Here is a 52,261-nt window from a genome sequence, read left to right as displayed (position 1 = left end):
CTTTTTTTTTTTTTTTTTTTGGATTCTTTCCTCTGCGTCTCTCTTTGCATCAGTGTCTCTTTTAATTTAGTTTTTTTCTATTTCTGTCTCTTTACCTCTCAGCTTATCTCTTCTCTTTCTCTAGTATAACTTTCTTTGTCCCTGTCTTTACCCCCTCTTTTTTTTTTTAAGATTATTTGGGCATTTTTAGGCCTTTATTTGGATAGGACAGCTTAGACTTAGACTAGCGAGAGAAGGGGAATGACACGCAGCAATGGGCCGCAGGTCTGAGTCGAACCTGCGGCCGCTGCGTCGAGGAGTAAACCTCTATATATGGACGCCTGCTCTACCAGGTGAGCTAACCAGGCGCCCCTTCCCCCCCCGTCTCTTTCTCAATTCATTCATTTAAACTCAATTACCAAAAACCTTTTTATTGTCTTGCAAGCCTGAAAATCAATCTTGCTGACAAATCAGAAACACTCCTGTTATCTGTATCATTATTCTTCTCATATTTCCCCGTCAACACACACGCACACACGCACACAGGCTCAGGTTCCCTTTAGATGTCGGGTTTTCAGATTCATTCTAGACGTCTGATAAAGAAGAAGTATGTCTGGGTCATTTCCACGCGGATGTTGGTTTTGCCCGCAGAGTGTCGCTTTTAACGTCGATATCTGATATTCATATTCTGTCATCCCTGATGTTTTTCTAAGCCCCCTTCTACCTGTCCTCATAAATAAGGATAAACTGTGGATTTAACGGGGCAGCAGCAGACATTGATGACCGAATCCACATTTATCTCACATAGCTTTAGTTCTGTGACTTACTTTTATGGTGAGGGAACTACCTGTTTCCCCTGGATGCATAAGTCAGCTTTTTTAACCAGAGAAAGCTATGGTTGAACTAAAGCGTGACATTTTTAAGAGCCTCACTATAGCCTAACTAAGGCTATATATGATTTAGGCACCACCCCCCTTTCTGTGTGGAAATAAGACACACCTATCAAGCAAACTCACCCCTAGATTCGACCTGGCGCGTCTGCACTACATAAGATAATGCTTGTGATTCCACCAGCCGCGACGCAGCGCCACACAGAAGTGTTCCACAAGCTGCTCTCAGCTCTGCTACGCTAAACATTTGCGGCATTTCTATTTCTGTCGGAACCGCGGGACGTTCAACGGGCCGGGCAGGGAGTGGAAGGGCTAGACCATCCCGTCAATATTCAAAATAAACACACTGTGAAGACTCCCGATCGTATATCACTCCACTATTTTAACAGTGTCATCCGTGTCGTTCATAACTGGACTAAGTGGAAAAAAACATTTAACTATGTAGACTACTCACTTTTATGGTAAATATCCAGGAAAAATGACTAATACAACGAAATCTGTGAGTCAGGCAGGAGGACTATGGGGGAAGGTCTGGCAGAGCGTAGTGTCGCTTTGCCAGACCCTCCTCCAAAGCGCGCTGATGGAGGGTCTGGCTACTCCACACAACATTTGGGGATGGGAGGAAAACTGTTTAATGGCATTTCTTTAAACCAATCAGAATCGTCATGGGCGGCGCTAAGCACAGGACAGAGCTGCTGCAAAATAGTCATGCGAGAGAAAACTCAGATTGGACAGATAGTCTAGCTAGCTGTCTGGATTTACCCTGCAGAGATCTGAGGAGCAGTCAACAATAGTCCTCATACATCCACCCAATTTAAAGTCCCAACACAAAGAAAGCAGAAGGAAACAGAAAATACATGCATCCGTCGGAATTTCCTGCGGCACCGGAGCAATCCCGGAAGTGGAGCGTTAAGAATCAACCCAGTGTCACGGCAGTTTGTGAAATGGTCACGCTATGGATTTGTGTACAAGTACACGTTTTTCTCATTTTTTTCGTGTTGGTGAAGACATATTTTAAAGTAATGTATTTAAATGGGAAGCATGTTTCGTGATCACAGCACGACTACGTTAGCGAGTAGTAGTGTCAAACAACACAGGACTTTCACCCCGGAGACCGGGGATCGTGTCCGGACTTGTGGCGTGTCCTTTCCCCGTTCTTCTTTTCCGAAACCCCGAAACCCAACCTATTTATACATGCTTCCCATTACGTGCTGACCAGCACGAATACATTACGTTCTCAGCGACACAAAATAAACGAGACAATCGTGTCCGTGTACACAAATCAATAGATTAAAAATAACGTGACCATTTCACGACCCGCCGCGACTGTCGACTGTCCCTGAACGAAATCTTCTAGCTGCACTCGTAAGTGTTGATTTTGATATCAACAATTGATTAAATGGCCGCATGTATGTGACAGGTGTCAACTGAAGTGACAAACCATATAATATATATATCGATAATTATCACTCAACTCTGCTCTACTGAGCTATTTAGCATCTTTCAGCTTTGTTTTGGTTTAGAAACCTGCAAGTTTACTGCTTAGGTACAATTAGTTTCTAGCTGGTGAACATATTGAAGCACTTATAGCAGCTAAGGAGCCAGATATTTTTTTTGTCAGGTTAAATGAGTTACATGAAAAGATTTGATTTGATATTTTGAGAGAGAAGTTGTGGCTTTTCCCATTCACTTCAACACAGTCAGGGGTTTCATTAAGCAAGCATCTAACGGCCCCTTGAATGTTTGGCATCTGGTGGCTGCATTTTAACTCAACCAAACACCACACGACCCATAAAAATAAAAAAATACAAATATTTGGTCAGCGGTAAGTGGTTCTCATTGACTACATTGTCATGTTTTGGAACAGTTGACAGGGTAGATCTGTTGAGAATAGGCTCTCTGGTGTCTTTCTGATATATTTTTTTGAATGGCACATGGGAAAATGTGTCGTATGTGTCACTTTTGATAGTTGTATTTATCGTCATATTTTACCTATACACAAAACTGCTCTAGTCATACATTTCAGTCTTTATAATATCTTTGGCACAGCTTTCTTTCCTCTGGGAATGGAGTATATGACGGGGCAGACATTAAGGTTAATCATGAAATGACACGTGAAGTCCCATTCCCACAGAACTATGAAGTAGCGGTATCAAATATCTTACTGAGAGGTGTTTGGCAGAAAGCAGCAGCCTGACTTCACTTCTAAACACACGCCTGACGCACACACAAAAAAACAGACAGACTGACTGACAGACAGGAAGCATGAAAGAAAAGAAAAGTGGGCTGTGAGCTGGGAAATTTCCTCTGTATTATTTGATAAGGGAGAGAAACAGAAAGGGAACAGACAGAGGGAGAGCTCACTGTGGTTTTGATAAACGCAGCAGTCAAACTTTTACAATCGCATCACACTACATGTGGAGTCTTTGATGTCAAAGGTTCAGGACCGGGTCACACGATCATTAACGGCTACCCCGAGAGAGCCTGTAGCGGCGCCGTGTGCGGTGGAAGAGTGCGATTACAGAAACAATTCAGTCGGAACCGGAAATTGGGGCTCAATTCCAGTCCGAGTTGGCTTACTGACAAGATTAGAAGAGTGTGTGCAGTGACTGTGCACACCATTTAGTCTGTTACACTAGAGGTAAGGTTAATTAGTGTCAGTGAAAGTGGAGACTACACAATTATAATTTTGCAATCACAAGACACTGCAGAGGCCGACATAACAGTACGACAGCAATAATACCTCGGAGGCTGAAAGTGTCTGGGCTTTGTCAGACATGATTGTGGTATTGTAGATACAAGGCTCAGCTGCACACCAGTACCACACAAGAATCACCAAGGGTATTTCATGAATAAAAGTGTTTATTGAAGCATGTGTACTGCTAAAGAGTTACTTTCAAACCCAAATACTGAATCTAGAGCTTGCCTGTTGCGGATGGAGACAAGGCTAACTCGATAGCAGGCACCTAGAAAACGCAGACCCCCGCCAAGGCATGCCCTATCTCACAATGTTAATGCAGTGTGAATTTTCCCAAGCGGGGAACACATTTTTGTGCCATTATTCCGACGACACATGAATGCAGGACAAGCGCCTTATCTCGCAATGTTAACGAAAGTGAAAAATAATTTGTTTATCCGCCCAGTGATTTGGTTCCGCTCCAAAATGTAATGGGTTCTTCCTTGGCCCATGCTACACCCTTCCACCAAATATCATGAAAATCGGGCCTTTCGTTTTTTTCTGTAACCCTGCTGACAGACGGACAAATAAACATAACCTCCTTGGCGAAGGTAATAATGGCGAACTGATAATAGTGAACTAAAGCATTAAAGTTGCGGGATGGACAACCAAAACAGTGAGCTTAAAGACGCCAAAAGGCTCAGTAGAGCTGAGGGGAACTGCAGAGTGGGGTGATAATTATCTGCGGCTTCATCACTACAAGCGACCAGTATATTAACAATGTATATTACATTGTTAATATACATATATGGATTAGTGGAGCTTTGAAGTTTCATGTAATCAGTTTGACCAATTGTCAGCGTAAATGAAAAGCTCAAGAAAGCACAAAGTGCCATTACTATGGTTAACAAAGCATTGATTAAAAACCGTTTAAACGCCTGTGGGTCAAGGTGAAGACAGAAAGGCTGGGTAACATGATATCACTTCAGACTTTTGGCTCTTGGAAAGCAAGAAACCCCCAAAACCTAAAAAAAAAAAACACCCACACTCAAAAGGCTAGTCAACTTGTCATTAAACAACCTTAATATAGTATATTTGTATTGAGATCTTAGGTTCCAGGAGAACAGACATTTCCAGTTGGAGCGCTCCCAGCAGGATCAGACTATTTGAAGCATTAAGTTAGTTTTTCACAGGAGAGAGGCCGCAGCCAACAGTGCTGGACAGGACTGAACAGGACTGAGCTGGGACTCAGTGGAACAAAGGTTAAACTAATGTGCACCTGTTTTGACATTTGCGATATTCAGGCTTTCACTAGAGAGAACGGTGTCGGTGTCCCCAGTGAAACCAAAAGTTGACATTATATTAAGTGATGTTCATAATTGTTAGTTAACTTCCGTATGTTTTTCGTACGTCACGTTCAATGTCACACGTGAAGTTACGTCAGAAGTACTTATTTAAAGGTCCCATGGCATGGATTATGCACAACAAAACATGCAAGAATTAAATCCCCCTATCAATACCATGGATATAGTGCCACTCGGTCAGCCATGCCAAAACACTTATTTATGCACTTCAATATCTAATGGAAATTAATCACAAAATAGAAATAGCACAACATGGCGTCAACATAAAACACAGCGCTTTCAAGCCAGAGAGTGGAGTTCACTTTGTGGCGAAAACAAAATACCTTCACCCAGGAAACGCTCGTTTGTTCCTCGGGAGTGTTTTGTCCACAATCTTTTTCCTAAACTTAACGAGTCGTTTTGGAGCCTAAATTTAACTGTCATCGCCGCATAACGCTCACTTTTTCTGGCTAAACTCCACTAACACGGCCCTTGAAAGGACCATCATCTGGCGATGCCTGTAGCGGCTAAATACATCCAGCAACTGCCGCTCGTATTTTATAATTCTATCACACTAGTCTGTTCACGTTACAGCGCTTTAGTTTAAAATCTTTTTATTTTAGGTAAATAATATATTGTATATTGGTGAAGTAGCGTTGATCACTGCTCGATGGTGTTTTAAGACCCCAACGTCGACAGCGCCCATCGACTTCAAGGCACCTAACCCTAACCTTAACCCTAACCCTAACCATTGCCTAATCCTAGTACCTTCCAGGCAGCACTGCCTGGAAGACGACGTTGGGGGCTTAAAACACCAAACACCGTACCGTTGATCACTTTAAAAATAATTCAGCAGAGGCAGGGATATATAGACCAGAAAGATGGAAATCCCACAAATCCAAACCCGAAAAATCGCACTCTGATTAGAACGGTCATATTTCGTAAGGTATCATACGAACCGTTGTATGAGAATACGTTGCAATATTACACATTATCAGAAGTCATTGCATGTTTAACTTTAAATCAAATTTTGGGAAATGCTTACTCACTTTCTTTTGCCAAGAGTTAGATAAGAAAATCAATATCACACACACACAGTAAAGCTGAAGCTATCACCAACAGCCGCTTAGCTTAGCACAAAGGCTGGAAATGGCTCTGTCAAAAGCAAAGTTACACTGGAAGCTGGCTGTAGCAACATATCGTCGCTTTCGGATGAAAACCTGATATGTCCCAAACTGTCTGTCACGTTCCTGCTCCGCTCTTATTTTGTGTTTTTTGGACTTCCCGTTTTATTTTGAAATGCATTGTTTTGTTGTCATTACAGGTCACTTCTTCCCCTCTTTGTTCTGTGTTCCCGCCTGTGTGATTACCTTCCCATCCCTAATGTGTATCACCTGTTAGTTATCATCATCCCCAGTTCCCACTGCATATATTCACCCAGTATCCACTCAACCTCTGCTAGATTGTAGTTGTACTTCGTGTGACTCACTCCAGCGGTTTTTCCTTGTTAGTTCTCTAGTGTTATTTGACTTTTGCCTTACTCCTGACTACGATATTTGCCTACTACTTTCTGTACCTTCGCCTGTTTTTGTTCTGAGAAACAATAAATCTACGTACCTGTGATTCCCTCTCCGAGTCGTGCATTTGGGTCTGCCATTGTACCTTAACACTGTCGTTTTTCCAGGAAATGGAAAAAAGGCTCATTTGAAAACATTTATTGAGCTATTTACCTCAGACGAAATCGCTTCGTCACTATTTAAATATCTGTAAAAAAAATAAATAAATAAATAAAACATAAAACAGACAGTCGTAAAGGGTGATAGCCTTGATTTATGTAACAAAATTAAAATGACAAGATATGGAGATAGAATGTTTCTGCCTGACAGCGACATACAAAATAATTGGTTTTCCCAACATGACATACTATTCCTTTCAGGCATGAACATCTTGCGTTGTGTATTGTTTGCTGCAAATGTATTCAAGGACACGCTGGGCAGTGACTGTTAACACTGATTCTGACTTGTTTTTGGCATTTATTGCATCTGCAGATGCCATTTCAAGATATTAAACTGCGGAACAATACATTTTCGCTGTAAAACACACAGCTTTCCTTTCGTTTGCCTGCTATCTGCCGCCTCCTTCTCTCTCTCACTCATCGGCTCTCAGAGACAGGAAGCAATTCACTAGCCCCTTCTCATCACCACTCCAGTTGTTCCTGTCTCCAGCATTTTGGCAAACCATTTTAATAAATACCATGACAATTCATAAACAGGGAGCCCAGCCATACCATATTAGCCTCAATATGATGGAGTGTGTGAATATGGAACACAAATCTAGGGCCCCCTGACTGAGTATAGTGCAGTATCCTCCTAAATCGCTTCAAAAAGCAAGCGTTCCCTCATGGATTCATGAAAAGAGCCCATTTATAGACATGAAGAAAAAAAAAGGCCCGTTTCAACAGACTTTAAGTGTGGCGGCCAAAGAAAACAATGTGCCTGGCCAGAAAAACTGAAGTCTGTAATGCACCGACTTAATTCCATTCTCTCGCATGAAAAGAGAATAAAAAGTTCAGGGCTGGCTGGAAAACTCGCTGTGTTTGAATTGTGTGCGACTGACAGAGGCACTGACATACAAAGTATCACTCTGCACGAAAATCAACTTGAGGCTAAATCACACCACAGGCTGCCTCAGCGGGGCCGGAGTACGTCACAGTGATATGACAAGTGATTTATGGACAGCAGCAGGATTGAGAGAAAACGTGAGAGGGAAGTGAAGTAAGAGAGAGAGAGAGAGAGAGAGAGAGAGAGAGAGAGAGAGAGAAAGAGAGAGAGAGGGGGGGAGAGAGAGAGAGAGAGAGGGAGAGAGAGACATAGGCAGACTGGGAAAGGAAGAGAAAGTATACAAAGACAGTAATAAAGTGAGGGGGAGATGGAGAGCGCTTGGTGCCAGTCGTCGGCCCATTTGGTCCATTAATGTGGAGAGTAACGGCCTCGCTGACTGAGGGATGATGGGAAAATGGCCTTTTCCTGTAGGGTAGCTCTTGAAGTGATGTATAGTTGCGAGGACAGAGCGCAGCGATAGATGGCCGATTCCTCCTGCCTCAGCTCATCACAGGCATAAACAACAGGGGGCCTTCCTGCAAAGAGAGAGCACTTTCACAATACAGAGCCAAACCAAACTGCGGCGTGTCAACTGTATTGTTTTGGTCTGATAACATTACATCTGTTTAGTTTCAACTTTAACTGTTGCTGCTGCTGCAACTTAAGAAGAAAATGATACCACACTAATACACAGAAGTCAAAACTGTACACTGCAACAACAACAAAAATTGAATACATTGCAAATCTCAAAAATGTAGTTTAATAAATGCTCTAAATGTGAGATGTTTGTGTGTCACGCACATCTCGTCTTCATGCCAGCAACAAGGAAATTAATTTGGCGACGTACATGTGTTGACGTTGGCACGGGGGGGGGGCTGCTGTGATTTGTGGAAGTGATTTTGCGGGGAAGTTGTTGGATAAAGTTGCGAGGTCACACTGAATTCACAGAGATTGGTTGAATTTGCATGAATTCTTGCCAATTCCCGGAGGGATTGTCTAATAACCACAGCAATGGCACTTCTGCCCTTCTTTTGAGCTTTTGAGAAGCTAACTGAAAATTGGTTAAAGTGATTACACGAAACTTAAAGCTTAAAGCTGCCCTCATCAACATTTTTATTCTAACCTCGGATCAAATGACACTGTGTGACATGTGAAATGGGACAAACCCACAGACATTTGTCACCTGACTCAGCAGTTTTCCGTCGCTACACTGAGCACTTGTCAGTCCGTCAATAGTCGCGTTTTCATCAACGTATTTTTATGCGCATATTGACGTATCGCATTAGAAAATGTTGATGGAAACGGAAAAATTCAAAAATCGCAAGAACATTTTTCACGCTCACTTGAGGTGTTGTTTGCCTTTTTCAAAAAGAGTTAATGGACAAAATGGGAGATGGAAACAGCTTTGCCGAATAAGTTGTGACGTAGCGAACATGTAACTCACATGACTATAATCCCGGTATCTATCAGATGGGGCAAGGATCGGGATATGGGTCCCATCCAGTGGTCCGTACACTTGTGGAGTTGCGATGCGCTATAGCCTGTGCCTCAGCCACGTCGGGTAAATTTGGCCCTGCACACCGCGTATACACAGCGGTGAACGGTTGTCTCGCTGACACCAAATGTCTCTGCCACAACCCTGTATTCTGCACAGGTGGCCAACTTGTACAATGCTACCTCTCTCCATTTAGCCAAGCTTCTAAACTCTTTGATTTAACAAGCCGGTTTGCAATCTACAACCATGCGTAACGTCAACTCGTGATGAGACTACGCTTTGCGCAGTCTAGTTTATTCGCTCTAAACCAGTTGATGGAAACGCTTCTAATTCGCATTTTAAAAGTTCGCTTAAAATTCGTTTGACAATTAGATGGAAACATGGCTACTGTCAATGTCTTTCAGCTCGTTGTTTTGTGTTGACAGCCTGAAACGTCACTGTTTTGGTACGCTCTTAGCACTCTCGTTAACCTCCTTTCCAACTGCAGCAAGCGAATAAGCTTTGAAACACCCACTGTACACTTCTAGATTAGATTAGATTCAACTTTATTGTCATTGTGCAGTGTACAAGTACAAAAACAGCGAAATGCAGTTTGCGTCCAACCAGAAGTGCAAAAAAAAAGCAGAAAAGTGCAATGCGAAGTATGGACAGGTGGTGCATAGGCAGGACAAGAAATATATTGCAGTGTTATAGGAGCAGAATAAATATGGCTATGTAATATGAACAATGTATGAACAACATGTACAGATATGTGCAATGTAGTAGCAGTGACATTATACTAGTAGTAAGAATAATATAGATAGCAACTAGCTAGTGAACACAGCGGAGGATTTAGCTGCTAAAGTGTGTCAGGAGTTGGTGCAGAGCTAGTCTGGCTCAAGGAATGTACATTGCCTTCACCTCTCGCAATCTCCTCTATCGGGGCTTAGCGCCGCCCAGGACTGTCAGAGAAATACAAACAAGCCAGAGCATTTTTCACCTATCCCAAAATAGATAAGTGATATTGCCAGAGCATACTTACATTCTGGAGATAGGTCTGGCAATGTGAGACTAGTGGAGACCAAACCATACCTGGAAAGGAAAGTGAATACTGGAGTTGCATTTGGCCAGAAACATGTGTTACTCCATATGTGCTGGATGTGTGAATAGGCAGCTGTTTTCTATGCACATTTCTATACATCGTCAGTATCAGGTGGTAATATGTCAACGTTGTTGCAGTTTTTTGTGCTGCCCTTAAAAAAAATCAATCAATGCTGGTTTAAAAGACTGATAATTATGTATAAGCAGCGTCCTTTTATTCCGTCTGTTAAGTGACTAGATATATGTTATCATATATATGTATATGTTATGAATGGTGTTAAGGAGAGGGGAGCAGCCGAAAAAAATGTATTGTCGGAAGAAGGTTCTGAAAATGTCCAAGTGTCTTAACCACGTGTCAAACTCAAGGCCCGTGGGCCAAATCCAAAAACAATCAGGAAACTGTTTTTCATACTGTAATTATGCGACACTGCCATGCAGAATTTGACAGATTTGCCGACTTTGAGACTCAGAATTCCCCACAGAAGCAGAGATTTCTTTTAATATTCAGGCTGGGAAACAAGTTGTTGTGAGTCGGCTGGGTGGCAGCTGCGTTTGTTTTTCATGATCATTTCTTGCTAAATTCTACGATGGCTAAGAAACGTTTTTGCTGACTTTTTTAGGGTTTTATGTCGACCAAACGGTATGGGAGAAAGCTATATGAGACATGCAATAATACAAAGATAATAAACTTTTTTTTGCTAAATAAAAGCATGTCAATAAACTCAACATGTCTGTCCCTTATTGTGATCGTCGTTTCCAGTGTGGCCCTTAGTGAAATTGAGTTTGACACCCCTGGTCTAAACTATTGCTAACAATGCATTCCTTCACAGGAGGACAATCCAAAAATGCTTTGTTTGTTTGTAATGAAAGTTTTTCAGACGTTTTATAACCTCTTTTGTTGTCTTTAGTTTGGCCTCCGTCGAAGTCTGTTTGCACTGATACGCTTTCATTTTTTTCAGAGCGCCACTCTCCCTCACGCTATACAATAGAAAACTTTTTCTGGGACCATAGCGAGCCTAGGGAGGTAGGTCATTCAAACAATTTATAGTATTTTTGAGTGAACCATTCCTTTAATGCTTTAACATTTCTTGTTTATGATGTTTGGGTATCATAAGGTTTGGGGCAACAACACACTTACTCTTTGCTGGCATGAAGCATCAAAAAGATTGAAAAGTGATCCATGGTGTTTTGGAATTGTTTTTGGCAGCTACAAAACTCAGGTGGCTTGGGAATGAATTCAACCTGCACTTTAACAAATCATATAAATTGAAGCGCCCAATTGTATTTTGAGGCTGTACCAGAATAGGTTTTGCACATTGCTGCAGCTCCTCTTTTCACCCTGTGTGTTGAGCTCTCTGTTTTAGCTACAGAGTGAGACATCTCACTTCTGTTCCATTTTTGTTGGGAGTCGCACATGCGCAGCAGAGTGATAGAGAAAGACAGAGTGGCGACACTCCCATTGGACTCCGTTGTACGCTTTTTGCCGCCTACTTCCGGGGTATGCAGTCTCGCATAGTTCCAAACAATCCATTCACGGCGTCGGACATCATTCATTTTCATTGCTGGCCGTCGAGTTACTAATGAGGTAAGTTGATTAAATAGCTACCTCTTTTGAATTGTCAACTGTCTATATTTTATCAGAGGCCCTTTATGATGCATATACTGATCTTTATTTGTATGTGTAATGTGTAATTATATATATTTTTTATCTTGGTAGCCGACCGATTGCCTGCTAGTTTGTTAGCTCGTTTGTTAGCTTGACTTTGCCAACTGTGAAGGTATCGCTACACCAACAATTACGAAGTTCAGTAGTGAATCTCTATAACTTAGTTAGTTATTGATGTTTACTAGGACCATTAAGGTTGATTAAGGGCGGGTTTTATTCAGGTTTTATCTGCTGAACCTGACGGTGTTAGCTATTTAGCTGAGTACTGTGTTTAGAAAGGTTGCGTTTGTTTAATTATACCCTCGAAAGGGCTGTTGGATTACATGTATGAATACAAATTATTCCACGCTGTTGATTTATTTAACGTATTCCACTGTTTTTTAAGTTCAATAACTGCAACATCTTTCCAGAAGTCAACAAGTAATCGTGTTAAATTATCGTGATTTCAATATTGACCGAAATAATTATGATCATATTTCTTTCCATATTCGAGCAGCCCTAGCTGGTGCTGGCGACGGCTGCTGGTGGTGGCTGCTGGCTGCTGAAATAAGAGGCGACTGGAGGCTGCGGACATCCATGGCAACCAGTAAGGTGTTTGGCAGTGGACTAGATGTTATGACCTTAGTTGAGGAAGTCTGTTGTGAAATTGCCTTCTTAGTCTGACTCTTGCTGCCAAGGTACCCCTTATCACGGTTGTTTGCCTTCCTCTCATCCCTGATGCACTTTGATTGAATCCTTAACCTCAGCCTGATATATGTGGAGGATATTTTTTGTTAATTGATCACTTATACTATTCCCCCTATTCCTGGCTCTACTTTGTTGCTCTTATTCATACTTGTTCCCACTTGTTTTTTGTTCCACAAACCTCAGCCTGATATATGTGGAGAGGATTTGTTTTATTAAACACTCAGCATCTCAAACACTAACCCCCAAAACTCCTGGCTCCAGCTTTACATGCTGCATCCTCCTTTTCAGCGTGCGGATGTTAGGCAGTAGAATCTGCATTTCTGAAGGGTTTTATAACCAGTGGTGCCAGCGGTAAATCTTATTTGTATTGCTTTTTTTAAATTGTCTCCTTTCCCCACTGTATTAATTTTTTCTGTACTTGTTCTTGTTGTGTCACTCATTGTTTAATAAAAAAATGTATTCATCCAAGTGTAATGAGTTGTTATTCTTTAATATATGTGATACTTTGTGTATGGCTTAGTTTTAAAATTATCATGGTTGTGTGGTCAACTCCTGCCTCATCAGAAGAAGTGGGCTGGACACTAAATGCTGAATGGACTGTTGCTACTCTGCTTTCTCAATCGCTCTGACCACGGGTAAGTGAATCGGAATTACAAGCAAAATCAAGGAAAATACAATAGTCCAGATGTGCAAAAAAGAACATCTTGAATCATCTTTGATTTAAAAAAAATATGTAGTAAGGTTAAGGTTAACCCTCGTGTTGTCCTTCGGGTCTCCGGGACTTAGTTTATTTTTGACGTTTTTGCATTGGCCTGGCGTTGAGCTTCAGGTCCCCGGTGACCCTTGCGTACTATGTGATGTAATTTAACGTGAACTGGCACGGGGGGGTCCCCAGACATGTCAGAACAAACGCGTTTGGACAGGCTGATACAAAATGTAAATAAACTAAACAAGTCCCTGTGACACGAAGGACAATACAAGACAGTAGCCTAGTGCTACCCATGCTAACACGGACGTGAAGCTTTCCCTCCAAAACTTAAAAACTTATCTATACATAGCTTTCAGTTGTCACCCTACCACTCCAAATGTAAAACTGACAAATATGCAATAACAATCAAACAATTACATGGGTATGTGTTTTTATTCAAATGTATCATTCAATATCGCAATCGCTGCTGTCAGTCCCATAGTAGAACATCACAGCGCTGCGTGTGTTTGGAACTATACAGGCTTACATGAACCACGTGACCACCCCGCTAGCGAGATCAACGAGTGTCGCAACTCTTTATATCTCTATGGCTCTGATGCGCAGTAGCTAGGTAAGGATCACATCAGCTAGCTAGCTGTTTCTCTAACTTCAGTCAGTACAAGGCAGGATTAGCCAGGAGCCTTCTTCTAAACGAGGGCGCACTTCCAACTTTGCGTGGAATACCTGCAGAACAGGGACTTGTAAGTAGTTCTTTTGTAGATTATGGTGAACTCGTGTGTGTTGTAGCAGTGTTTTGCCATTGAGAACGAGGCATGCTAGCGGTTAGCCCCCTCGTTTCGGCCAATGACGTAGAAAGCCCTGCAGATTTTGACCAGCTCACCCGGAGACTGAAGGTAGGACACATTCAGAAACCCGTATCTCACTCAAAACAGCATGGATGTTTTGTTTTGTGTGTGGAAGCACCAGAGACACAAAATAACACAACTTTTTTTCATAATTTGGGCACTTTAAAAACCTGTCGAATCAAAATCATTCACAAGATGATATCCCATTTGGAATAGGAAGTATCGCGTGGTATCAGGTCTCACGATGTGACAAATTGCTTCACGGCACTGCACACATACGACACATTCAGGAACCGGCTAACAAGGTAGCGATGGAGTTTTTCACACTATCGTCATGGCTGAGCCGGCAAAAAAAGAAGTAGAAAGCTAGGAAAGCATTGTCGGAGGAACAGAGAAAGAGGAAACGGCAGACTGACCGAGTGAGGAGTCAGACACGAGTAAACATAGGAGCTGCCAAATATCTATTCCGAAGCTGTAGGGGGAGCTCTATAGAGAAACCTGTGAGCAAAAAGCGAGAAAACAGCGAAGAAATGGCCCAAACTGCATAGCGCCCCTTTAAACTCTCCGCAAATATTTGTGCAAGTGAGTGTTTAGTGAAGACTTACATATGAATTATTCCAATTATTGTCCTCTGTAAAACAACACCAATTGCATACACAGCAAAAAGAAAAAAACACCAGACAACATTTGGTATTGTAGTACAAATTTAATAAAGCTGTAGCTTTTGTGCTTTATTTCAAAGTGGTGACTTTAAGCTTGCCTGGTCCACCATTCTGTCAAAAGAACAGCATAGTCTGGAGGCAGTTAACAAGGAGCGAGCTGACAGGTCTGCTGCCGGAGTGTGAAAGCGACTGCAGCGTCTGGTGCTGCGAACCGTTCCTACTGGAAAAGAAAGACATGCAATCATGGCTGGCTTTGAAAAATGCAGCTGTTCCAGAAGTCTGAGATGTGAATAATAGGTGCAATTTGAGATCGTTGTCAATTTTTCAAATAACTGACAAACACGTCGTGGATGATTGTTCTCAGACGGAGGGCCTCTGAGGAGGAATTGCCAAAACAACTCGCTTAGAGAAAATTGCAGTCTTGAAAATACTGGAGGAGTCAGTAGAGTGATCACCATTTCCTAATGAAAGCTCTTCTCATGGGAGACATTCGGACTCATCCGTCACACAGTCAGACGGACGTTTGGTCTAGAGAGTTTGAAAGGTTTCAGGCCTCGGCTTTAAAGGCTCCCTATCACATGTTTTCTTATGATTAGTGAGAGGAAGTGCTAAGAGGGAGCCCCACAAACTCTCTGGGAATCTGCTGTTGGGCGGCACAGCAAACTCGTTTTTCAAAAGTGCGCGTTAGTCTGTCTGCACGTTTTCAAGCCTTTTTGCGCCGGTCTGTCTTTGGTTTTTCAGTTCAGCACCAAGCTTAAGATCTGGTTTCTCACTTTCCTTTTTTGTGAAAAAGGGGATTTCCCCAACTCCTTATTCCTAACCATAATGAAACTAAATTTCCTCTTTAAAGTCAATCCATCATCTGGCCAACAGTACAGCACATCAACCACTGGATCAGATGGTAAGACACAATGAGAACTTAGCTTTGTTAAAGAAAGAGAAAAAAAACCCGCAAAAAGTATTTTCCTAATTGGACCTGCTTGAGGAAAAGCGTGTCAGGGCTGAAATCCATCATGCTGATTGCTGGCCTTGTCTGCGTGGAGCCACATGGGGGTGGTGCTGTGTGGGGTTTTGTTGGGGTTCTTGTGGTTTTGGATTCTGCACATGCTAGTTGGATCTCCGGAGGGAAGCCCTCGCGCAGCCCGAGAGCAGCTCATTACCTCGGTTAGTCATCAGCTCCACTGTCTGCAGCCGGATGATAAATGAGCAGGTCGTCCAGTGTGGCTCTGACAGCCCTGTGGCACAGGGTCAGGCTGACATCTCCCGGGGGGGAGGGGTGGGGGCGCAGACAGAAGGGAGGCCGAGCAAGAAGCAACCACACTTCAGAGAATCCGTAAAGAGCTTTCTGGGAATTGAAAGTAAAACTCTCCAGTGGCTATATTGGAGGTCTTCTCTGGCAGCAGAAGTTGTATGAACAGTTGATTTTGTTTCTAAAAGGACTACTTCCCATCCATCTCAACACTGATCACTTATAGTCTATATTAGGGGGGGGGGGGGGGAGGGAGGAAATTGATTCACTTAAGAATTGCTCAAGACTAATGTTAGCAGAGTAGAGAATCAAACTCCAGCACTAATACAACTCAGTCCATGTTTCAAAGGCCCTGCACCTGTACAGTTGCAACAGATCTCGTAAAATATGGACGCCTGGTCAGGTGCCTTTGTCGTTGTTACTGACGCTAAAAGTCTCCTTTAGCGCCATATAACGCGCTTTAACTAAACACGCTTGGTCGGGATTATTGGTGTCCCTTTTGACGCAGTTATGTTAAGAAAAAGGTCGTGGGTGGGCTTACGTTTACGTGACTCGCGGGAGTAACGGGACGGTTGGGTTTAGGAAAAGGTCGTGGGTGGGCTTACGCTTACGTGATACACAGGATTAACGTGACGGTTAAAGAAGAAGAAAGCGACTTTAGGAAACGTGACAAGCGGGACACAAACCCTGGTCTCCATGGTGAAAGTCCTGTGTTTGTCCCATCCACCACCCCAACCAACCTCCCTACGCGGAATTCCGGCCTTACATGCTACTCGCTAAACCCCGTGTAGCTGCTGCTCTCCCCGGTACGTTCTACAAACACGGTGAAGGGCGCCTTTTTTGTCGCTGACAGCCACTGTCCAAAACGTCCGTATTTTACGAGTTCAGAGTGAGGACAGGTTGACAGTTGTGAATGCACGGTGGGTTTGTTACTATACAACATTTAACCAGTGATTCGGGTCACTTTCGCTTTCTCATTACACACACTTAATCGAGAACTGATTCTGAATCGAAATGTGAGTTTCCCAAAAAATTCCCACCCCTAGTCTATGTCTAATCAATTTGTGTGTGTGTGTGTGTGTGTGTGTGTGTGTGTGAGTTTAAATAATAACCAATATCTTTATCGGTCAGAGTATGTTTTGGTCATTCGATTTTCATTTCATTAACAGGTATTAAAAAACAAAAAAACAAATGGTTATTTGATTGGTTTTTTTTCCTTTTCATGGTCAAAAGGGCGTGGGAAAAATTCAAAACATGCTTCGATTTTTATTTTCTATTTCATATAACAAAAAATGTAATCACTAGAAAACAAATGAAAAAATGCCAGTTTTTTCATATTCTGAGACCGGATGTTGCAAGGCAGTAGCACGTTCTCTTAATACATCCATGACTAGCACCGGTGGAGCCTACCAGTTTTGCTTTAAACCAGGCTGCAGTTGAGGGAAACTGTAGCCTAACTTCCTGAGCGACTGATCATCCGTTTTTTGCACCTCTTTACATAAATATAGGCTACATAAATATGGCTATGATGAAATACATCATGAAATACATAAATGAGGCAATACATATAAACATATGCATTAGTCATTATAGTTCAATAGCCTAAATATTTTCTGATTCCCAGCTTAGCTAGAGCGGGTAACGCCAGCTCTGCGGACGGACCAGAGTCAGTCAGCACCGGGGAGCGAACCGGGGACCCAGGTCACAGGTTAGGTTACACCTGCTAGCTAGCTGCAGCGGCAGCAGCAAACATTATAACATTAGACCCAGCACCGGAGGTCTGATCCCCATGATCTGATCCCGAACCGCCGGTGACTTTCTGCCAGATCAGCAAGCTTAACGGCAGCAACAGAAAGTTTGCTGGGATCAGACTTTGGCGCTGTAACGGTCGTGTGTACGACCTGTGTACAGCCGTGAACTGAAAGTCTATTTCCTCAGCTGGTTTGACTCTTCTGGGGCGAAGTTGTCTGTGGCGGGTAGAGATCATGGTAGAGACAGAGAGTCAGAGGAAGGCAGGGAGAGAGGGTAATAAAGAAATGTGACATTATGAAATAAAGGTCCCTCCAAGCATTATCATGAGTATAGCTAGGTTTCCAACAACATCCGGTCTCTGAATATGAAAAAAACAGGCAAATGAAAATGAAAATCTAAGCATATTTTGAATTTCTCCCATCCCCTTTTGACCATGAAAAGGAAAAAAACGCCTTGTATTTCAGTTTTAAATTTTGTATTTTAAAACGAAAATCAAATAACTATTAGTTTTTTGTTTTTTAATACCTGTTTGTGAAATGAAAATCGAATGACCAAAATAGACACTGACCTTTATCCTTCATTGCAAAACATAGCTCTAATAATGTGAGCTAGCCAAACCAGCTGCAACAATCAGTATAAACAAACATATACCAAATTGTTAAGAAGAGGACTTTTTTTGGTATACTTATTGAAGAAGCTACCATGTTCATTTTACATGTTGTTGTTGCCAGGCCTGCTATTTGTTAGCAGGCTAAGCTAACAAAGCCAAGACAATTAGTTCAGATCAACATAGTTGACTGTTGCTAAGCTACAAGTCACAGTTTTGCAGTTTCGATTTTATCTCCAGGTGACCAAGTCTCTTTTTTTTCTTCTTAGATATTTAGGTTATTTGGTTACAAGCTCATTCTGCAAATGATCTTTCAGTTTCATTTGAACTCTTGTGGATGTGAAGATACCTGGAAGATTCTGTAAAATGGGAAATACTTCTAATATTCCAATGTCTGCCTTTAGGAGCTCTCTGTCTCTATGTCACACACATGATGTCCATGACTTCCCTGTCATTAATAAATGTGGTTTAATTCTCCTCATATGTCAGTTGTTTTTTCACCATAATGTCTGGCAAATTGCACGGATTTGCAGTCATAAATTTGTCATGCACAAGTTTCCCCTCTGACTCCAGCAGACATTCCCACTTTCAGCTGGCACTGCTGCGGCTACTTGAAACACTAATGCATGAGACAACCGGACGTCTCCCAGAGAGAGCAAGAGGGCTGTGTGTATGTGTGTGTGTGAGTGTGTGTGTGTGTGTGTGTGTGTGTGTGTGTGTGTGTGTGTGTGTGTGTGTGTGTGTGTGTGAGTTCTTGTTTAACTATATTCGTGGGGTCCAAAAATACAGCTTTGTGGGGCCAAAATGGTGGACCCCACAACTTCAAAGGGCCGTTTGATGGTTAAGACTTGGTTTTAGGATTAGAGTTAGAATTAGGTTAAGGTGAGGGTAAGGGTTAAGGTTAGGCATTTAGTTGTGATGGTTAAGGTTAGGGTAAGGGGCTAGGGAATGCATTATGTCAAGGACGGGTCCCCACAAAGATAGTAAAACGCACTAAGTGTGTGTGTGTGTACCTGTCACTCTTGCTTGAGTGATGTTGATGTGAGCTCAAGTGGCATGACCGTGGCTCTCTATGAGGGCGGTATGGCACAGAATCCAGACTGGAGAGGGGCATGGTGGGTGTGTGTGTGTGTGTGTGTGTGTGTGTGTGTGTGTGTGTGTGTGTGTGTGTGTGTGTGTGGCTTGGCACACATCAGATGAGGGGATGTCATGCCCCTCAGACTCTCTCTCTCACACACACACACACAAACATCCATAACCAACAGCAGCGAGCATGAATGGTCATTCAGCTCCAGCCAGCAGTATGAAAACAAGTCAAAGGGAGGAAGAGGAGGAGGAAAAGGGGGAGGATGAAGGATGGGGTCTTGGGCCAAAAGAAACACGGTGGGCTTGTCTGTCCTCCTCCCTGTCCTGATGAGCACCCCAGGCAAATATTCTGTGAATGAGAGCATATTTTGGGGGGCTACACTTCCAATTTTACCCTGCGAAAGAGAGGGAGGAGGTAGAGGTGGAGGAGGAGAGGTGACTCATCCATGATGTCATACAAGATGAAACATTTTAAATGAGTCTCAATGTGTAATAGAAGACGTGAATTTTGGCCTGCTTCTTGGTCTGTTACTTCTATTACTGTACAGCAGCACTGTTTTTTTTTCAGCTTGAACCCAAAAATAAAGCAGTACCCTTAAAAAGCTGCCCGATCGACACTTGTTTGTGTGGTCCAGAAAGCTCTTTAACAATGTACAAAACGTCTGTGGGGAGGCATGCATGGATGATAGTTACCGGAATAGTTCATTGCTTTAAGAAATGTGCTTATTCGCGTTGAAGCTGAAATGTAAATGAGAAGATTGATACCACTCTCTTATCTGTATGCAAAATATGAAGCTACAGCCAGCAGCTGGTTAAAAACTGGAAACGGTTAGACCGGGACAGTCCTGAGTCCCGACGAAAGCCTGTCGGGACGCTAAAATGTCCCAGTTTACACCAACCACTATGAAATTGTCCCGGTTGTCAGTGATTACATAGCCAACGTGGTCATATTATAGCCCGATCATTAACTATTCCCATGTAGAAAGACTAATAAAGCATTCAGCGTATGATTTACGAACACGAACAATGTGTGCGTGTCAGTCAATCGTAGCGGTCTGCGTCTGCGTAATCTGTGCAGCCAGCGTTACGATGTATATTTGTAAACATTGTTGCAAATGCTTGTTACTAACCTAGCTCTGGGGAGTTTACTCCCCGGAGTCCTTATGTTTCTTCACCCAGAATAACGCCTTGGATTAGGGTGGCACCAAGACCTGGGTTTTGGGTGCAGCTGTCGCTGTGGACCTACTACACCCTGCTACGCTCTGCGATTCCCTGCAGTGTCCGGCTGCGTCCTTGCGTCCTACCGCCTCCACCCATGCTGTGCTGTCCCACATTACACCCCGTAATGCCCTGCTGTGCCCTACTATGACATGAACTACTACGACTACCATTGTAGTCACTGTTCCATTATCTTTATTGTGACTATTACTGCCACTGTTCATCACACCCCCAATCGGCACCGTCAGACACCGCCTACCAAGAGTCTGGGTCTGTCCGAGCTTTCTTCCCGAAAGGGAGTTTTTCCTCGCCACTGTCGCAATAGCTACCGCTAATGCTTGCTCTTGAGGGAATTATTGTAATTGTTGGGGCTTTGTCTTACTCTGTCTGTAAAGTGTCTCGAGATAACTCTTGTTATGATTTGATACTATAAATAAAACTGAATTGAATTGAAAAAATTTAAATGCCTCTTCTTATCTGTCTCGTTTTAACCAGTCCCTCCAGGTCTGCTGGAAAGTCAGCGGACGAGCGCTGGCTGGAAATGTTCGCGCATTTCAAAAGCAGAGAGATTCCGTTCAAAAATGTAGGTCTCCTTTGTCTGTTCGCCATGTGTCTACCGGGCAAAAATGCTCCCTTTGAGCGGATCTTTTCGCTCATGAACAACACATGGACTGACGAGAGGAACCGCATGACCATTCCCACTTTAAAGACGCTACTCGTCACACGGGCCGATTTTGCTGACACCTGTTGGCAATTTCACGGCAGGCTTTCAGCCAACAAATCGATTCTTGAGCAAATTCACTCCTCTAACAAATATATATACGGAATGAATGTTTCCAATAGGTAAGCTATCTGCTCTATCAAATGAGATTAGGTGTGTACGTGTTGTTGGTTAGAATAACACTGGTAACACTTTAGGGTAAGGGTACATGAATGATCATGAATTCATGCATGAATTCATTGATGTAGGCTATGTATTATTACGCATTAAGTAATTAATGATTTATGTGTTACTGCATTCCTTAATATCCCATGAATCATCAGGAATTGACGTGTTCATAGTCTGTCATTCGTGACCTCATACATGAACAACACAACTAAAGCATTAGGTACGTGGGCACATCATTATGAATTATGATTTATTAAGCATGATCATGATTATTTCTTTTTCTGCAAAAAAATGTGGTCATCACTGCGCAAATTCTGATTTGAACACAACTTGTGCATGATGATGTAGCCACCTTACCTAATGCTTTAGTTGATGTGTTGTTCATGCATGAGGTCATGAATGAGAGGCTATGAACTCATGGGTGCATTTTCCAAAAAATGCTTTAATTCTGAAAAATAAAGTTGGTCCCACACGAAACTCACTCAATGTCTTTTAATATTATTTCTTATGTAGGCTACATACCAAGAAAATTCATTAATATTAACTAGAGATGGCCCGATACCATTTTTTCCTCCCCGATACCGATTCTGATACCCTGAACTTGATTATCGGCCGATACCGAGTACCGATCCAATACCAGTGTGTCGTATAATTTATTATGTTTTAACAAGTGTTTACTACTATCCCTGTATGGATGTGATATTATTTCTATCTTTGTTGTCGGTCTGGCTCAGGTTAAACTCTTTGTGAAACATGAACAAACACAAGCAATGAACGCCCCAGAACTTTCTTTTATTATGCAATTTGACAGTCAGTTATAACGGAAAAGAAACATAAATAAACTACTTTGACGTAGATTTTCTTTAGGGCTTTATTACGTGGTATCGGACCGGTGCATAAACTCCAGTACTTCCAGATACCGATATCAGCGTTTTAGGTGGTATCGGAGCCGATACCGATATCAGTATCGGAACATCTCTAATATTAACTGAGATACCCCATTATGTTGTGAGCAGTAAGCCTACGTGTGCTGTTGGCAAAATAGCGTGTTGGCAAAAATCTGTCTGTGTTTATGTCTGACCTGGGCTGGCACATGTTCACGTTAAAAAGCGTGTGCGTGCACGAGCACTACGGTCACGGTTTTAGTTCCGGGAAATTTGGTCACCCTAAACTCCCCGTAAACCACGACATTTCATTGTTTTTGTATTGATTAAACTAACGCGATATAAAGTGAGCTTCAGTTGGGTGGACTTTTTCAGACAGAGCTATTGCTAGCTGTTTCCAGTCTTTATGCTATAAGTTAAGCTAACCAGCTGCTAGCTGTAGCTTCATATTTAATGTGCAGACATGGTGAGTGGTTTCAATCTTCTCTTCCACCTCTCAGCAAAAACGCAAACATGTAGGTGTTGGTAGGCAGGTTTTGTTTTTAAGACAGAGCCAGGCTGGCTGCTTCACCCTGCTTCCTGATTTTATGCTAAGCTAAGCTTGCAAGCTGCTGGAATTAGCTTCCTATTTAATTGACAGACATGAGAGGGGTATTGATGTTTTCATCTAACGCTGAAATAAAAATAAAAAAAAAATTTAAAAAACATATTCCCCAAATTTGTTGAACTTTTCATTAACTGTCCAAACAGAGAGAGCATTATGAGCTGATATATATTTCCAGTGCAGCTACAAAGAAAAAAAAGGTTACAATTTTTTTTACATTTTTTATTTATAGAACAAGTTAAAAACTCCTCATGGAACATAAAGCCTCAAACTCGTTTTAGTATTTGAGCTTTAACACCTAATAATGATTATTTTTCTACATTCTCTCCCTCTCTCTCTCTCTCTCTATACTATACTTTGTGTAGCAGCTATATTGGTAACCAGTCTGACGTGTGTGGGACACAGAGCCTGGACACGGTTCTTTTGATCTCTGGCTGCAAACCCACAGTAATGAGGTGACTTTATGATCATTGAGAATTTATGCTCATTGGATACAACAGTTTTCAATTCAGCAAATTATGAACCGTGTCCGTCTGACGTTTTCTCTACTTCTCCCATTGCAGGAAAGCCGTTAAGTGAGAGGTCTTATGAAGTTTGCTGCGGGTGTGACAAGTACTCATAAGGGTTTAACTTACCTTTGAAGTGGCGGCTAATCACTGCGGTGAAGCAGTTTTGGCTCAGTAGCTACAGCTGCTAAACCAGAGGAGTCAATATGGGCCTGGAGCCTTGACATATTTCCACAGGGCAGGGTGGCACAATAGAGATTCATAGTCTTCAAAACATGAACGTTAAAAGTCAGGTTTTGTCACTAAAATCAAAGATCAAGGCTACAGCGATCAATAATAAGGGTGTTAGTTTTAAGCCCCCAACGTCGCCTTCCAGGCAGCGCGGCAATGGTTATGTTTAGGGTTAAGGTTAGGGTGAGCTGCCTGGAAGGCGACGTTGGAGGCTTAAAACACCATCGAGCAATAATAAGAGGTATACAATGACAATCTTATGCACAAAGTTGGAATCCAAAACAACATGACCTTAATGGCTCCAGATGGAGATGGAGATAGTGAATATGTGACAGAGGTGAGGATTAAACTTGTTTCTCCATCTGAACTTTAAAGCTGACCCTTAACCCTTTAAATCCCATCCCCAGTCACATTGTGCACCTGGTTAACAATATATGCCAAAAGAAATACTAAAAAAATAAATGTCTTCATATATTAAAAATCAAATCCAATCAAGGTTTCTTCCTTTTAAAACAAAACAGGTTGCGGGCCTACATAAGCTCGTACCAACCTATTTTAACCAATAATGCCATGACATGACATGAATCAAATTCATTCCACGTCCCGCCTGCCGATCCGGTTTCACTTGGAAATATGTCACAATATGGAAGCGAGAGCCTCACAAAATTTCATCTCGACTTCTAATGCGAGTTACTGAGTGTAGCTTTCTCTATATTTAGGTTACTTTTACGTGATGAATTTTTGGAAGAACTGAGTAGGTGACGCTTACGTCCAGGAACTGACCACTTATAGCAAATGGTTTTACAGTTAGATTTGGTGGAAAACCTTTGCTTTTTCGAGGGAGCTCTCAAAGAATCCAAGCAGAAACGAGGATGCAGCTAAGAGAGGTAATTCCCCCCCTACTTATAAGCACATCTGTGATGTTTGTTTCAACTAAACCTACAAGGCTATGGTTAGGAAAATAATGTGGTCGTGCTTAAAAGAAACCAAAATGTAGCTGTTGGTAGGTGATTGGATGTGAACTGTGGTCTCCAACATCAAAGTCGTGCCCTTTGTCCCCCCAAGCATCTTCCCTGACCTCCTTCTTAAGAGGTTTTGTGGCACCATAACAACGTCAAGCTATACTTTCAGGGCCCCAGATCCCAAGGGGGCCGGTTGGTAATCAAGCCTTTGGTTACTGTCGCCCTTTGCTTTCTGAGAGAGAAGAGTCATTATTCGCATGACCACAAGATGCTGCTTTGTCATGAAAACATAAGCATTGGTCGTTTCAAGTGTTTGATCAAATGATTAATGCTTTTGTTTTTACTCAGCCTGTTCTCACGAACCATTCAAAAAGATACGAAAAGTTAAGCACTGTAATTCGTAAGCATTCCAGGTTTTTTTGTTGTTGTTGCTGTATTTACTACTTTGACAGCTGCTGTGTAAGAATCATAGACTGTATATTAATGGACAGAGCATGTGTGACGTCACCCATTGGTTGGTGGAGATCTGGTATGACTCGTCGAGTTTGCCGTTACGGGCGCAGCCATCCTGGTTGCGGATGTGACGATTTTAGACGAGAGGGAGGAGTGAGGGAGGAGCTGCTTACACTACGTTACACACTTTCACTGGCAATCACATCATAGCCACGCCCTAAAACACCCCCTGCTTTATCGCCGATTTTAAAATCAAGGAGACCATAATTCAAAAAAATTAACATCATTCTGTGTTGCAGAAGACTTAAAACTTGCGATTGAGACCATTAACTCATTATGAAAATGTTTACTGAGGTAATAAATCAAGTCGCCCCCTGCTGGAATTCAGATAGAATGCAGATTTAAGGCACTACGGAGAAAACTAAACCCTTTCACCCAGTAAATGCGTGTTCCTTAGGAGTGTTTAAATCCAAACCACGATCTTTTTCCTAATCTTAACTAGTCATTTCGGTGCCTAATCTCAACTTTCGTCGCGGCAAAACGCTCATATTTTGTGGATTCAATTTAACCGTAATGTCCACCAAAACGACCGGCAGCTTGCCGTGCTTTGTACCCGGCTCAAAGTCACCTGTTTTCGGGTAACTGAACCACCAATTACCCCTTGATACAACGGAGGTCTGTAGTAGCTTTGTAGCGGCTTAAATAACTAGCAACTGCTGCTTGGCGTGACCTAATTTTCGTAGGATATCATACATCTTGGTGTGCATACATTTTCGTACGATATCATACGGACCCGTTCATCAGAATGCGTTGTTTTACTGGTGAGGACGATCTAAAACACCATCAAAAGAAGACTCACCAGAGCAACATGAGTTTTTCCAACCCCATTAGAACCAATTAGACAAGCCCACGCTGAGTGATAACAGAGTTTGATAGCTCCCTGGGTGGAGACAGATGCTATCTGGCTCCTTCGTTGAAACAGCACAAACTTTAAACACACCAGTGTTTTACTAAAGGGGACCCCAGTCCCAGCAGAGTCCTTTATATCCGATGTAAGACATGGTGGTGTCAAAGAGCCCCTTGTGATCCCCCCTTCAGGACCAGTAGGAGGTATTTTAATAGCTGTCTGACCCGTGGTGGCTCTAGCCTGCTGCCATCTCTCTCACAGGGAAACTATTGTACTGCGTCAGAAACAGAAAGCAGAGGAGAGCCTAAAAAGACGCCCAGCAGTGCTTTTTCTGCTGCTGGCTGCCTGTCACTCAACTTGGTGAGTTATCAACTATCTTTAGGCTGAGATAAGCATCTTCAGTGAAGTCCTCCCCCCCCCACACACACACACACACACACACTGCAACATTTACTATGGTTTTATGCTTTTTTTTTAACCACACAAAAGCTGATATGACTCTGGGACAGCTTTGTATTACGTACAGTTAACATGAACTTTGGTGAACTTTGATATGCAAATTTGTGCCATTGACCAAGCCATTTTGACAGCTGTTGACTTAGAAGAAACAGAGAGATGAACAATGTCCAAAAAAAGCTAGGAAGCTAGTCTAGCTCATTAGCTGTATTGCACCTCCTCTGCCAGATAGAAACTTCTCAACAAAAGAGGAACAATGCGCATGCTTGAATTGGACTGTTCCACTTTCTGGGATGACCAGGTATTAAAGTGCCAGTGAAACCAAAGTAAGAGCGACTTTTGCTTCTCCACTGTGACAGATTTACCAATGAAACGGAATATTTGAGCGGTGTACAGTTACAAGAAGGATTTAAATCAAATCCTTCACGTTTGATTGGGCCACCAAAAAGTAGGCAGGCTTAAGTTGTTCCGACCACATGTGAAGCGAATTTCTGGATCGACGTGATCACATACAAAGGCAATGCAAAGACACAACTTTGTGCAGGGCGACGCAAACAGATGCGAATAGCTGACGTCACTGAGTATCAGAAATGGAGGGAAAACGTATTGTTGCCGACTGTGGGCCCCCGGAACTCTACGACTCAATATCAGTACTGAGACAGAACAAAAAAGGAGAGGGTTTGGAGAAAAGTGAGCAAAGCCATAGGACTACATGGTAAGTTCTGAAAATATGTACTGGTTACTGTATTACAGCTATCGGTTGCACTTTACTATGAACCAAGTTAGCACTAACGTTCCTTTCCCGAGTTAGTTAGTTAGCACTCCAAAAAGCACTCCAGTAAGGCAAGGCAAAAATCTGCTTACCATTTGACCTTTATTTTATTTATTCATCCTTTGAGAATATAATCTCTTTTTTTAGGGAGACCTGGCCAAGATAGCACACTATTACAAGATTACAAAATCAACCACACACGCTGCTTTGCTATTGGTCGAGGCTGCGATTTCGCCGGTCAATTTATTGAAATGAAACTAAGCATACATTTTTTTCAGCAAGACTTCTAATAACTTCTATCACCGCTCTCTCTTCCTAAAACTTTTCACCTGGTTAGAGGCGTTCACTTTTCAGTAAACCAATCAGAATTGGGCCACGGAATTCATGATCCAATCACAGCATGTCATTCTGATTCAAATGTTTCCCCGTTGCTGTCAGCTGTCTTTTCAGGCAAACGCGCAGCCCCTCCTCCTCAAGGTCCCCGGGAGTCCCCTTCCGGCAGATGGCTCCTTCGGTCGGTCTTCGGGTTCCTTCTCCACCATCACCAGTGTCTAGACCCCCATCGGAGGATATGTCCTGTTGTGTCCTCTACCTCTTTTTTAAAAATATAATTTTATAACGATGGAGTCTAATCGCCAAAGTCTCCGCGTATTTCATTATGCTTATGTGCAATAAACTTTGCATATCTGCAACAAAGTCTTTCCTGATTGAAATGTATTGAAATTATTGAAAATGTTCACCAAAGATGAACACCATGCGATTTAAAGATGCTAATTTGCTTTGCCACCGGAAGCAAACGTTTTATTCTCCGTTTCCCTCACATAGAATGGAAGGAAACGGGAGGCGGATAATCACCGATGTCAATTTTGCGCTTTTGCCCTTATATGACCAGTGTGGCTAGCAAGTCGCCCAAAGTCCCATTTTATTGGATGAACTTGCCACTGAGTCATCAAACATTTGAAACCGTTTTAAAGGAAGGGGAAAGTATAGAAAAAATATTCAGATGCTGATTTTATTTTGTTTTTTTAATTGTTTTTTTGAGGGTTTTTAACATGTATTTGACTTACAACAAGGATGAAGGACACAGGATTAAAACTGGAACATGTACTTCTCATTTCAGGGACACTGTTTCTGGACAGAGATGTTGCTGGTTTTACATTTTTTTAAGTATTTTTTAATGCTATGAACAACAATAAAACTCCATTTTTTTTGTTTTAGTTTTTTGTAAATATATAAAAATATCTTTGGAATCTTGTTCTTGTTTTTAGTACTTAAAGTCTTTAAGACTACTTGGCACTTTCGTTTAAATAATACTTTAGGCTATGAACTATTTGGTAAATCTCGTTAATACTATTGTAATCTGTTTGTCTGTCTGTAACTGATGTTGTGTGTTGTCCCAACCGGGCCTTTTTGAGAATGAGACCCTGTGTCTCAATGAGATTACCTGTAGAAATAAATGTTATATAAAAAATTAAATGACAACTTTGCAGCTCTTATAGGATCTTTCGTGTCTGACCCTAAATAGCCGCCCTATCTGAGTAGATATATGTTGCATATTTATATATATTTTTTTTATTCACGTGGGAAGCTGCTCTGTTCTTAACTCTGCTGCTAATCAAAACTCGTAAGCAGTTCACCTAAAATGCTGCATGTCTATGGTTGGCTGTGCGCTCCGAGGCGTCACCATCTGTCATCCAGCAGCAGAGCTTCATGCATGTGTCCTCTCTTGGTTTCCTCCCATTGTAGGAACAGCTGTAGACCGTGAACCGTGGAGTGTGGGTCTGACACGGATTACCTGGATACCGGCTGGGTGGGCATCAAGCAGCGAGAGACAGAAAAGCAGCGGTTCTTTCGTTCTTCTTTTTTTTTTCTTCTTTATTTTTTTACTGAATTAAGTTTCTCCACTTTTCTTTTGAATGGACTCATTTCCTACAACATCAACCATGGCGAGCCGGCTTCTTCACACCCTGCATGTGTTACTGATTCTGGAGTCGAGCTGGGGTAAAATGCTATCTGAGGGTCTCGGTGAAGCGGTGCGTCAAGGCGCTGGTGTCTCACCGGCTGTGGAGCAGCGCGTCTTTGCGCACGAAAGCGCAAACCGGGACATGGTCTCCATCAACATGTTCAAAGTGTACGAGAAGTACAGTAAAGAGCCGCAGAGCCAGAGGGACGGGAACACCGTGAGAGGTTTTAAAGCTGTCCCGAGTGAGTGGCCAGAGTCTTTTCATTCCGCGTTACTGTACTGGAGAGAATCGGTCAGAATAAAATAACAGTCACTGCTAAAACCTGGCTTGTTGGTAGGGAAGTCTTCTTTCCATAACGTGTCAAAATAGATACTCTCTGCTTACGTAAAAATCGCCCGGGTATTTTCTTTTAATTTTTTTTTAATTTAGCTTAATTGAATCATGCTTTTGTGTCACTTAAGTAATTGTCCTGATACCCAGCTGGTCATTAAAATGTATCACAGATTCTAGAAAACAGAAAACTGTTTATTTCCTGAAGCCGTTTAAAAAACTGTAAAAGGTAAATCCGCATGAGCCTATTTTTATTTACAAAATCATTTTATATATATATATATATATATATATATATATATTTATATATATATATAACTTATGACAGTTTAATGCTACTTATCCTTAAATGAAACTCAAGAGTTATGTCATTTAAAGGGTGCTGAATGTCATTTTTGTTTTCCCCATTTTTATTTCACTTATTTTGTTGCCTACTTCATTATTTCATTTCAGATTGACCCTTTTTACTGTCTGGCAATCTGCCAGGAAAAAAAGCAGAAAGTTTAGATGAAACTTGTTGTGCACAAAATCTAACTTGAAACAACATCTGATCTTAATTATTTCATCCTTGACAACATCTTAAATGCAGGTGTTTTGACCGTGACGCGTTCAGCTCTCGCTGAACGCCCAAAATGTTTAGCCCTTTTGGGCTAAACATCTTCACCTCTATGCTCCACCGGCGCTATGATGTAGTGATTTAGTGATCTCGAGCACTGTTAGTTCTCCGGTAGCTGCAACAGCCTAGGTGTTAGACAAGAGCCTATTATCACACCCAGACACCGGCTGCACGGCGAAAAGCCTCAGAGGAGCTCTCTCTGCTATAAGCATTTCCATATGCCTGCGACAGACAGTCCTACTGGACCGATCCAGTGTTTGTCTTTCAGGCTGTGGTGGAAGTGTGGGAGACGAGGTTTGAACTTCAAGAGTATAGCCATCTATAGGATCAGGCTTTTGGTCATGCGTGAGGCAGGCACTTAAGCATGCCACACTTAATATTTTCCATGCTGCTGCTTATGTCGGTCAGATGTGTTGAGCAACATTTTGCAGAAGACGTATTGGACGTTGTTATTCATGTCAGTCAAACGTGTCGGAATGAGATGATAAAGGAGGGCAAAAGGTTCAAGGCAGCAACTTGATCGCTTTAGTCGTCTTCCTTATTGTTCATTTCAGAGAGAGAGATATCCTCCTTCAGGGCTTTAGCGTATTATGGTTGAACCAGCGAGCACAGCGCTGATATGAATGCTTTTTTTTCAAGCCAATAGAATAATTAGAAAACGGATGAAAACAAGGTTGTTCTCTGTTTTCTCAAACATTTTTTAACTTGAAGGACATGCTTTTTCTTCTTCTAATTTCTTTCCAAATTCTCCAGGAGTCTTGCACGGCAAAGACGTGTTCCAGTTCAACCTGTCCTCCATGCAAGAATCAGAGCTCATCCTCCACGCCTCTTTTCATTTCCTCTACAAGCGGCCGCGCCACCACCAGCAACCTTGGCGTTTCCGAAGGCCCCGCCATCCGTCCAGCGAACCCCAGCATCCCTCGCCTCAGCTGCTCTTCTACGGAGCGTCCTCAAAGTCAGCTTTTGCAATACCACTGGGAAACCTAACTCTGGCTCCTTACAAGAAAGGCTCTTGGCAATCAAGGGACGTAACGGCAGTGGTGAAGAACATCAGGGATGCCAAAGAGCTTGTGGTCACGGTGGAGTTTGATATGGGGTTCGGGGCAACTCGGGGGCAGCAGAGAAGCCCTCATGGCCAAGAGCGCCTCTCTCCAGCCAACCTGCCGTTTATCCTGCTATATGCTGATGATCGAGCTATAGATGAGCCGAACAGTGTGGCCATGTCGCTCCAGCGGTACGGGCCATTCCCTGTAGCGGAGGACGCGTCCCGCTCAGCTTCAGCCTCAGCCTCGAGGATCCGGAGGGAGCTTCATCTCCAGATCCAAACCAACAACATTCCAGAGGTCCAGTACAACACCCTGAAGAATCATGAACTGTGGCAGAACACGTATTTCCCAGCCAAAGCTAAAGCCGCGGCAGTGAAACCAGGAAGGAAGCAGGGCCAGGAGAGCAGCGAGGGCCTGGGCAAGCCCCAGGTGCTGAGCTTCGATGAGAGGACGATGAAAAAGGCCAGGAGGAGACAGTGGAGCGAGCCCAGGGTTTGCTCCAGACGCTACCTCAGGGTGGACTTCGCCGACATCGGCTGGAGCGAGTGGGTTTTGGCGCCAAAGTCATTTGATGCCTACTACTGCGCCGGGGCCTGTGGATTCCCCATCCCTAAAGTGAGCCTCAGAAACCTTTAACTTTTGTTACTGGGTTCCTTTTCCCTTTTGAATACCGATAATAGAAACACACAGACGCATCAGTTGGCATATTTATGGATTTTTTTGCCTTTATTTTTACAGTTGGAACCATAAGTTCTATTAGCCATAATTCCCTTTTATTTCTTATCTTTTCCCTAGGTGGTGCATCCTTCCAATCACGCCACCATCCAGAGCATCGTCAGAGCGGTGGGAATCGTCCCTGGTGTCCCCGAGCCGTGCTGTGTTCCAGAGAAGATGAGTCCCCTCAGCGTTCTTTTCCTGGATACAAACAGGAACATGGTGCTAAAGGTTTACCCCGGCATGTCTGTGGATACCTGTGCCTGTCGGTAGGGCCCGAGCCGCCAGACATGCGATCGTTGAAGAGCAACGTAGAGGGCATTTCCACATGGAAGAGGACAGCAGTGATCAGGACAGCTGAGGATAAACTGATACCAGTTACAGGGCTCTCCTTCTTTTGAGTCTCAGTTTGAGAACTCTTTTGTGAATTTTGGATCTGGCGTGATCCGACGTTGACTCAACAATTGCCATAGACGTGTTTCTCTCCACCCAGACCACCTTCATTTCTTTTCCTCCCTTAATCCAAAAGCAGTTTAAAGAAGTGCACTTAATACGAACCTGTGTATGTACAGTAATGTATTGACCAGCTGGATGTTGAAGTTAATTACAAAACTCGTGCAGGTAGACCTTTGATCCCTGTTGATCCCTCATAAACTTTTTCAGTCTTTTCAGCACACTTTCACTTTTATAAAGTGATCTTGGTTGGTTTTAATATTAGACACGATAAGACTTGATTTTCTCTGGACTCAGACCTGGTCTGGGAAACGTCTGGGTTTCACCAGTTTCTGAAACCGTCTGACAACAGTTTCCTCTGCTGCTCGCCCCTGTCTTTGGGATTCAACTGAATTTTGGACACACTGATGAACCGCACAATGACTAACCGACTCAGAATGGACCGAGGGACACAGAGGCTGCATGGCATCCTGCCGAATTAATCAACCCTCGTCATGTAAAAACTGTAGCTACTAATGCAAACTAAATGGTACTTATTCTTAAGTGACGTGTCACTATCGAACACCTCCCATATAGCAAGAAATGTTATTCATTCATGAGAGGTAATATCTTCTTTGAACTATATTTCAATATATATTTACACCTACTGAGATTTAATGTACAAGCATTGTGTTGCTTGCCTCCGCTATGTGTTACAGCAGAGAGGTTAAAAACAGTGCGTTGCTGCCACCTGCTGTGCTTTTTGGGGAAGTTGAAGAGACTAAAAACATGTAAAGGAGAAAGTTATAGAACTTCCTGTGGCTATTTAGTTTGTTCTCTTTGATACATAAATACTGTTTATCAAATGTTTATTACATCCACAGTTTGTAATAATAGTCAATTTCTATAGTAAGTAAAAAAAAAAAAAGGGATACGTGTATCTGTATGGCTAAAAGTGTATTGGAATAGTTATGTGATGTGTGCTTTAACACATCATAGACACATAATGTATACGTGGTAAGGAAATAAACTGAATTGTACATACGGTTAAAGACACTTGCTGACTTTTTTAGGTTTTGTAAAAAAGTATTTAAAGCATAGACTTGTGTATGTACATTTGACATATACCTCAACATAACTTATTGTAGGTCAATAACATACATTAGATGGATAACATTGCTTTAGATCGCGTACGTTTTATGTAAAGTTACAGGTAGGCATATATCTTGGTTTATTGATGTGTCATGCTAATCTTGATAAGTACAGGTACCGTATTTTCCGGACTATAAGTCGCACTTTTTTTCATACTTTGGCTGGTCCTGCGACTTATAGTCAGGTGCGACTTATATATCAAAATATATATAATTTAACATGTTTTAAATGTTATTTCATGCTGAAAACATTACCGTCTACAGCCGCGAGAGGCGCTCTAGGCTTGTGACAACTATATGCTGCTCCTGAAGACAACTGAGAAAGAAAAGAAACTGCAGATAGTAAAATACGCAGCCGAAAACGGTAATCGAGCAGCAGAACGAAAGTTTGGAGTGAGTGAGAAACTTGTGAGGGACTGGCGAATAGCTTAGTCTTACTGCAATGAAGAAAACAAAGAAAGCTAGTCGCGCGCTGAAATCCAGATGGCCATAGCTGGAGGAACGAGTCCACAGATGGGCGCTTGAACAACGTGCTGCTGGGAGAGGCTCGTGCAGTTGCAGTTACGTTACGTTAACATACCGTATTCAGCCCCTTGTTCTGTGTGCTGTTGTGTAGTTTAATAACTTGCCTTTCCAGATTAAATGTCTGTTCTTGGTCTTGGATTTTGTGAAATAAATGTCTAAATAAATGCGACTTATAGTCCAGTGCGACTTTTATATGTTTTTTTCCTCTTCATGACGCATTTTTTGACTGATGCGACTTATACTCCGGAGCGACGTATAGTCCGGAAAATACGGTATTAAGTAAAAGTAGCTAGCTTTGAAATTTGATTGTATTAAATGTATTCATTTTTGTTTCTTCACATGAAAGCAGTAATGTCATGTCAGTTTTTTCGGTTTTCTTCATTTTTAATTTTAGTAATTTTTATTTACAGTTTTTCTAACAGCGTTGAAAGGGTGATAATGGTGAGTCCACCTTAAATCTGCACTAATCAATATTGTTGTGTCCACAAACTGATAAATCGGTGGTTCCCAAACTTTTTCGCATCAAGGAAACTGACACTAAATAGACCGTTTGAAAAGATTGTGTTATAGTGAAAATAAAAAATAAAAAAATCCTTTTTAAGCTGGGGACCGCCTGGAAGTCCCTTTAGGACCCCTGGGGGTCCCCAGGCCCCACTTTGAAAACCACTGGATTAAATGACTGTGAAGAATGAAATGAGTTACTCGTAGTAACAAACCAGCACATTCTCATTCCCAGCACGGGACACAAACAGCGGTCACCTGGGTAAAAGCCCTGGATTTGTTTGACCCATCCACCACCACCACAACCTCCTCCCAATGTGGGCTTTGTCGCTCTTACTTCTGGAGCACTGAGAGTCTAATTTTGACGGCGATGGTTTTACTGGTGTGTTTTTAATACAGACGCTCAAGGTATCAAACGCCAAAGGCTGTGACAAAGCGTCGGTATTTGACGCCCTGGGAATGAGAAGGGGCTGGATAAACACACCAAGTTATCATTGCTCTATGAATCGCTTTAGCTTCATAGCTTCTTTCAGCTCTTTGTTTTTGTTCTACGCCCCACGACTTTGTTTCGGTTCACTTTCACCGCTCTCATCAACACTGTTTCTGGCCACAGCAGGCAGCTGTTTTCAGCTGAGAAAATGTATTTTACACTACTTCCACAGTACCAAAACAAAAAAAACAAAAAAAACTGGCTGGTGAATATATCACACATTTTTCTCAGGGGTTGATGAAAACCAAAAACAGAGCTAAAAGGAGTCAGATTGTCAGAAACACAGTTGCTCTGTGTCTGCTGGATGTGTGACTAAGCAACTATTTGCTATCAGTCTGGCGAATCACCTTCACAAGATGATATATGTTGATATTGTGTGAACAGTTTGTTCCTCTGCCCCAAAGAAGCAAAAAAAATAAATGAATGCTGCTTTGAAGAGCGGTTAAAAATAAAATAGCTAATTGGAGAGTTTAAATGTTGCATGATGGTCCAGATGTTGTTTTGCACCCTGATAAGAAAGAAATTCTGGAGGAAACGCTTGGATACTTCTAAATTTCTTGACTTGGAAACAGAAAAACCTGTTAAACGTTGGGACCAAACATTGGCCATTGCAAGCCTCCGTACAATGTTATTTTCAGCCATCAAAGACAGCAGCTAATAGGCCAAAGGCTTTTATATAATTTAACAGGTTCTTACTGCATATTTTTCAACCCACTAATTGGGCCTAAAGTAAAATGACCACAGTTTCGCAACAGATCTTTCTCAGTCCAGTTTTCCCTGCTCAGTCCAGTTTTCCCTGCTGTTTGTTTTCCTAATGCATGCCCTCATTATTTGCTGTATCCATGACAGTAGATTTTGTCGTTGCCTTTCATTACTGAATTACTCTACAAAGAGGAACTCTTAAAAGCTTGAAAGGGCCACAAAGAAAGCATTTTTATGAAACCATGAAGCATGAACCAAGTACTGAGTGACTGCATGGGTGAAAGACAGAAATTCCAAGAATGGCCAGACTCAGGCCAACGTCCCCAGACACATTGGCTTGTGGTCTGGGCTCAGACCCCCCACAAGAATAAGGGGATATCCCATCATCCATCTAGGATGCAGTGGTGAAGGCCACTGGTATGAAATCATCTCTGATCTCATGCATATCAGATTTTTATAGATCCTCACTATAAACCTATATCAGTTTATGAAAGATTTCCCATGTATTGTTCCTAACGTCGTTGGTTGTTCTTTGCTTAGAAGAATCCTAAAGTGCACAGGAAGTGCGTGGAATGAACAGAAAAATAATGGGGTAGTTATTGTTTGCCACCATGGATGAGCAGAACACTAAAACATACTCTATATGCCAACATAATCCTTTATTATTATAATTATAGCCTACCTGCTAATCATAGCACCATCATTGTGAGCATGTTAGCATGCTGATGTTAGCATTTAAGTTGCTCATAGACATCAAGTGGTTGCAGCTTCCCTGAATTACACACCCCGTCACCAGCAGAGAACAGACAGATCAATGGAGAGAAACAATCTCAGCAACATCAGCTTCAAAGTCTGTTTATCCATCAGTGAACACTTCATGACATTAGTCAGCCAACCTTGCTAATCGTGTCATATTGCTCAACGTATCCTCTATTTTAAGCTACAAGTGGCTCTATTTTGACTGCGTGATTAGATAGCAGCAGCCGTGTCGTGTGAAGGCTGGTAGGATTGGTTGGACCCTGCTGCGGAACAAATACAGAACAGTGCCTTCCAGCGCTGCCTGGAAGGCACTAGGATTAGGCACTGGTTATGGTTATGGTTAGGGTTAAGGTTAGGGTTAGGTACCTTGGAGGCAGCGGTATCAGCGCTGCCTGGAAGGAGCCGTTGGGGGCAAAAAACAACATTAAGCGTGCTTCTTTTTCTCCTCCAGGAAACACGGCCGCGTTGCATTGTGGTATACAGGAGTAAAATGTTGGGTATATTGTATGTCAGGAACGGGCACAGACACCTGGAGGGGCTATTGCTCTATCCCCCCCATGATCATCTCTCTTTCTGTGTTAAAGGTCACATGACACAAGTGTCAACATGTTATATTATTCTGTATATGTTAAGGGGTTTAACGCTTAACTACTTTAATACTAATTTCCGCTGAACAGTCTGCAGACTAAAACAAATTTAAAGTGATAACAACTAATTACTTTTTAAAAATAGAAACTCTGAAACTTGCAATCGATGTTGGAAAATACACAAGTTGAAATTGATTTAGGAAACCACATCCATCCATCACAAACACTTCTGTGTGGTTTACCTTGGGTGGGGTTTGAACCCACATCTCTTGGGTATCAGTCAGCATCATTCCCCACTGGACCATCTCCAGGACTAAGAAAAAAAGTAACATCACCTTCATCAACCTGCAGAGAAACAAAGTTTGTCTTTTCCTTTGATTGCCCCTTAAACCTCTCCAACAGATAATCCATTAAAAAAACCTTTATCCTTTTTCCAAGACATAAGTGATAACCAATCAAAATCCTTTAATATAGTGTAATACATGTATCTATCCATTAAATAACCTGAAACCTGATTCACACGTCAACTGACTCTGTGAAGTTTAACCTTAATTGAAATATGGAGACACCTTGTCATACCCTTCAGAGCTCAATTGGAAGAGAAAATGTCTCACAGTCTGAAGGTAGTGAGTTCAAATCGCCCTCTTTGCCATTTATTTTTACTGCTTCATAAAGGATTCTCTTATTGTGAAAAGCCTGTGCCTGAACTCATTAAAATGCCCCAGAGGAGGAAATCAGTCCCAACATGTTTCGGTCTTCGAGAGTAAAAACATTTTATCAACTCACCAAACAGGAAGTGACTCATAACTCAGCTAAAACGCCACAGAAGAGTTTGAACCTGCTGATGGAGGCCACATTGATGTCTCATGGGATATACGTAGCTCTGGCCATAGAGCTTGTGCCACAAATATGTACTTTCAGGTAGCCTAGACCTTTTTCACGGCAGACATGTTGACATGTCATAGTAGGAAAAGCACAGGTGTATTCAAAATCAATAATGATGGCTGCATTCCACTTAGGAGAGGTCCTGGTATTGTGCATTCTGACTCACGTATGCTACGTTTACACGTGGCCGGCTATTTTCATAAACGGACATTTCAACCTCTCCGTTTTCAAAAATAACATCGTGCACAGCTGTCAGTTTTCAGAAAAGTGTTCGTTTACACGTACCCGTGTGTATATGCCGTCAGTGCCATCAAGAGCATGCCAAACCTGTAGGTGGCAGTGTAACGAGAAGCTCAAGCCCACGTTAGCCAATCAGAATCACTTCCTCTCTCTTCACTTCCTCACTTCTTCGGCTGCCTAAACCTCTGTTTGTCTCAGTTTACATGCAAACGTGCAAACAAAGTTTTCCAAAATCACCACATATTGTCTCTGTCAGAAAACTTACTTAACTTTACTAATGATGGACTGCCACAACAGCAAAAAAGTAAAAAACTATGTTTTTTTCCCTCCCTGCCAACAGAATTCTCTCTAGATACATTTTTTAAATTCATAGTGCACAGTTCACTTGCCACTGCTCTATGTCACTGACTGGTTTAGCATCTTCCTTATCAGTGCTTTTAAAAGGGCTCAAAGTCATCAGTTTTGATCACATTTTGGTATCTGGAACATGTGTGTGGCCTGCAATATCAGTGGTTGGACTCACACATATTTTAAGCGATGATGGTAGCGAAGAACGCAATGTGCGGTTTTGTTTCTTTTAAGTGTTTTGTTTCCACTGGCCTCAAAACCGTAAGCTGGGAAAAGGCATTTTATGGAAATGTCTGCTTGTCAGTAACCTCATAGTTTCCAGTGCCTGCCTCATTATCGCTGTCAAGTGTTTACAGTGTCTTCATTAACAGCCAGCCCTCTAATGATAACAAAGCCTAAAAGAAGGCATCAATGGCAGTGATAAGCTTGGCCAAGCCACTATTTTGGTTGACGCAAGCTTCTCTGTTTACTCTAGGAGCATGGGAGCGGACATCAGGACTGTGGTTCTTGCATTGTGGTTCTCCATTTTAAAACCTTGCCGTCGCAAAGTCTGTTTTCAAGCCGGGAAGAAGATAAAGTTTGTGTCAGCTCAGTGGCTTAGAAGGGATCTAATTTCAACATGCAGAGCTCCAGATCATTCCTATTCCAGGTGTGTTTGTGTCTGGTGGCTTCTATTTGCTCTTGCACCTGTAAACCTCTCAATAATGACATCCAGAGTGAGCACCATGAGAGACTCTACTCTCAGCTGTTAGAGGAGTACCTACTGGAGGAGGAAGACACAAACTCCAAGATGGAGAACCTCCTGGGAACCATGAAGGAGGTTTTTCTGAGGAAACTCAACCTGTCGGATGTTCCTCAGGAGAACAGTAAGATCTACCCCTCTCAGTTCATGATGGAGCTCTACAACAAGTACGCCTCGGACAGCTCGGCAAACCCTCAGTCTGATGTCATACGAAGCTTCACTGTCCAAGGTACATGAACAGAGTATAACTTGACATGGGAAGAGTACGATGTGCAATAATCTTCTGTCTAGCTTATCGGAGGGAGTTGTTAATAAAGACAACAGCTTTTCTGGGGGCTTGTTTAATTAGCAATCCACATAGTCACAGAGTTGATATGAATATTTGGAAATCCTTACTCCCCAAGTGTATATAGTTTAAGTTATCTCGTTCATATAGCTGGTCGATATTATCCATGTTTGACATTATAGAGGGTTTTCACTCATCACAGCTACAGAAAAAAAACAGTATTAGTATTTTCTTAATAGTTAACTTTTTAATAGTTGAATTGTTCAGTTAGGGTTTTTGTGATTTTACGTTATATAAAGCTCTAAACCAGTGGTTTCCAACCTTTTTGGCCTGTGTGGTACCTTTAAACCAATCAATTTCTACTTGCAAACCCTGATTACTGTGATCAAAACCCTAACCCTAACCCTCTAAAGATGTTTTTGTGTAGCAGAATTATGCCTTTTCAGGTCACTCAGGTTCCTAATTAACTCCCAGACCCTCAGATTTATCTTGCGACCCCTTGTGGTGGCCCCAATCCCTTGGTTGGGAACCACTGCTCTAAAGTATCCCACCCAGAGCATTTCTTTCTTTGAATAGTTGCACTACAGTCCCATGATAGCCGTATTACTACTTCCAAAGACTGAAATGCTTGTATGTTTCGTAGAAATGGCCAAATAGAGACTTGAATAGTGATTCCTCTCGCATTTTTTAAAAGAGAATAAAATGTTTTTTAAACATATTTGTGGAAATGGTGTCTAAGCTTCAAGCCTCTGGGAGGGCCAGTCATGCACTCCTATCTGGACCACATCATAATGGCCCTGTAGCCTACGGAAATTAATAAAACACATTTTAGGGTTGGTTGTCACCCATGAGAAATTCAGACATCTGTCCCTTTCATTCAACATTTGGGAGGACCCATTGTGTGTTAAGTTTGTAGGCCTATTTCACTCAGAAAGTAGAAGCTAGCAAGCTAGGCTAACTAGCTTCCACACAGAAAGTGAAAGCCAGTTTGCTTTCATGCAGAAAGTGAAAGCCAAGCCAGCTTACAAACGGTAGCACTAATTCATGTTATTTCAACACCTGCTGAGTAATTGGCAGCTGCTGCACTCAGTGTAGTGTTTGGCCTGCATTATACAAAGCAGGGGGTCTAGCTAGCATTAGCTGTCTCTCTTTCGTGGGTCCAGTCTACTGTCCAGACTGTGAAAACACACCGGTATTCCTGTGAACTCAGCATTCTGTACGTTAATCCATGATTTGAATAATGCTAACTAACTATGGGGAAAACAGCACAAAACAACATTGTCTGAACCAAAATGTAATGCCCCCTGGAGAACACTAATGTTAGGGACACAATCAGAAACATATTTTTTTTAATTATACTTTTGACAAAATAAGTACCAAGCCAAAAAAAAACCCACTAAGGATACATATACTGATTTCTTAGATTTCTTCTTGCTGTTTTAAATTAACCCCTCTCACCACTTTGTTTCTGTCCAACAGATATCCCTCTCTCTGTGACGAATGGCACAAAGTCAAAGTACAGGTTGCAGTTCAACATCAGCATCCCCAACCATGAAAAGATCACTACTGCTGAACTACAGCTCTTCTTCTTCCCAGATCCCAGGTCAACGGTCAGCTTCCACAATTTCAAGTCCACCATCAAAGTCTATGAAGTGGATTACTACAATTTCGAATCCACCACCCAACTGCTGGTTGGCAAAGAGGTGACAGGCTTGGAGAGCATGTGGGAGACGTTTGATGTGACCACAGCTATTCAGAGCTGGATCACGTCGGGCCATGCAACGACTGTTTTTGATGTAGTGGTGGATAGGAAGGACTGTGGGGCCTCTAAAGGTGGAGAAGAAGGAGCAGGCTGTTTGAATATGAGCATGTCTTTTGAAGATAACACTTCAGCGGCTTTAATAGTCTTCTCAGATGACCTGGGTAGCAGGAGGAGGGAGACAAAGAAGGAATTAAGAGAGATGATCCTCCACGAAGAAGAAACCATCTTACACTCGGGCACCGACTGGAACAGAGGAGATCAGCTTCCAAACAATATCCCGGAGGCTCATCATCCACGGAGAAAGAAAAGAGAGGCAGAGAGGCAATACTGCCAGCGGACCTCTCTAAAAGTCAACTTTAAAGAGATCGGATGGGACAGCTGGATCGTGGCGCCTCCAGAATATGACGCCTTCGAATGTCGAGGCCTGTGTTACCACCCGCTGACAGACGAAATGACCCCGTCAAAACACGCCCTCATCCAGACACTGATCAACATCAGGAACTCCAAGAAGGCCAATATGGCCTGCTGCGTCCCCATTAAACTGGACCCCATCACAGTCATGTACCAGGAGAATGGACGCCTCACTATAAGATACCTTTATGAAGAGATGAAGGTGGCAGAGTGTGGCTGCAGGTAGTCACAGAGAATTGGTTTGCTCTGGTCGTAGCACAGGTAATTATACTGGTATAATTGGTCCCTCCATTGTTCCAGTGATAGGAACATTGTTTGCAGGTATAATGTTTGCAATGTTCACAATCTTAAATGTGTTAGCATGCTACCATTTGCTAATCAGCAGGGATCCATGGAATCTGCAGCCACAGAATTTTACACAGATTTAAGGCAAATTAAAAATATTAAAAATAAACATAAGGATTTTAACACATCTCCCCAAGCAAAAAAAACAGTCGGCTAAATTCCGTAGATTTTCATTCTGGATCGCTGCTGAAAACTGGAAAAAAAAATAGACAAAGTACAGCTGAGGTACGTAGGAATATCATCACTTTTTTTTCAATTTCCAATAAATCAAAGTATTGGACTTAATAAGTTTTGACCTGATGATGGCGCTAGATGAAAAGTCAGGGCATACCATTATTAAAATTCATCATCCTGGGATCATGGATGTGTGTACCAAATTTCACAGCAATCAATCCAATACTGTCAAGATATAAAAATAAAAGTTAACCTCATGGTGGCAAGGAAAAGTCCGGGGATCACCAAAGTCATTAGGATCCATCCTCTGGGGACCATGAATGTCTCTATAAATCTTCATGGCAATCCATCCAATAGTTGTTGAGCTATATCAGTCCGGACTAAATTGGTGGGCCAACCGACAGACTGACATTGCCATCCTTAGAGCCAAGCGGATAGCATGGCTGACGATATAATAATGGTCTAAACTGTTGTCATGAAATAATGATATGTAGCATTTACAGTTTATGCTATTCCTTCAAATTCATTGCTAATAAAAAAGTCTGAAACTCAAAAATAGTTTGATGTCTGTAATGCAGCACGGCAGTGGAACCATCAACAGGTCCATTACACCTTGTTGCTGCCATGCATTCTAACGGAACCTTTTGCCAACATTGTGTTTTTATCATTTATGTTATATATAAAACCACCAAGACATTTGTACATTGTGTATTTAATACTGTAGATAAAAAGCTTGCCTGAACACTGTCTTGAGCTAATGTTTTTTAACAATACCTATAAAATTGTATTTGTATGCTACCCTGGAAATCCAGAGTTCTGGCGAGAGCACAATTTGAATTTGCTCAGCGAGTCACTCTGGCGTTGAGTAATGATGCTCATTAACTATGCCCTTGTAGCCAAGCTGCACCAATCACATCGGTGTATCTGATATAGGCGGGCCAGAGGCGAGCTAAACAGATGACGACAGTTTAATCTACCAGTTAGCTCCGCTGGTAGCTAAGCGTTTGGGGCTCTGGATACGTCACCCCGTGTATTGTTGTGATTGGTCGTAGTGTTATCCAATTGCGTGCAGTGAGATTTTCAAATGCATGCTTGGTGCCGCCCCTCGAGTTGGGCCATTTTCATTACTCAATGCCAGACCCTTAATCTTTCAGTTTGGGTCTGGATATCTAGGCTATTGGTATGCAGAAAATAATGTAAAACAGAACAAAAATTATGTAAAAAGTAAAAATTATATACATTTTGTTAATAGACATCTTTGATTACCATTTAACCTACTATAAAAAAAAAAAATCTTGCTACAGCATGTAAATCTGTACATTACCATTGTAACTGTAATTTGTTTATATTAATATATACTTAGTAGAAGTTTGTAAATCACTGCCACCCAGACTTATGCCTTTTCAGGTCACTCAGGTTCCTAATTAACTCCCAGACCCTCAGATTTATCTTGCGACCCCTTGTGGTGGCCCCAATCCCTTGGTTGGGAACCACTGCTCTAAAGTATCCCACCCAGAGCATTTCTTTCTTTGAATAGTTGCACTACAGTCCCATGATAGCCGTACCTGTACTCAGGTACAGAGTGTTCAGCTTGTATATGCATGCTACATTGCTGAGTGGAGAGTTTTTTTATTGTACTGTATGTCTTATGATGTCTACATTTTGTTTCTGAGGCTTTGCTACCCTAAAATGAATAAACATTTTGTCACAAAAAAAACTAATAGCCTATTTGAAGTTACTAATTTCATCGTGCATTTATTGCATTTACTAAATATTTTAAGAATAATTGTCTTTTTCTGTCCAGTTCCTAATTTTAGACTTCCTCTAGCCTCAGTTGACACTATACACCTTGTATCTGCAGCTTCAAACTAATAAATATAAGCATCGCCTGTCATATAACTGACTGCTGGTTGTTTACTTTTATTCTGATTTGATAAATATAAGAATTTAAAGAATATAAATTTAAAGAAATAAAATAAATGTGGTGAATTTGCTAATACATTTCAGTAAAAAAAAAGTCATACAGATTTTTTAGACGCGATTATCGCTTGAAACTCAGTGATCTTGACTTTTCTCGTTTTAACAAGATCCTTTTCACTTTCATCATGACATATTTTCTCTTAAAGGACAATTGACAAAATGACAAAATGGACAAAAAAGACAACATGAACCTAAGGGTTAATAATGTGTACCGAGTCGACCGTTCTCTCGTATTCATGCTAATCGAATGTGTCTCTAGCTTCAAACAAGTTGGCGCAAACCAGTGATTCACTCACTATACAGGCAGGCGGCATCTTGGGAAAACAGTCATGACCAGTCGAACGACAAACGCCGTGTAACCAGTAACATAGCTCAAGCACGGCGTTTGACTGGACATGACATGAAGAAAATAGAAAATAGAAAATAATAGAACACATGGCAAAAAAAATGAATTGGCAACTTGTGTTTTATATTATGGCCTGGCTCAAGGGAGGCAACATGAAGGAAGAAACAAAAACAATGTCAGTGCCACTGATCAGATCTAATCAGTGGCACCTGATCCATCCAAACAGTGGCACCTGTTAGTTGATTGAGAGCGTCCTGAATCAAAGAACAAAAGCCAGGTACACAATATGTGTATTTATATATAAATATTCTTCTCAGGCATCTCTATAAATTTGAATTAGCATTACTTTTCAAACTCAAACTTCTCTAGTATGTTTTTACCAGTAAATGACTGCAGTAGCAGTCAGGATTATTGAGTCCCAGCATTAAGTTATATCTGCCTCCCACTGCTGGTTAGATGCAGATGATAGTGAAAACAGCTGTGTGTCATTCTATCCCTTAAGCAGTGACTGGGTCAACAAAGAGTCAAATGACTCTATGGCAGATGGCATTATGTTAAATTGGTGCAGTGATATACTGCATAAGCTCATGTGTCCTATTGGTTTAAAGTATCTACTTATTTGTCTACTAAAAAGACTTATAAAGTTTAATGTTTTGTTGTTACTGTTTTACTTTGTGACTGTTACTTTTACACGTATAATCCTGAATCCTGTGAATGAAGATATTTTTTTGTTATTTTAATGTAAAATTTGTTAGGTGCAAAAGGTTATGAATATTGTCTGCATGTAGGCTATACTGCCTACATGCAGACAATATTCATAACCTTTTGTTATTCACACCATCCAACACACAGGGCAAATCCTGAAATACCAAACTTTTGCTCGTCTGTAAAGTCACTCAAATGACAGGAACATATATATATATATATATAAAAAAAACTGTTGTTTGTGTTTGTGGACGGTCAAATCACAGAAACTACTCAGAGGCCGACTTGTAAAAACATGTACATATAAATTTAACAAACTAATTCCACTCAATCCAAATCTTTTCATCTTAATGCACAGCGTCAGTTTTGTAAATATTTGAAGTCAGTGACACATCCTTATCAGAGCTTCACACTTGCATTTCCTTCCTGGGTAACCCAAAACTGCTCTAGTCTCAAAATAGCACTAATAACGAGGCAGGCAATCCCATTTCCATGTCCAGGAAAATAATTGGCCCAGTTGACTTTTGCCTCATAAGATGTTCTCCCAGTCATCAACAGCATGTGACAACAGAGCCAATTTAAAATGCCTGGATGAGCAGTATTACATCTTTAGCCCGCGTCAATTGTTTTTTTTTCTGTCCACTTGTGAGCAGCACAACAAGCTGTAAACACAAACGTTACAAGTTGATATGGCTAATGTTAGCCCCCCAAAAAATGCTTATTAAGACATTGATAAGACACAGAGAAACATTAGCATTTACATGTCTGTTCCCCTGAACAATGTAAGTCCAGTATTCACTCACCTTTTACTTCTGTTTTGCTCTCCTCCAACTCCTGAGGGAAAGTGCTATGCTATATCAAAGCCCGTCTACGGAAAGCCTTTTCACTCCCTATTTAGCCCCATTGTACCGAATCAGGTCGCAGTTCCACCAGAGTTCCACTGGGGGTGATCGCAGGCAAGGTCAAAATGAATGGGACTCTATGGAGCTAGATGGCTAAATTTGTCTTTCGCCTGATTGTCGTTGAGAAATCTCAGATTTGATTGTAGTTTTTGCAAGTTCAACATGGATTATAGGTCAAAAGTTGAATGAACGAGTACTTATGTCCTTTTGATTTCTTATGATTTCTTAAAGGTTGAGTCGTTGTTGCCCATAACACACTAGCATTCTGCTAATGAATGCTGATTGGTCAGTGAAGGACTGATTACGATCGGAGATCCCGCTTGACGGCATCCAAAGCGGAATCAGAATGTCAGAGTGAATATTTCGGCGTGGTCTTTAAAACATTAGCAAACCTCTTTCTAGCACGTGTAGTAACAGGGAGAGCCTTACCTGTCAGCTGTGTTGTCGATGCCTCGAGAGATAAAATGTGCCTCGATGTGTATGACGTCATTGACATTTTAAAAGGCTTTTTAGAACAAAAGAGCAACTTCAAAAAAAATCTAACACCCAGCAGTGTGTATTTTCTTAGCCTCCCCTTTCAAATGCAACATTCAAATTACTAGACAAAATATTATATCCTGAGAAAAGTGGATTTTGAGGGGTATATCTCCATAGACCACCATTCATTCTGCACTGGCCTGTGAGCGCCCCCCTATATGGATCTCTGGTGGAACTGCAACCAGTTCAGAAGCCGGAAGTAACAAGAGAGTGGAACTTCTTCCCTTATTAGAAATTCTTTGGCTATATTTACAAGCTAGTTGCTAACTGTGTCGGTCTGCTGTTTGGTGCTAGGCAGGTAGCATATGGTGTTTTTCATGGGCGTTTACAATAAAAAACACTTGCCTTCTATGTCTGGAAATTACGCTGATGAGAGCAGATCAAAGCGGTAAAGTTGTGGGCCAGGGTATTTTTAATGAATTTATAACGTAGCAGGCTAACTAGCCGATAGCTAGTGTGTAGCTGTTATTGCCTACTGATAAAGTATCCAGTAAGATTATTTCAACCAACAGAGCTGCCTTGCCTTCAGAGAATATTTTAGCAGTTTCAATTCCATACTTAAAATGTTTGTTTGTTCACAATGTTTGTTCACTGTTTGTTTCACTGTTATTTCAAGCAAGTTAGCAGTTCCGGGGTTTCAAAATCCAAACCACTGCTGTAACCTGTTCCTATATATGACACATGAGGGCAAAATATGACACAATACATTGTTTGAAAGTCTTGAGTGGCGTCCTGAGGATTGTATTATGTAAGGCGCAGCCAGGGGGTATTAAAAGTTAAGACGTTGAGATTAGCTGAACACAGCCTACCATTTGGAAGGCGATGACGTCTGCATAATTCTGAGCTGCAAAATTTTCTGGATCAGGTTCACACGGGACCCTTTTTGATGCCAGTTTCATGCTCAACTTATACAGATTTCTCACTTCAGCAAATAGTTTGAATTAAATGAAAGGATGAAAACTTGTCAACTTCGGACTTGCATTTAAGTATCATTCACATGGGCACTTTCTTTGTTTTATGATCGAACAAATGAAAAGATATCATTTTTATTTTCAAAAATGGAAACAATACTGTAAAAAAAGAGAGAAAGCATGGGAAACAGTAGAATAAGCAAATAATTTAGCGTTCATCCAGGTAAAAGTCTTTCCAATCAACCTTTTGTTCCTATATCCAGAGTGTGGGTATGTGTTTTTTTACCCAATTCTGATCCTGCATGTGTTTTAAGAAGGCTTTGCCACGTGTCTACAAACTGTGTAATCAGCGACCTAGACATGACCCCTAAAGCTACCAACAGCACCAAAATACACCACCATAAGCTTTCAGAACAGACAAGGGAGAGAGAGTTAGAGAGAGGGAACGTGAGAATTTCTGAGCAGGCTTTCCCATTAATCAGTCCACCCCAAACAAATTTGACCTCTCCCTGGAACCAGTTTTCTATCTAAAAGAAAAGTTGAGGTGGTTTCAATGTAAATAAGATAACATATGGTGAATTTGGATATGACGCAGACTGTAATTCAAGCCTAAATAAGACAACAGTAAGTAAAAAATGATGTCAAGTACCTTAAACATGCACTGTGCTTGTTTGGGAAAAAGGTAAGAAACTGTGCAAGCTCCCATTTCCCACTATTTATTTTGTCTGTTATTGTCTGCAGGCCAAAGCACCACAGATAATGCGATTAAAGGTTTATTGGGGACAAAAGCTTCTTATGTTGTTGATGTCGTGGTTGTCCAAAAAACTCACGACAGTGACAGTGTTCCCTCCTACAAAAACCACCATCTCTCTACAAAGACAACTGAACAAACGCAGCCCGGTGAAAAAAAAAAAGAGTAGTTCTCTTTCCATCAGTGGTGATGAAGACATTGGCGATGATGCATCACACACCACCACTGCTGTTGATGCTTCTTCTATGTACACTTTCTGTCAACTCATCATTCCAGCCCGCCCTGGTGTTAGAAATGGCCAAGATTCTTTTGGAAAACTACTGCTTTCCTGAGAATCTAGTTGGGATGGAGGAGGCTATCCAACAAGCGATCAACAGCGGAGAAATCCTGCAGATTTCAGACAGGAAGACCCTGGCCTCTGTGCTTACAAACGGAGTACAAGGGGCACTGAACGATCCAAGGTTGACTGTGTCGTATGAGCCCAATTTTGTCCCGGTGATGCCACAGATGCTGCCGTCTCTGCCCATGGAGCAGCTGATCTGGCTGGTAAGAAACTCTGTCAAGCTGGATATCCTGGACAACAACATTGGATATTTGCGGATGGATCGGATCATTGGGGAGGAGACAGCTACAAAGCTTGGCTCCCTGCTGAGGGACAACATCTGGGACAAAGTTGCTCACACATCCTCGCTGATCTTGGACCTGAGGTATAGCACAGCTGGAGAACTGTCTGGAGTTCCCTTTATAATCTCCTATTTCTCAGACTCTGAGCCTCTCATTCATATTGACGCTGTGTATGACAGGCCCTCAAATACAACTAAGGAGCTGTGGACCATGCCGTCAATAATGGGGGAAAGGTATGGAAAGAAGAAAGACTTGATTATTTTGACCAGTAAGCGTACCATGGGGGCTGCTGAGGCAGTGGCATATACGTTAAAAAACTTAAAGAGGGCCATCACAGTTGGGGAAAGGTCTGCTGGTGGATCAGTAAAAGTCCAAAAGATTAGGATCCCTCAGTCGGAGTTCTACATAACAGTTCCTGTGGCAAGATCAGTTAGTCCAATCACAGGCCATAGCTGGGAAGTGAGTGGCGTTTCCCCAACAGTCAACGTCCTTGCCAAGGAAGCTGTCGCAAAAGCCAAGTCCCTTCTGGCTGTAAGGAGTGCCATTCCAAAAGTTTTGCAGAGTATCGCTGACGTAATCAGGAGGTTCTATGTTTTCACTGACAGAGTTCCAGCTCTTCTTCAATATCTGCAATCTACCGATTTTTTCTCTGTCATATCTGAGGAAGACCTAGCAGTCAGACTCAACCAAGACCTCCAGACTGTGTCTGAAGATCCACGACTGATAATCAAATACATGCAAGACAATGCTGCCATACTAGAGGAGGACCCTGAGCTTTACAACATTCCAGATGATTTGGAATCGTTGAAAAAACTTGTAGATACAACGATTAAAGTGGAAATTCTCCTAAACAATACTGGCTATCTCCGCATAGACAAGTTTGTCAAGTCGTATGCAGGGACTAAATTAGAAGAGCTCATGGCTAAAAAGGTATGGGAGCCCCTCAAAGACACTAATAACCTGATTATTGATCTACGCTATAACACTGGTGGATCCTCTACCTCTCTAGCCCTTATACTGTCTTATCTGCAGGACACTTCCCAGAAGCGTAATTTTTTCACAATATATGACCAAATTCAGAACACAACAACCGAATATGACTCTCTGCCTCAAATTGCCGGCCCTACCTATGGCTCCAAACGTGGAGTTTACGTGTTGACCAGCTACGACACAGCAAGCACCGGCGAAGAGTTTGCTTACCTGATACAGTCACTTCATCGGGGCACAGTCATTGGGGAAATTACATCTGGTACCCTGATGCACTCAAAGACGTTTCAAATAGAGGGAATGGCTATTGCCATCACTGTCCCTTTCATAAACTTTGTAGACAACAATGGTGAATGTTGGCTGGGAGGTGGTGTGGTCCCCGATGCCATTGGGCTAGCCGAGGAAGCTGTGGAGCACGTTTATGAGATTGCAAATTTTCACCAAGGGCTCAAGTTCCTCATAGAGGGAAGTGGGGAACTGTTAGAAAAACACTACACAAATCATGAAGTTGCACTAATGGCCAGCAAGGTACTTCTGAGCAAATGGGCTGAGGGATTATACCGATCAGTGGTTGACTTTGAATCTTTGGCATCTCAGTTGACGGCAGACCTCCAAGAGACTTCAGGCGATCACCGCCTCCATGTCTTCCATTGCGATGTCGAGCCAGAGTCGCTTCACGACGTCCCAAAAATCCCTACCGCTGAAGAAGTGGGATACATAATCGACGCTTTGTTTAAAATTGAGCTTCTGCCAGGTAATGTTGGGTATGTAAGGTTTAACATGATGGCAGATGTGGAGGTGGTAAAAGCCATTGGGCCTCAGCTGATAAAATTAGTGTGGAGCAAGATAGTAAACACAGATGCCCTTATAATTGACTTGAGGTACAACACTGGTGGATATTCAACGGCAATTCCCCTATTATGCACCTACTTCTTTGATGCTCAACCATTGCGGCATCTTTACACTGTCTTTGACCGCAACACAACCACCATCACAGAAGTCATGACATTGCCTCAAGTCAGAGGTCCAAGGTATGGGTCCTCCAAGGACGTCTACATCCTCACCAGTCAGATGACAGGGTCAGCAGCCGAAGTGTTCACCCGCTCTATGAAGGACCTGAATAGGGCCACAGTCATTGGAGAGCCAACAATCGGAGGGTCTCTATCGAGTGGAACCTATCAGATCGGGGACAGCGTCCTGTACGCTTCAATCCCTAACCAGGTTGTGTTGAGCGCAATCACTGGGAAAGAGTGGAGCGTTTCAGGGGTTGAGCCTCATGTTATTGCCCAGGCAAATGACGCTCTTGCTGTCACACAGAGACTCATAGCAGCAAGGCACTTGAAGAGAGCGCAAGGAAAATAGTTCCTCATGTTGTATTCTAGCTTCCTTTTAAAACTATTAGTTCATTTGTTTTGTGTTTAGCTACCACTTCAATATCTAAGTCCAGTTTTTATGTATGGAAATTGTGGCCTGTATGACATTTACATTATCTCCCAGAATCCCAGACCAGCCAGTCTCCACAATGACATTTTACCTTTTGAGGTGCTTAGCTGATGCTTCTATCCAGAAAGTTTTGTATTGAGTGAGTATGGATTCAATGTAATAATAAGAATTATGCATTTTATTTACATAGCACTTTTTGCAATACTCAAAGACACTTCACAGAATTTATAAAAAAAAAAAAGAAATCCACACACTAAAAATCCACACACATTAAAATAAACATTAAAAGCCTTTAAAGGTAAATTTTGACTTGTGATTTGAACATGGACTGATTGGTGCAGTCACAGATGTGTTTGGGGAGTGAGTTCCAGAGGGAGGGGGCTGTTATGGAGAAGACTCCGTCACCCCAGGTCAGGCGCTTGGTCCTGGGTGGAATGTATATCGCATTACAAACGGGAAGGTATTAGCTGTGGATAGGATCAAACCTCAAATCTACTTACCTACGCTGGCATTAAAAACAGTAAAGAGTATGTACTGTGATGTCTGATAATCCACTGAAATTACAGTAGCCTCAATACAGTGTGAACAGTGAAAAAGTACTGTGAATAAAAAGCCTTCCTATTAATACACTACACACATCAGTGTTTCTTGAAGTAAATTGCATTGCACTCTTTTTACTTGTTATTATTTAGATGCCATTATACCTTCCCACCTGCTTATTTTCATTTGTATCATGTGAAATTGCCTTTTTCACGTCTATTTTAATAATTTCTGTTATTTCCTTTTTAACACATTTTAAATGTCTTTAAATGCGTTTTAGGTCAATATTCTGTTTACCCATATTAGTAATGCATTA

At 41.9% G+C, this 52,261-nt stretch overlaps 3 protein-coding genes across 3 annotated transcripts; all 3 read left to right on the top strand.

Annotated features, from left to right (window-relative positions):
- Positions 1 to 28,881: 28,881 nt before the first annotated feature.
- gdf10b (growth differentiation factor 10b) lies at positions 28,882 to 34,177 on the top strand. Its single transcript, XM_078279341.1, has 3 exons — positions 28,882 to 29,414; positions 30,873 to 31,780; positions 31,961 to 34,177. The coding sequence occupies exons 1-3, from the start codon at positions 29,126 to 29,128 to the stop codon at positions 32,150 to 32,152; spliced, it is 1,389 nt and encodes a 462-aa protein (XP_078135467.1). The 5' UTR covers positions 28,882 to 29,125; the 3' UTR covers positions 32,153 to 34,177.
- Positions 34,178 to 39,118: 4,941 nt separating this feature from the next.
- gdf2 (growth differentiation factor 2) lies at positions 39,119 to 41,926 on the top strand. Its single transcript, XM_078279890.1, has 2 exons — positions 39,119 to 39,470; positions 41,007 to 41,926. Exons 1-2 carry the CDS (start codon positions 39,119 to 39,121, stop codon positions 41,924 to 41,926), a joined length of 1,272 nt encoding a protein of 423 aa, XP_078136016.1.
- A 6,647-nt stretch (positions 41,927 to 48,573) lies between these two features.
- On the top strand, positions 48,574 to 51,324 carry irbpl (interphotoreceptor retinoid-binding protein like). The gene has a single exon (XM_078279905.1). It carries the CDS (start codon positions 48,586 to 48,588, stop codon positions 51,322 to 51,324), a length of 2,739 nt encoding a protein of 912 aa, XP_078136031.1. The 5' UTR covers positions 48,574 to 48,585.
- Positions 51,325 to 52,261: the final 937 nt, after the last annotated feature.

Source organism: Sander vitreus, chromosome 21 (assembly GCF_031162955.1).
Source record: "Sander vitreus isolate 19-12246 chromosome 21, sanVit1, whole genome shotgun sequence".
Classification (NCBI taxonomy): Eukaryota; Metazoa; Chordata; class Actinopteri; order Perciformes; family Percidae; genus Sander; species Sander vitreus.
This window is presented reverse-complemented; position numbering and strand designations above follow the sequence as displayed.

What these genes read in the sequence shown, in the direction of transcription:
- gdf10b (XM_078279341.1), top strand. Translation starts at nt 29,126, where the DNA reads ATGGACTCATTTCCTACAACATCAACCATGGCGAGCCGGCTTCTTCAC. An exon ending in AGGTTTTAAAGCTGTCCCGA is followed by an intron (nt 29,415 to 30,872) that starts GTGAGTGGCCAG and finishes CAAATTCTCCAG; the next exon opens with GAGTCTTGCACGGCAAAGAC. An exon ending in GTGGATTCCCCATCCCTAAA is followed by an intron (nt 31,781 to 31,960) that starts GTGAGCCTCAGA and finishes TCTTTTCCCTAG; the next exon opens with GTGGTGCATCCTTCCAATCA.
- gdf2 (XM_078279890.1), top strand. Translation starts at nt 39,119, where the DNA reads ATGCAGAGCTCCAGATCATTCCTATTCCAGGTGTGTTTGTGTCTGGTG. An exon ending in ACGAAGCTTCACTGTCCAAG is followed by an intron (nt 39,471 to 41,006) that starts GTACATGAACAG and finishes TCTGTCCAACAG; the next exon opens with ATATCCCTCTCTCTGTGACG.
- irbpl (XM_078279905.1), top strand. Translation starts at nt 48,586, where the DNA reads ATGCTTCTTCTATGTACACTTTCTGTCAACTCATCATTCCAGCCCGCC.